The sequence below is a fragment of the Phyllostomus discolor genome, chromosome Y (assembly GCF_004126475.2).
Source record: "Phyllostomus discolor isolate MPI-MPIP mPhyDis1 chromosome Y, mPhyDis1.pri.v3, whole genome shotgun sequence".
NCBI lineage: Eukaryota > Metazoa > Chordata > Mammalia > Chiroptera > Phyllostomidae > Phyllostomus > Phyllostomus discolor.
The window spans coordinates 3,213,189-3,282,957 of record NC_050199.1 but is presented as its reverse complement, the minus strand read 5'-3'; the positions used below and the strand labels follow the sequence as shown (position 1 = coordinate 3,282,957).

General features: G+C 58.0%; 2 protein-coding genes and 1 non-coding gene across 4 annotated transcripts in view; 1 reads left to right on the top strand and 2 right to left on the bottom strand.

Moving 5' to 3' along the window:
- GPR143 (G protein-coupled receptor 143) overlaps window positions 1-7,696 on the top strand; it is an 11,507-nt gene extending 3,811 nt beyond the window's left edge. The window contains exons 2-5 of the mRNA XM_036017254.1: window positions 1,247-1,362; window positions 1,926-2,020; window positions 4,203-4,636; window positions 7,331-7,696. Of these exons, the coding sequence (XP_035873147.1) occupies window positions 1,247-1,362; window positions 1,926-2,020; window positions 4,203-4,636; window positions 7,331-7,425 (740 nt within the window). The 3' untranslated portion in view covers window positions 7,426-7,696. The remainder of the gene's footprint in view (window positions 1-1,246; window positions 1,363-1,925; window positions 2,021-4,202; window positions 4,637-7,330) is intronic.
- Window positions 7,697-15,256: 7,560 nt separating this feature from the next.
- On the bottom strand, window positions 15,257-65,595 carry TBL1X (transducin beta like 1 X-linked). Of its 2 annotated transcripts, none has more exons than XM_036017213.1 (16): window positions 65,584-65,595; window positions 47,472-47,552; window positions 44,542-44,649; window positions 27,920-28,065; window positions 27,312-27,570; window positions 25,922-26,054; window positions 25,342-25,483; window positions 24,678-24,741; window positions 24,458-24,555; window positions 22,772-22,832; window positions 22,211-22,332; window positions 19,381-19,455; window positions 18,943-19,070; window positions 17,456-17,621; window positions 15,935-16,036; window positions 15,257-15,481 (listed from the first exon to the last, which is right to left on the bottom strand). In XM_036017213.1, exons 3-16 carry the CDS (start codon window positions 44,597-44,599, stop codon window positions 15,455-15,457), a joined length of 1,581 nt encoding a protein of 526 aa, XP_035873106.1. In that variant the 5' UTR covers window positions 44,600-44,649; window positions 47,472-47,552; window positions 65,584-65,595; the 3' UTR covers window positions 15,257-15,454. The 2 variants fall into 2 exon arrangements, with proteins under 2 accessions (XP_035873106.1, XP_035873107.1); XM_036017214.1 differs by having other exon boundaries at window positions 47,472-47,549.
- Window positions 25,565-25,698, bottom strand: LOC114489902. The gene has a single exon (XR_003683923.1). It is a non-coding gene; the product is annotated as a small nucleolar RNA SNORA42/SNORA80 family (small nucleolar RNA).
- Window positions 65,596-69,769: the final 4,174 nt, after the last annotated feature.

Genomic DNA, 69,769 nt, shown 5'->3' with positions numbered 1-69,769 from the left:
CTAGCACCTGCTTTAACAGAAAGTATTGTAGCTAATGTATACGTTACCATGATTATTATACCTAGTTGATACTTTAACAGAAAATATTGTAGCTAGTGTATGCTTTTTTAAAAGATTTTATTTATTTGTTTTTAGGGAGGGAAGGAAGGGAGATAGAGATAGAGATAGAGAAACATCAATGTACGGTTGCTGGGGGTTATGGCCTGCAACCCAGGAATGTACCCTGGCTGGGAATTGAACCTGGGACACTTTGGTTCCCAGCCCACGCTCAGTCCACTGAGCTACACCAGCCAGGGCTGCTAGTGTATGCTTTAACACAAAGTATTATAGCCAGTGTATACTTCACCATGATTATTACACCTAGTGTATACTTTAACACAAGTATTACACCTAGTTTATACTTTAACACAAAGTACTGTAGGGAGTGTATGCTTAAACACAAGTGTTGTGTTACTGAACCAAGAACCTTGTTCTGTACTTTAAGGGTGTACAGTGTTTTGAGGAGAATTAGAGATCTGGGTTTAACAGGGAAAAAAACTCACAAAAACAAGCGTCAGAAGGAAATTTTCAACCGATAATTTGTGAAAATCTTAAACGTGTTTTTTCAAAGGACAAATCAAGTGTCTTTTTCAACTTCAAAAGTGTGCTTTCTCCATCATTCTTTTGTGCGTGAATACGAATTAACGTGGCCCTGGCCAGATGGCTCATCAGTGGGAGGGAGCACCATGCCACACACCAAAAGGTTGTGGGTTCGATTCCCTGTCAGAGCCTTTAACTTGGGTTGCGGGTTCGATCACCCATCAGAGCACAAGCGGAAGGGGACCGACCAAACTTTCTCTCACACACTGGTGTTTCTCTCTTTCTCCCCACCCCCCTCCTGTCTCTCTCTCTCCCTCAAATCAATGAGCAAATCCTCGCTGAGGAGTGAAAGCACTGAGCTAACATGGACATTGAAAATGTCGCTGAGAAGTACTGTTATTTATATAATCGCTGCTGAAGGCCCAGCTTTGTCAGTACAGGGGTCATTTTCTGAGTAACTGCCTCTTATTTTTCTCTTTCTGCACACAGAACAACAAGTGTGTTGCTTCTCCTCCCTCCCTTTTTTCTGTCTCTCTACTAACCAATCAGTTAATTAATCAATGTATCCATGCATCCATGTACCTTTTTTAAAAATGAGTAAGAAGTCAGCTTTGGACGTGACTTAGGACCAGATACCAAGGAATTCCCGCACCGAATTCTCGCCCAGGTATCGTGGTGCGGGCTGCCGTGTGGTTAGGCTTCCCCGACTTCGTGGGAAACATCTCCAGAGAAAACGGAAACAGGACGGACATTTGGCCAGCCGTCTTCTGCGTGGGGAGCGCAGTGAGTGAGCCCCCCCCCCCCCACACCATGGTTTGCCGGGTCCCCCCTCCCTGTGCGCCTGCTGGGCTCCTCCGAGAGGGGTCCCTCTCATCCCCCATCGCAGCCACCAACCACAACCGAAGCACCGGAGTTTGTTAAAAACGCAAATCCGGGACCCAGCTGCCTCTCCAGAACTGAGCATCCGGAGCCCTGGGGGGGGGGGGGGGCCGGCTGGGGGCAATAGTGTGGTTTGTCCCTCCCCAGCCCTACAGTCCTTCCCTTAGATCCAGCCACCCTCAGAAGCAGCTGGCACAAAAAAAAAAAGTGTTGATTTATTGGGTATATTACGCTGTGTGGAACCCCCGCCCCCCCAGCGTGTGCGTCGGCCCGGACGGATGCACGTACCTGTCCGTCCCAGCCACGTGCAGCCCCAGGTTCCGCACTGCCCACCTGGGTGCGAGGCTGCCACCCGCGGCCCCCTGACGCCGGAGGGAGGGCCACCCCCCGCGCATTTCACTCGGTGGCGTCGGGACCACCTGCGGCGCGGTCCCCGGAGCTCTGACGCCGCCGCCCCACGCCCACAGGTGTGGATCCAGGTGCTCTACAGTGCCTGCTTCTGGTGGCTGTTCTGCTACGCGGTGGACGCCTACCTGGTGATCCGGAGGTCGTCGGGGCTGAGGTAGGCACGCGCCGGCGGGGCCTGCTGCTGCCCGGGCTGGCGCCCTGCTCTGTGGGGGCCCCCGGACACCCCTGTTTGCGGGCCCCTGACCCCAGCGCGACCGCTGCTGTTTTTAGAAAAGGCCGAAGGCAGAACCCAAATAGCGAGGCTCTTAAACATCCTGAACACACAGGATCCAGTACATGACATGTTTGGAACTGGACAAATAGTGGGAAAGAACGGGCGTGAGGGTAGCAAAATGTTGACGGACTCTGAAGGCTCAAGGAAAACAGTGCCTATGCCCAGGACGGACCCCGAGAATGCCGGGGTGCGGGGGCGGCCTGGGGCGGGGCCTCACACAGTGGGTAGCGCCTCCCTGCGGTGGTTAGAGGCCGTGCGCGCTCCCCGTGCGCCGCGGATTCCTATACTCCCTGGGCTGCGGGGCTCTCCGTGGTGAAGCTGCGCCCACCTCAGGAGGGTACCGTGGAGGGAACGTAGTGATGGGGGTGGGGGCCAGTGGTCAATAACGGGGCGCCTGGCAGGCAGCAGGCTCTGGGCAGCCAGGAGCCGTGACCGTGGCTGGGGTGCACAAGGGATGCTGAGGAGACACAATCGTGCACAACAGCGGGGGGCAGGGGGTGTGCAGGCAAGCGTCCGGGGCCTGGCTACCCATCCGGGATGCTTTTGACCCTCACCAAGTTCACAGTCCATTTCGATCCCCTTGGTTGGGCCCTGCTTGCCAATATAGCTTTGTAAGGTCCAGCCATTTAAATCTGTAAGATTCATCCCCTTTTCCTGCATGAGCAGAATCGTGTGACCACCACTGCCCATGCTCCCCTGCCCCTCCCCCTGCGCCGACTATCTCCAGGTTTGCCCATAAATAGAATCCAGCTTCTTAAAGCTTAGCCTCAGGTTTCCGAGGCTTACCCGTGGCGTCGCCCGTGTCAGGACCCCGTTCCTGTTCATTGCTGAGTAATATTCCACGGAAGGGAATATGGCACGTTCTCCATGGGTCAGCTGATGGGCATGTGGGATGTTCCCGCTGTTGGCTCTGAGGGACAAGGCTGCAACAGACATTTGTAACCAAGAGTTTTCATCACAGACTCAGGGGTGTGTAGGGAGGAGGGAAGTTCCCCCGTCGCACAGTAACTATGTATCACCTTGTAACGTGTGGCCGAATGGCTTTCCAAAGAGGCCCACGACTTCCCATTCTCATCAGCGATGCGTGCAGGTTCCACTTTCTCCACACCTGTGCCAACAACGCTTGTCATTTCCTGGGTATTTGTTGGGTGGTGACCATGTTTAGCCATCCTGGCGGACGCGAAGTGGCATCTCAACGTGGTTTTGATTTCCCCGCTGGCTAATGACACCGAGCACCTGCTCATGCCCCGATGGCCACCAGGGGGCCTCCTCTGGAGAAATGTCCACTCACTTCCTCTGCTCGTTTTCAATCAGGCCATTGGTCTTTTCATTATTGAGCTGGAGAACGACTTTATATATATTCTAGATTCAAGTACCTTATTATACATATGATGCACAAATATTTTCTCCTCTTCAGTGAGGTGTCTTTCTACTTAGTTGATGGCGTCCTTGGAAGCACAAAAGGTTTTCATTTGGATAAAATCCCCCCTCCCTTTTTTTTTTTTTTTGGCTTCTTGTGATTTTGCTGTCATGGAAGAAACCCAAGGTCACAAAGATTGATACCTGGTTTCCTTCTAAGGGTTTTATGGTCAGAGCACTTGGAATGAGGTCCGTGATCCATTTTGAATTGGTTTTTGTGTGTCAATGAGGAAAAGTTCACCTTGACTCTTTTTGTGTGTAGCTATCCAGTTGTCTGAGCACAGTTTGTTGAATTCAGTTTTTAAAATATTTTTAAAAGATTTTATTTATTTATTTTTAGAGAGGGAAGTGAGGGAGAGAGAGAGAGAGAGAAACATCCATGTGCGGTTGCTGGGGGCCGTGGCCTGCAACCCAGGCATGTGCCCTGACTGGGAATCGAACCTGCGATGCTTTGGTTCGCAGCCCGAGCTCAATCCACTGAGCTATGCCAGCCAGGGCTAAATAAAATCTTTAAGAGCTTAGACTAAACACAACCACATAATAACACAGGCATGAAAAAAATAGTGAATAGTGGCCAGAAACACAGGAGATGATAAGGCGGAAACAACGTGGGTCAATGCCCCCTCCCCCTGTGTCACACCAGTGAGGTGTGCTTCCTGCAGCCGCTTGTTGCCTCAGGAGCCTCTGCTCGGTGCAAACCAGCTGGTCCGGGTGGGGCCGGCCAGCGGGCGGCCCGGGGGGCACCTGTCACTCACTCCGCACGCGCCCAGGGCTTAGGGAAGCCCGCCCCAGCCCGCTCTCACTGCCGGCCCTTCCTGCGCCCCTCCCAGAGCATGCTGAACCCTGCCCAGGGCTTCCTCCTGTCTCTGGCCTTCTACGGCTGGACCGGCTGCAGCCTGCCCCTGCGCTCTGCCAGGAGCGAGGTCCAGTGGGAGCCCATGATGCCCTCGCCCGCGGAGCAGGCCTTCCCCACCCATGAGCACCCCTGCGCGCCCCGCGGCGACAGTGCCGCTCCCAGGAAGCTGGTGCGTGTCAACGGGCACACTTCCGACGAGGCCCTGAGCATGCTGTCTGCAGGTAAGGCCCCGCTGCCGGGGCGGGCGGTGCACGGGGAGCGGTCTGGGGCGCCCCCAGAGTCCTTTTGCAAGCACGGCGACGTGGGTCGTCACGCACTTCAGGGTGTGCACGGAATGTTAGGGCGGCCGATGGTTGAACGTGATCTTGCATTTCTTTACCCAACGCACCTGTCACCCTTTTAATGGAGCCGTCTGTGCAGTTATTAAGCACGGTAGCCTTGTATTCATTGTAAATGCTCCCCCCTCCGCCCCGGAATGGAAGGCGTTTTGAATAGGAGGTACGTTGCCCCTTGGGGCCTGTCACTCACACTTGCTGGGATTCGTAGCAGCAGCAGCATCAGCATGACCTCTGGAGATTGGAGGGGATTTCACTGAGCGAGGTCACGTGGCGGGGGGCAGGCATTGAAGAAGAGAATCCAGTGAGGCAGTGGGGGCTCTTGGAGTCTGTTCTTTGCACTTAAAGACCAGCGCTGTGATCTTGAAATTGTGCCTTTCGGAACCCTAATGTGGTCCTTCAGGTGTGCAGACAACAATTCCAATCCCATCCCAAACTTCCCACGTAGCTCTGCATTCTCCAACGCCTCGGCAGCCAAACACCAGCTCCCCGGGCCCACCCACCTGCTGACGCGTCTGAGCGGGCTGGCTAGCGACTGTTCGGAGCTCAGACTAACGCCCTCCCGCCCTCCCCGGGGAAGTGGGCCGCCCCGGGGTGGCGCGGTCAGCTGCCTCAGATCCCTCCATGTCGGCTCCTTGGGCACTGGTGCAAACCACATCTCCTTGATGTGCTGCCATCCAATGAAAACCACAGAAAGTGAGGGGGTTCAGATGCGGCAGGCTGTTGGGGACCCCCAGGGTTGGGTTGTAGAGTGGCGTGTTGGGTGAAGTCACCGTCATCGCTACACTTACTATTGTAGTCTCACACTTCCATCCTCATTGTGATGTAAATACATTGTCGCCAGTGGACCCTTCCCTCCTCTCTGTGTAAGGGTTCCTTGTAGGGTTTCCTCGTGGCCAACGTACGTCTTGTGATGAAAAAGGGTTTGAAAGGCGCCCCTCGGACGCCCACGAGGCTTTAACGGACGTGGCGATGTGACAACAGTGTGCAACGTAGAGGCCAATGGACCCTCGAGCGAGCAGGTCTTTGGAAGCTCCGGTTCCGTGGTTGCCCACCGGTTGTCTAAACAGGAGTGTGGGAGGCCGAGTGTTAGAAGGTTGGAGGACGTCGAGTGGGTCCTGGGTCTGGAGCCTGCTCTTCTTTCCTCCGCTGGCACGCCGGGGGTTGGGCAGAGATGGCCCTGAGTTCTCTGCTGAACCCCTCGCCTTCAGAGCCGGCAGCCCCTCAGCACCGCGGCCACGGAGAGTTGCGGGACGCTCTGCGGTGGGGCTTCCTGGGAGCTGCAGGCTGTGGAGCAGCGCCCCGCCCCGGTAGCCCCACCCACCAGATGCCAGGAGCTCCGTTCCCAGTCTCCCCACGAGCTCCCCACGCGCTCTCCACCCGCCCTTGTGCATGTCGTATGCCCCGTTCGTGTGCTTGGCAAGAGCGTCTCCTTCTCCTGGTACTCCGGTGCCCGCACACATTTCCAAGCACGTGCATCTATCGCCACAATGTATCTTTCCACGCCTCTCTCCAATGTATCTTTTCCCCCTGAAGCGTCCTCCCAAAGCCTGCTGGTGTCTTTTTAAATTCTGCTTGTCCTGCCTTCCTGTATTCCTCATCAGTCTCCGTGCCGCAAGGTTGCAGATTAAGGCTGCGTCTTGTGGACGTGAAGCCACCTACCTGACTGTACCGATCCACTCAATATGTGTTTCTTGGGCACCTACTGTGTGCCGAGTGTCACTTGAGGCACCCCTGGTAGGACTGTGACAGGCACTGGGATGCTCCATTCTACCGGAATGGACAGAGAAGAAAAGACACAACTGTATTCTACTCCAGGCGCTGAGGAGGCCATGAAGAGAAATGGTCAGGAGGGTGGGTGGCTTTAGGCAAGGTGGCCTGGACGCGTCCCTGAAAATGAGGTAACACGGGACTTGAAACCAGGGTAAAGTGTAGGACAGAGCCATGAGAACACCTGGGGAAGAGTTTTGCAGGCAGAAAACCAGATGTGCAATGGCCCGAGGCAGGGGTCAGCTTGGGCAGGAAGACAAAAGGAGGACAGGGTCCCCGAGGGACACAAAGGGAGGCTGCTGTGGGCAGCCAGGCCCCTGGGTGGAGGGCGTGGGGATGCTGGTGATTTCCACAAAGGGCAGTCACTTGTCCCAGGAGCAGCTGGAAAAGGCACCGTGCGTTGTGGCCTCCATCTGTGTGTTCTCAGGCACAGCCCAGAACCTGGCTCCCAGCTGGGTACTTGTGGAATGGAGGAGGAGTCCCCCAGCTTCTGAAGGAGGGCGTCCTCCCAGAACGATCACACAGCCCTCCAGGATGACTCTTAGCAGGAAGGGCATTTCCTTTTAACCCCCTGATATCCCACGCCCCACCTCCAACTCCTGACACTATGTGCCATTGTCCTTAAAAAGACGTCTTACTTTGCCAAGGGGCAGTCTCTCTCTCTGGGTGCCTCTGGGAGTTGCACGCAGGTGGCCAAACAACCACGAACGTGCACCGTGGTTGCCCTCATGAGTGTGACACTTGGGAGGCATGTGAAACACCTTCCACACCATGGACACCAGCACAACCCTCTTCTCATTCCCCTTCCAGGTTCCGATGCCAGCACAATCGAAATCCATATCGCCAGCGGGTCCCGAAACTCGAATGAGGCCGAATCCATTCCCAAAATCCAGGGAGACCTGTGAGAGGGGAATGGCCTGCGAGAGGGGGTCAACCCCGTGTCCTCCACTCTACATTTTGTATGCTTCAGAATTGTGTCCTCACCTTCCCATCTTTGCTCTCTCGGCACGAAGTTAGAGCATCTCCCCAAGGATCCTCTGTGTGATGAGAAATGACCCAGGGGCGTGCACTTGGGAATGCAAGAATTCCTTCTAGACCAGTGATTTCCAACTGGTGGTGCACCACAAGAATTTTTAGCACATGCAATACTTGTTTCTTCAGTTAGGGGCACTGACCCCTTTTCCCTTAGACTGTTCAACAAGAAAGAAAAAACAAAACAGCCAACACAATAGCTATCTAGTAAGAATGAATCAAAATTACGCCTACTTTTGGTCAAAGCAGCAAAAATTATATTTTTTGGTGTGCTGCAGAGTTTTAGTAATTAGTTTATGAGTGTCATGAGATGAAAAATGTTCAAAATTACTGTTCTGTGGCAAATGCTCAGCAGCTTCTGTAGATGCTGTACTGTAATGCCAGGTCCAGGTCCTTGGGAAAGTTAATAAAGTCTTTGTATCCAAGTTCTGAGTCTCAATTCTGTCTGATAGCACTGGCAGCAAATGCTCTCCAGTAAAGTTATTGATGATGCCAAAAGGCAGCAAAGTGTGCTGCATGTTCTGTGTGCACCACTGGAGGGCGCCAAAAAGGCAGCTCCCATCAGGAATTCAGCCTTTGGTCCCCACAGATGCTGCATGTTCTTAGTGAACCACAGGAGGGCGCCAAAGAGGCAGCTTGGACCTGGAATTTAGTGTTTGGTCCCCACGGGCGCTGCATGTTCTTAGTGAACCACAGGAGGGCAGCAAAGAGGCAGCTTTGACCTGGAATTCAGCCTTTGATCCCCACAGGCGCTGCATGTTCTTAGCGAACCACAGGAGGGCACCAAAGAGGCAGCTTGGACCTGGAATTTAGAGTTTGGTCCCCATGGGTGCTGCATGTTCTTAGTAAACCACAGGAGGGCGCCAAAGAGGCAGCTTTGACTTGGAATTCAGAATTTGGTTCCCACAGGTGCTGCATGTTTCATAGTCAACCACTGAAGGGCACCAAAGAGGCACCTCCCATCAGGAATTTAGCCTTTGGTCCCCACAGGCGCTGCATTTTTTTGGTGAACCACTGGAGGGCGACAAAGAGGCAGCTTTGACCTGGAATTTAGTATTTGGTCCCCATGGGCGCTGCATATTCTTAGTGAACCACAGGAGGGCGCCAAAGAGGCAGCTTGGACCTGGAATTCAGCCTTTGATCCCCATGGGCGCTGCATATTCATAGTCAACCACAGGAGGGCGCCAAAGAGGCAGCTTTGACCTGGAATTCAGCATTTGATTCCTACAGGCGCTGCATGTTCTTAGTGAACCACAGGAGGGCGCCAAAGAGGCAGCTTCTATCAGGAATTCAGCCTTTGGTCCCCACAGATGCTGCATGTTCTTAGTGAACCACAGGAGGGCTCCAAAGAGGCAGCTTTGACCTGGAATTCAGTGTTTGGTCCCCATGGGCGCTGCATGTTCTTAGTGAACCACAGGAGGGCAGCAAAGAGGCAGCTTTGACCTGGAATTCAGCCTTTGATCCCCATGGGCGCTGCATGTTCTTAGTGAACCACAGGAGGGCAGCAAAGAGGCAGCTTTGACCTGGAATTCAGCCTTTGATCCCCATGGGCGCTGCATGTTCTTAGTGAACCACAGGAGGGCGCCAAAGAGGCAGCTTTGACCTGGAATTCAGTGTTTGGTCCCTATGGGCGCTGCATATTCTTAGTGAACCACTGGAGGGCACCAAAGAAGCAGCTTTGACCTGGAATTCAGCATTTGGTCCCCGTGGGTGCTGCAGGTTCTTAGTGAACCGCAGGAGGGTGCCAAAGAAGCAGCTTTGACCTGGAATTCAGCATTTGGTTCCCATGGGCGCTGCATGTTCATAGTCAACGACTGGAAGGTGCCAAAGAGGCAGCTCCCATCAGGAATTCAGCCTTTGGTCCCCACAGATGCTGCATATTCTTAGTGAACCACAGGAGGGCGCCAAAGAGGGAGCTTTGACCTGGAATTCAGTGTTTGGCCCCCATGGGTGCTGCATGTTCTTAGTGAACCACAGGAGGGCGCCAAAGAAGCAGCTTTGACCTGGAATTCAGTGTTCCATCCCCACTCTGTGTAGAGCAAAGACAATCTCAGGAATCTTTGGAATCTGGTTTATGCTCACACCGTTGTCTAGGTTTCCATATTTCCATCGGTTGGAAAAGTATATATGTCTTGGCAGAGATACTGTAGTATGCATTGGAGTTGTAAGCCAGCCGGCATCCATAGCAAAGCGGGATACTATTTTCTGAAGATGCTGAAGCTCCCCCATGGGACACGTTTTAAGTCAAGGTTAGGACTTCCTTTCCCTCTAGAACCGCTCTTCAGGAATCGTCGGGGTTTGTACTTTTGGGGTCCCGCAGCCACAGACGGATCCAGGGCCCTGGGCCCGGGCCTTGTACCTTTGTAAGCTCGGAGCTGATCCCAAAGGGACACGGGTGTGTGAGCGACCGTCCTTTTTGCTGCGTGACTTCTGCGTTCTTCATCTCTGGGCTGCCACGCTGTGTGCCCCCAGCATGCAAAGCCCCTGCTCTTTCAGGACTCCCGCTGACCTCACCCCCACTCACGAGGCAAGGACTCCAGCCACTCGCTTTCCCAGCGTCCCTTGCAGCTGAAGGTAGGCCCAGAAACTGGCAAAGCCAATCAGATGCGTCCCAAGTCTTTTTAACTTAGAAGCCTTTGCGCAGAGGCGTGCGCCTCGGAGACGCGCCTGTGCAGAGGGCGTGGCCATGGGCGCGTCCCTTTGGATGCAGGGCCGCTGCGCTCCAGGGCCACTCAGGGGCCCAGAACCAAGGTGTGGGCGGTGCCCAGTGCTGCCTGTGCCCCGTGTGGTCTGCAGGGGGCCCCTCCCGTGGCCTGACTTTGGCTGCTCCTGTCTGCGTGGCCTGCAATCATGAGTCTTCAGTTTCCTAACTTCCTCACCGGTCCTCTTTGGCCGCTGCCCGCCAGCCTCAGGGTCGGAAACTTGCAAACAGGAACGTTGACCCACGTGGCTATCAGCTGACACGCCCCCTCCTAGAGCGTGCCAACCACTGGCCAGCTGGGGGTGGGGCTTGGATAGGGGCGAGCCCAGCGAGAGGGTGAGACGACGTGGTCACGGTTGCTCCGTGGGTGGAGCCACCCCCGAGCTCCACCCACGCCCTGGGGCCTCACCTGAGCATCAGGACTGTGGGGCGTGCAGGTCACCTGGGGAACAAGAGAGACATAATTGAGCGAACAAACGATTACACGAGGACGACCGACTTTAGGAGATTTCCGGTGTGCTGCGGGCAGGTTCCCAGTAAGGCTGGCTCCGCACGGGCACGTGGAGGGCCAGGGAAACAGCGATGACGGTGGTGATGGCTCGGGAGCAGGGAACGACGTGGGGAGCCCTTGCACAGGCGAGGGGACTGTCGCCAGCACAGGAGTTGGGTCGGAGGGGTGGAGAGCAGCGTGGCGCGCTGTCGTTCGGGGAGAAAGGGGCTCCTACCACTCAGCGCCCACCTCATTGGAACCCACCGGTCGGTTCCACAGCGTCAGAGGCCTCTGAGGGGGTCGGGCCTCGCAGCCTCTTGCAAACACAGCCGCCACGTCGAGTTGGGTTGTGTAGCGAGGGCAGGGCCCACCCCCCCGCACTTGCCTTCCGTGTGGCGCTGATTGCTGCTCCGAATCCGTCGTTCAGGGCGGGCGCTTCAGGCTTCCGTGCCCGCAGCTCTGGGAGGCACCTTGATGGTGCAACCCTGCCCTCCTGCTGGGCTTACCCTGGTCACGGATGAGACGCTTCAGAGCCCAAGGGGCCAGACGGTGGGGTGGGGCAGGGTGGAGGGGAGCCACTCGGCCACTTTCCGAGTCCTCCGTGGAAGCACGCCTCTGCCCCTCCTCCCACCCCCGCCCCGCATGCAGCTGGGAGTGATGCCGGGGTTCACCAACAGCCAGCCCCGCGGGTGGGAAGTCCCCGTGAACGGGAGGAGCGTGCCCAGCCTCCGTCAGGCCCAGCATGGACGTGTGTGTGAGTGGCGAGCATCCGGTCACTGCAGAGAACGGTGCCAGGCGACGTGAACGTGGAAGCCACGCGGCCCTGGGACACTCTGTGTGCCCCCATCTGCTCTCCCCCGCGGCACAGAGCAGCCCGCGAACGTCCGTCCACGGGCTCCCAGCGTGGCTGCTGAAGCCACGAGAGCCACGGCCACACACGCCTCCACCCCCCGGAGCCGTGGGCGTGCGGTCTCCCGGCTGCCCGCGGAGAGCTTGCCCCCAGCTCCTCCCGGGACCTCCCCGCGGCCTTGGCGGCAGGGCCGGCTGCTCTGAACGTCACCCCACACCCACCCTGTGGGGAGCGGGCTGGGCCACGTGGGAAGCCACTGGAGGAAGACGGAAGCCCGCAGGCTGCGCCCCACACAACGCGGGGGCCCCAGGCAGGCAGGGAGGGGCGGCCCTCTCTCTGCTCCTGTCGGACTTGAGCGGGAGGCCCCAGTAGCCCACGGAACAACGGGACACCCCCCACCCCCCTCAGTGACGACCGCGGCGTGGGTGACAGCACCCCGCACAGTGCAGGCCCGGGCAGACGCGGTGCGTGTGCGCAGAAGCGGAGCCTGCGTCACGGAGCAGAAGTCGCTGCCCACGGCCCCCCGGGTGCTGGGACTGCACGTCCTGCAGACCACGCAGGGGGTCCCGGAGCCCCAAGCCCCAGCCGTTCCCCCACGCACGCTGCCTTTGCACGGCAGCCTTTCGTAACACCCGGCTGCCGCGCCCGCCCCACGGCCATGGGTCCCGGGGTGGCAGCAGCTGCCTGGGAAGGCGCACGTGCACCGGCTCCCGTGCTCGCGAGAGAACGCATGGTTCCCACTCGGGGGGTGGGGGAGGGACCCCACAGGCCCGCGCAGGACGAAGGAAGCACGCCCACCACGTAGTCTAATATCAAAATAGAGCAATTTATTCAAGACACGGAATATGATCTGTGGATTCTCTCTGGAAACGAATGAGCTACGACACACAAGGTGATTCTTTGCGTCCGCGCGCACGCGCGCGCGCACGTATGCGGGGCGTGAGGGGAACGGAACGGGGCCCGCGTGGCCGGGGCGGCGTCGGAGGCGGGGACGGGCGAGGACACCTGGCCGGCGCGTCTGACACAGACAATAAAAACCACCGGAGCCAGGACCCAGCGCCTCGGTGAGCGGCGGAGGGGCATCTCTGCCCTGGACACGGAACACGACTCCAAAAAAAAAAAAAAAGTGGGGGGTGGGGTGAAACGAGTTTCAAACGAGGAACGTAACCCGGACAAAGCAGACCCTTGCGTGGGGCAAAGTGCACTTCTCGCCGCTCCGGGACCTGGAACAGGAGGTCGAGTCCCTGGGGGCGCGCGGGTCGCCTCCCCGTGGCCGCACGCCGCCGGGTGCAGGGTGCGCTCCAGCCGAACCCACGGCGCTCGGAGGCTCGGCCCGCGGCGTCTGCTCCCCATGTCCAGCGTCTGTTTGGTCGCGTGAGCGTCGGGCACGCAGCTGAGGCGCTGGGCACGAGGGCCGTCCCAGTACCCGCGGGAGACCGCGGGACACAGGCGAGCTGACTTTCTGGAGACGAGCGTCCCTGGCGTGGCAGGCGGTCCGTGTGCCTGGAACAGGGTCGGCCTGAGTGGTGCGGGCCGCTTCTCCCCCTCGGTCCCCCTGGGGCCAGGCCGGGCTGTCCTCGGGTGGCCAGGCAGTGCGAAAGCTGGGGACGTGGGCCAACAGCTTGGCTCCCCGCTGTGCACGGCTGGAGCCCGTGCGCTCCGGGGCCTCCTGCCCTCGGCCCCGCCAGGCTGCAGGTCTGCGAGGCCCTGGCCCCGGGCCTTCACGTGAGGATTGTCCAGTGTCGGCCGCCCCCGCTGCGTGCTGACCACGGCGGACCCTCGACAGTGGGCGCCCCCGCGCAGGACAGCAGGTCTCTATCTGGGGAGGGGCTGGGGTGCCGTTCATCTGCTCCTCCGCAGACTGCGTCCCGAACCCACGGTTTCTCGGGGCACAAAACGATCGCCGCAGCCGGTGGGGGGGCCTCCGGCTGCCCTTCACAGTGGGCGTGGCGAGCGCACGGAACTGGGACCTTCGCCGCGAGCCGGGACATGGCCTGCGCACAGGCCCGCCTTGTCCGCAGGGCGGGTTCTGGTCTTGTCTGGCTAGGGCTCCAGGAACGCGCGTGTGCAAGGGGAGCCCACGGATGGCTGGTCCCGGCACACTCCACACCGTCAGGCATGCTGACCCACCCCGCCATGGGATCTTGCGTGGACAGACACCGCCCTCTGAGTGACATCCCGTCCGCAGGCTGGGGGGGAGGCGTCTGTGCCCTGCGCCCGGACAGGCCACCTTCCCGCCCCTGGCTGCGGCCGCAGGACACCGAGGGTCCTTCCCGCAGAACCCACGGCTCGGTGCGGGGCTCTTGACCGGACCGAGGCCCCCTGACCCAAGGAAAGGAACCTCCCGTGGGAACAAAGCCACGTTTAATTGTTTAAAAACAGTAAAAAGATCGTTAGAAGAAAACCCCGTCGGCTCTCTGCAGAGAAAGGGCAGATGGAGACAGTGGAAGTGAGCGGCGATGTTGTCTCTTCTTCGCCCTCGGGGTGGAAGCCTCTTCCTTCCCCGTGTGTTTGTCTCTGTCCAGCCAGGCGGGACCCTGCAGCCGCCCGTCACCCGTGGAACGAGGTGCCGCCAGCACAGGCCACGGAGCCCAGCTGCGCGCCTGGATGGTTCGCTCAGTATCATTTGGTCCGGGGCGTGCCCCTCGGGGTCAGAGGGCAGCTGTCTTCATGTCCCTCCCGCAGCAGGAAGGTGGACAGGCCGGGAGACGCCACCCTGCCCCCAGCCGAGGGAGGGAACCGGTCCCTCGGGCCTGCCTCCTGCCCAGCGCCCTCCCCACGCTGCCGCCAGCCACGCCGCCCAAGGCAAAATGGGACTCACCCCCTCGCACCCTGCCTGCGTCTCCCTAGAATATTTTTAAAATATGAAACCACACAAAGCTATGTCTGATGGCCATTTCAGGATTTTAAAATCGTTTTAACATAAAAATATTTTTTTTCCAAAAATACTCCAGGCTCTTTCTTTTATAAGTCATTTTTTTTTCTCCTGTAAAAAGTCCCCCTGCCCTGCCTTCTTCCTCGAGTAAAGCACTTGTTCCGCGCGCTGGGAGTGCCCGTGAGACCTCAGATCTGCAGTGACCACGCTACGGGGCGGAGAGACCGCGGGGGGTGGGGTGGGGGGGAAGGGGCAACCGAGCTGTCCGGCAAAGACTGTCATCATGTCTGCACATCGAGACCCCACTGGAAGGCGGAGGGAAGGGGAACCGAGTGAAACCCGCCCCGGGGTGGAGGCCGGGCCCGGAGGATGGGACTCCCGCCGGCAGAAAGGCCCCCTGGACAGAGGCGGCGCTGGGAGCCAGGCCGGGGCAGGACCACAAAGTCGCGCATGTCACAGCCGCAGACTGGTCTTCGAACGCCCTTTGCCACGACAGCAGCACGGCGTCCCCTTGCTCCGGGGAAACGGCGGTAGCCCCACAGGAGACCTTCTCCACCCATTCCAGAATGTTTTTTTTTCTTTTTTTCCCTCCCGTTTCGGTTTTTATCACAGCATTTTTTTTTTTTTTTTTTTTTTTTGGCACAGCTTTCCGCCCCGCTCCTGCCTCGGCCATCAGCCCGTCTGGGTGGGAACCAGACCGCGCCTCACGCGGCTGGTGACTGCACGCCCCAGGGGGGCCTGCGCTGCCCCAGGGACAGGACTGTGGGGGGTGTGTGTGTGTGTGTGTGTCCAACGTCTGGATGAGGACTACGGGAAAACAGAGGCTCCGTGGCCAGGGATGAGCTGACTTCAAGGTCCACGCCAGCGCGCCTCGGCCGTGTGGGGCTGAGGCCGACAGGGTCGAGTCCGAAGGCTGCGGCCACCCCCCCACGCCGTCCACCGGTCCGCTGGCGTTCTCGCCGGCTCTCCGCAGCAGCACGTCCCGGTTACTTCCGCAGATCCAACACGCACACCTGGGGGGAAGGAGAAAGCCCGTGGGATCCCGGGAGACTATGCAAAGGTGGCTTCAGGGCTCAGGCCGGCAGGTCACACGGCCCACGGACCAAGTCAGACCCACCGACTGTGCTTTACAGATAAAGTTTTATCGGCACACAGTCACACACGTGCACAGCAGCTCTGACTACAGGCTAAAGGTGGAGCATCTGATCAACCCACCCTGCGTAAATAGTACAATCGGGTCAGGGGCACTGCAGGGAAGTGATGTGACGGCAGCGGACACTGGGGTCACAGCGACCCCCTAGTGGCAGGGCCGATGAGCACCCAAGAGCGAGCACACGGCCTTTGGGAACCTGAGGGGACTTCCCCGACACTCGGCCGGCCCTCCCACAGCCCCCGTGCCAGCTGCACCGCGTCCCCCCTTTCCGCCCTGCGCCCCCCACCCCCAGCAAACCACAGGTACTGCTTACAGAGCCGTCGGATGCACTGGCGCCCACTTTGTCCCCGCGGGCGTTCCAGCACACCTCGAAGATGCCGCCGGTGCCTCGGTAGCTGTGCACCAGGCTTCCACTCTGCAAAGCAAAGCAAACGTGTCGCTCACAGTGAGGTGGGTGTGCAGAGCACAGGGAGCCCGGCCGGGAGGAAGGGCCCTCATCTGCCCCCAACACGCCGTCACGGCAGTTCCCAAAGACGCAGGAAGGAAAAGGACTTCCACCCCACACTGCCGGCTGCGGACACGGGGCCCTCGGACGTCCTGTCCCGCGTGGGGAGCTGCCCGCGGCCTGCGCACGGGCCCGCTGAGCGCACGCCCTCCATGCCCAGCCAAAGGCGGATGGCGGTGAGGGCCGCGAGGTGGCAGAAACAGGGGGAACAAAGCCAACAACAGCAAGTCTCCTATTCTCACGGGCCATCGCCTCGCTGAGGGTTAGCCTGAACTTCGTCTCCAAGAGGCTGCGGAGTTAGCAATGAGGCGTGGGATAACTGAATGCGCGGTTGATGGCAGGTGGGGCCTCGTGTCGCTTCAGCGTGACGTCGCTTCAGCGTGACGTCGCTTCAGCGTGACGTCGCTTCAGCGTGACGTCGCTTCAGCGTGACGTCGCTTCAGCGTGACGTCGCTTCAGCGTGACGTCGCTTCAGCGTGACGTCGCTTCAGCGTGACGTCGCTTCAGCGTGACGTCGCTTCAGCGTGACGTCGCTTCAGCGTGACGTCGCTTCAGCGTGACGTCGCTTCAGCGTGACGTCGCTTCAGCGTGACGTCGCTTCAGCGTGACGTCGCTTCAGCGTGACGTCGCTTCAGCGTGACGTCGCTTCAGCGTGACGTCGCTTCAGCGTGACGTCGCTTCAGCGTGACGTCGCTTCAGCGTGACGTCGCTTCAGCGTGACGTCGCTTCAGCGTGACGTCGCTTCAGCGTGACGTCGCTTCAGCGTGACGTCGCTGCACGACTCCCACCACCACGAGTCCCAGAGAGCCGTGCGCCTGCTTCCCGGGGTGCGTGTTCCCCAGGGGGTCTGCTGGCTTGGCGACGGGCTGGTACCGGGCCGGGCCCGCCACTGCCTTTCTGTGTCCTCAAGGACGGAGTTTAGTTCGTGGGGGGCGGACCCGGGGAAGGCCCGACTGTCCACACCTCCTCCTGCTCCGGGGCAGTTACTGCGGCTCCTGCACCACCCACCCTGGCCACCGGGGGCGTGCCCTGAACGCAGCCCACCTGACGGGGCATCAGGAGGGGGCGCTGGAGGAAGAGGGATGAGGGCGGCCCTTCCACCCACCCCAAGATCACCTAGAACGGGTCACTGGCTGTTTGTAGCAGCCCTGACCCTCTCTCCCTCCATCGGGGGCTGCATCTGCTCAAACGCCGTCCCGACAGGAGAACGGCCCGATACCAACTCCCCCTTTGCTACCCAGACGTAAAAGAGGGACTCCTGCCTCAGCCCCCACGCCCCCGCCCCCGCCGCTGCTCCGAGCCCGGTCAGCGAGGCGCCCAGGGACTCACCTGTGTGTTCCAGATGTGCACGCACTTGTCGAAGGAGCCGCTGGCCAGGTACTTGCCGTCGGGGCTGAAGGCGACGCTGTAGACGGGCTCCTGGTGCTTGGTGAGCGTGTGCACGCACACGCCGCGCTCCACGTCCCACAGCCGCACCGTGGAGTCGAAGGACGCGCTGGGGAGGCGGGAGGAGGAGGCGTCACCGCAGAAACGCGGCGGTTGCTCCTGCCTCCCTGAAAGACGTCTGCGCACCGGGCACGCCCGGGTCTCCGTTCACTGCTCTCGTGTCCCCGGGGACAACGGGCAGGCGCGCTCTGCCCCGTCTGCTTCGTGACTCGGCGCACTGACAGCAAGCCGCAGTCACAAAGCAGACCCCTCCTCCCTCCCTCTTTCTCGGCCGCTACTGGGGAAATGCCAATTTCACGTTCACGGGTTTCTGCGTTTCCCACAGACACGGACCCCACGCGTGTCTGCGGAATGTTTGCTGCGTTTTCTAAAATGCTCCCGTGATATAAAACAGCACTGTTGTCGCCGACCAAAGTGTTCGGAGACACGGCAAGTTCACTGAATAAACGTATCCGTGCCCTGGGAATTAAAAGACAATCACGGGCAAGTAGGCAGCCGTATTCCTGAGCGCGGCAAGTTCTAGTCCCTTCCCAACGCCAGGGCGAGGACCTGCCATGAAGCTGGGGCCTTGCCTTCTTTCCCCCAACGCGGACCTGCTGGGTGCTGCTCTGTCCTGTCTGTCCTGTCCACACTCGCTGCCCGAAAGGACAAGGAAGGGATTGGGTGTCACCCGACACAAAAGCACCTTCCCAGGCATTTATGTGGATTTTCAGACAACAACTTGATCTAAGGGGACGGTGGCCTTTGTGTTTTTTGGATTCAGCCCCTCAGCCGCTGCAGGGATTTCCACCTTCCAGCGTTTTCTAGAAACAGCCCTGGGTCTCGCACTCTCAGGACCAAGAGCCCTACGGGACAGGACCGTGCCCCCGGCCCCACCGTCCTGACCTCTGCTGCCTCCCAGAACGCACGGCTGCTTCCTGGGAGCGCAACACGCCTCCCAAACCCCATCCTTTCCTGCTAAACACACACTCCCGCGTCTCCGGGCTGCGGACTCCAGACCCCTAGCACCCCGGCACGCAGCCTCAGCGTCTCTGCAGCTTATTTTCCTAAAATGTTATTAAAACACAGGACGGAGCGTGGAATGTGACACCCTGAGAGGGGGCATGGGGATGAGACAACTCTGACTCTTTGTACGGTGTGGAAAGGTGAGAACAGGTTCACGACACACCTCAGCGACCATGTTACTTCCCCTGGATACAAGCAACGGCCAGTGGCCAGGGCTCTGCTCCTTCTGGTCAAAGCGGCACTTCCTGGCCATAACTCTCACAGGACAACTTGTCTGTCCCCTCTGCTCCAGCCACTTTCTCGGCCACAGCGGGTGAGGCTGCCCTCAGCAGCCGCGTGCTCCGGGCCCGGGCCGCCCCGCTCACCTGGCCAGCATGATGTTGGCGCCGGGGTTGCTGGTGGCCGGCCCGGTGGGGCTCCACTTGATGGTGTAGATCTCCTTGCTGTGGGCCTGCAGGTCGTGCACGCACGCATCCTGCTTCATGCTCCAGATCTGCGGGGGCACGCGGGGAGCCGCTCAAGCAAATGCTGCTTCCCGCTGAGGGGGGCCGCCCGGGCAGAGGGGCGGCCAGCATCCTGAGGGCCGCCTGCCGGTGGGGGCTCGGGGTTGGGGGGAGGCTCTCCGCACGCCCCTCAGCTCATAGGCAGCGGCTCGCCACATGATGGCGCACCCTCGGGTAGCCGTGGCTGGCAGCGCTCGTGACCAAGGTCTCAGCCGGAGTGGAGGCGAGCGTCCCACTGCCACGGACTGACTGCGCGGGCTTGTCCGGGATGCAGCAGCCCGCCCTCCCCCATCCCCTTACCTTCAGCGTCATGTCGTCCGAACAGGACGCCAGCAACATTCCGGAAGGGTCCCACTTGATCGCGTTGACCTCATTCTGAAAGACAGCGGAGGGTTTTAAAAAGAAGCAAAGACCCGCACACAGGGATCTACCGACCAGTACAGATAGCCAGGGTGTATTTTACTGTTGAATAAAAATACTTTAAAAAAAGGAAACAAAAAACAAAGAGGGAAAGAAAAAACCAGCCTGTGAGTAGGTACCAAAACCGTCCAGCAGGGGGCAGGAGCGCACCATCATCTCTGCAGAGTCTACCTGCAGTTACCCTGGGTCTATAAGGACCACCACTGCCGGAGCCACTCATGTTCCTCCTTTTCCTGCTCTGCCTTTCTCACTCACATAAAAACACGGCCATACACCACGCAAACCAGCCACCCTCCTGCACCCTGGTCCAAGAGGACCAGGCCACGATGAGGGAGCCAATGAATGTCCACACAGTGCGTGCAGGACACAAAACCAATACCACTGCAGCTCCAAAACCGACCTTGGCCATCACTTCCAATGACTCGGTGCCTGTAAATGTACGGAGGACGGCCGTCTCTAGTGGGGACTGGAGGGGGCAGGGGGACGTACAGAGACAAGGCCTCTGATGTACAACACGGGCTACTCAGGCCACAGACACACACAGGACAACTATTCCTGGCGGGGGGACGGGGGGTTTGGAGCCGGAAACCTGGAGCAAACAGCCCGGTCAACCAATCGCTGGTGCACAGCGCGGTGGACAGTGGGCAGTTCCGGCGGGCGGGCAGGTGGGGTGCGCCGTGGGGTCGGGGCAGGGGGGCAGGCAGAAAGGAGAAGGCTGCAGGCCGCCGTCCGGGTGCAGCACCCCGGTCACCCTGAGACCAGGTCCTGCAGGAGGAGGAAAACACACCCCTCGGGCCTGGGAGAAGGGACCCATGTTCACAAAGGGGCCACGAGGGTGGGAGGTGGCAGTGCCTTCTCGTAGGGTCCTGTGTGCTCAGGAGAGGGTGCACAGATCCCCTGCTCCCTGGGTCTACGACCTCGCAGCTGGCTGCGGACACGGGGCTTGGAAGGCTAAGCAGCAGGGAAGGGGTGGGGCCCGGGCTGTGTTCTGTGTGGTACCGAGGGCATGGGGCCCGAACACAGGGGGGGAAGGGCTAGGACTGACGATGGTGTGAGAGTGTGTGTGAGTGTGTGTGTGCAGGCCCACAGGCACCAGAACCTGGATCCAGCAGGACACCCAGGATCCGGCCCAACAACACGTGGATGGGAGACAGGCTCAGCCAGGACACAGCCGCTGGGGTGGCTCCAGCTGCAACTGGACAGAAAGGGCCCAGGCAGGCGGGCAGCAAGTCCTTCCCGAGAGTGGCCTTCTCTCTCTCTCTCTCTTTCTCTCCCTCTCTCTCTCTCTGCAACGCCACCCAAGCCTCCACTCCCAGACAGCACCCAGGAACAGCCCGCAGGTCCTGGGGGAAACCCTCAAAGGCACTGGGCTCCCGCCTTGCGCAGAAGGCTGAGCTGCCAACACGCCTGTCCCAGAGCCGAGTGGCCGGATGGCAGCAGCCAAACCGTGCGCGGGACAGCCGGAGGTCCCCAAGGCTGCATCGTCGTCTTTTCCTAGTGTGACCCCTGCCCCTTCCCCACCCAGCCCCGCAGCCCCCCGCAGAGACCTCCAGGGAAAGCACGGGACGTTAACAGGACAGTGCACGGCTTCCTCTCAGCCCTGGCCGCCACACCCGGGAAGGGCTGAGAAGTCAGCTGGCGCGTGAACCCCTGTGCTGGATGCTGACGTTGTCCCCCACCAAACGGAGGAAAATAGGCTATTCCCGGGACCCGCCGTGAGGTCCCTCAGCCTTGTTTCCGCGCTCCCCACCTGCTGTTAACCCGTCCGTGGAGGTTTTCAGTTTTTCAGACACCCACCTCTCAGCTCTCGCACTTCCTCTGCGCTCATGGTTAACAACACAGCGACATTCCTTCCTGTGCTGACGTTCCCCATCTGTTCACTCGTCACAGACACCCTTTCCTTTACGTCCTCACGCATGGGCCCAAGGGCTCCTCTAAGCGTTTCCTGCAAACCCCACCAGCCGGCTCCCCTTGGGGTTTGAGTTTTCTCCACGGCCTCGCCGGCACTGGACTGATCTGACTACCTGAGCCAGTAGTAGCGGGTGGGTGGGCCAAAAAGTCTGTTACTATCTTTTTTTGTAACATAAAAGTCCCATTTTCATTTTTCCCAATTAATGTGATTGATTTCGGTATTTTGAGGATGCTGGCTGTCTCCCGCTATTGACTTCTAGTGGGTACAGGCCAGGGGGGCTGCTGAACACTTTCCAATGCATGAGACAGCCCCACAGCAAAGGATTATTTGGCCCATACGTCAGCAGTACTAAGAAACTTCACAAAGCACTTCTGACGTGTTCCATTAGTCACAGCACCTTCTCCGTACACTGCACACCTTTTTTTTTTTCATTTCAGTTGCGCTTTGACCTTTCTTGAAATAATAAAGCATGACATGCCAGAAATGGTGCGTATTTTCTTCTACCATCAGTATTAAAATGGCTACACAAAAAAATCACCGATTTTGGTAAGTTAAAAAAAAACGCATGCTGATACGACAGCTGTCGCCATACGATCTCACACAATGGTCTCGAACGAAGTTGAAGACAATGAAGCACAACCGGACCCACTGTGTGGGGAAACACCAGAGGGACGTTCTGGCCAGCCCAACACCACAGGCCACGCCGCAGAGGCTGCCGGAGGAGCGGCCGGTACTCCCAGCCCCCAGCGCACGCTCTCGAACCCGAGCCCCGCCCCGGGCCCGGCACTCTGCACTCACGGTGTGTCCTTGGAAGGTCTTCACCGGGCGATCGCAGCTGAGCCGGCACACGTGGATGCACATGTCGGTGCTACAGGAGGCGAAGGTGGTGTTGTTCTGCCAGTCCACGTCGAGGGCGGGGGCTGCGGGCGGGACACACGAGGGGCGTCAGCGCTGACCGGGGTGCACCGAGCTCTCGGGAAGTTTACGGCCACTAAAGGCACAGGCAGGAAGCCTTATCTCGGTCCTGGCCGGTGTGGCTCTGTGGACTGAGCACCAGACTGTGAACCATAGGGTCGCCGGTTCGATTCCCAGTCAGGGCACATGCCTGGGTTGCAGACCAGGTCCCCAGTAGGGGGCGCACAAGAGGAAACCACACACTGATGTTTCTCTCCCGCTCTTTCTCCCTCTCTCCCCTCCTTCCTACGAGGAAAATAAATAAAAAAGATCCGTTGTCCCCAGTGTGAACACAGCCCCCTCCCGTGAGAGACGCCCTGGGCCCATTCGGAGGGGCGAGCAGTCTGGAGTGACGCCCCGTGCTGCTGGCGTCTTCCCGTCACGAGACACAAATGGAAGACTCACCGGAGTGAAACGGGAACTGCTGCTTGGCTTCCCCCGTGTGGGCGTCCCAGATGATGGTGGTCTGCGTGAGGCACACACAAACACAAGCGGTCAGACCCTGCCCTTCCCTCCAGGTTTCCCCTCCCTGGGACCCAGCGAGCACGAGAACCACACGGGGCATTTCGTTCTCCAGCGCGCCCTCTAGGGGAGGGAACTCGTTACAGCTGCTCCCAGGGCCACGTTTCAGCTGCCCCCAGTCCCGGCGAAGGGGGGGGACTGTTTCTACGTGCAACCGACACCCGTCCGTTACTGAGACCCACGGCATTCTGCTCCAAGTCTGTGGAATCCGGCATGTTTCACATGTCGCCGTCTCGACAGACACGCATGTGGGTGGCGACACCACAGACACGGCAGCTGCCACGGGTTGCTAGAAAACTCCCACAACGGCGGGCACCCCCCCTCCCTGCTGCAGGAGGGACAACCCGGAATGCAGTGTCCCTGTCTGTGCTCCGGGCGCTGCCTGGACCAGGCGGGTGTGTCTGCATACTCCCCTGCCCCTTGCCCCCCACCCGGAACTGGGCAGACCAGGCAGCGTGGGGCTGCCGTGCTGCCCTGGGGGGGGCGGGGCGCCCACGCCACGGTCTATAAACACGGGGTGAATGGTTGTTTCCCCAGAAAATAAGGGAGCCCCTGAGTTCCTATGAGCCAGGCACAGCTCGGTGGGTGATGTCTGGGTCCACGGGGACTGCCAGCCACGTAGGGACCGGCACACCCTCCTCCGGCCAATGACAACAGAGCTGCCGTTTGAGGGACTGGTTATTTGTCGGGCCGACCACAGACGACTCCGGACACAACAGGGCGCATCTCTGTGATCGAGTCCTCTGCCTTTCGGGCAGCTCTAGGCCGAGCAACCTCTTCTGTTAATTTCTTGGGTGGGTCCCACACGTGTCTTAATGTGCTAAGGAACGGATCTGACACTGCAGGGAGTTTATAAATTCAAGTCTGGTGCGAGTTCCTACACTACCATCAGCCATCACACCCTTTTCTTGGTGTTTACCCACTCAATAGGCCCTGGACCAAAGAAAACACGAATCACACAGGAGCTTTTTAGAATCTGAGATACATCATCAACGCGTAGCCCCACCGGGTCAGGTGCGCACCGAAGGTGAACGCCAGCACCCCTGCAAGTCACGTTCCCTTTCCGGGCGTTAGTTTCTAGAAGATTCATATCACTCTGCTGCAGCTAACCGATAAAGGCAGACGGCGTGAGGGGCAAAGACGAACAAAATTCCAGGCGTGCACTTTCACTGACCAAGTGGCTCGTCGCCGGATGCTCGGAATCCACAACCACACAGAAAAGCAGAAACAAACAGAACGGACAGCCCCGGGCGACGAGGACGTGAGGGCTGCAGGAGCTCTCCGGAACGCTGCAACGGAGCGGTGAGTGCTGGCTGGCACGCCCTGATCCCACCGCGCCTCAAGCGCTGGGGGCGCCGTGCACCAAGAAGGTCGGCAGGGCGGTCTAACGTAATGAGACACGGCGTGCTGCCAACGAACAGCAGAACCAGCACCCTCCAGGCAAGTCGCCCTGGTTTCCTAAGCAGCAGCAGAAAGCCTCAGGGCTCAAGAAACCTCGATGTTCTCCGGAGAGTCAAAACCAGTGAGCACCCAGCGACCAGGGAGGTGTTTCCAGGCAATACCACTCACCTTGTCCACGCCAGCGCTCAAAATGTAGTTCCCCTTCTTGTTCCACTTCAAGGCGAAGATGGGCCCCTTGTGCTGCCCCAGGGTGCTGGCCAGGTTCCCTGCAGTGCACGCAGACCACAGGCACGGTGAGCCCCGAGTTGCAGGGCATCCACTCCCCGGCCCCGCGCCCCAGCCCTTCTGCCTCGACCCCCCTGCCAGCCCCAGGGCGCGGGCGGCTCACCGTCCTCCGTCCATATCCTCGCGAAGCCGTCGTAGGAGCCCGTGGCCAACAGCGTCCCCTCGCTCTGCGGGCCAGAAAGGAGCCAGCGACACAGCTCAGCAGGGGCAGTGCTGACGAGGCAGCGAGACACGCCCCCCCCCTCCCCCCGGGATATTCTTCCCCCCATCCTCGGTCCCCAGTTCCGAGACTGATCAAGCCCATCCTGCACACCTCGGCAATTAAAACGCAAGGCGTCACAGCCTCGGGGAGTGGGGAGCAGGCAAAACACGCGCCTGCCCCCGTTCGCTCCGCGCCGTAATTAAGACCACCGCTCGGGAAGTCCTAACGGGACCCTGGAGGCTTTGCCGAGCCCCCAACACACACAGCGTGTGTGTCCAGAAGACAAGCGAGCGTGCGATGAGATGAAGGAGCACGCACAGACGCTGCGAAGAGCGGGGCGGTCGCCAGGAGGAACAGAGAGCGGTGGGTCCCCACGGGCACGTGTCCCCAGCACGCACGGCTGAACTGCTGCCGTGCAAAGCCGGCTCTCCTCACCTGCGCTGGACGCGAGGGGCCCCCCGGAACACCCACCCGCTGTCTGCCCAGCGCCACCCGGTGGGCGCCCAGGGAAGCAGCCCACGGGACACGGGACAGGGGCCGCGACGGGGAGGCGGCCCGCACTCACGTTCCAGTCCAGCGAGGTCACGTCCTTGTTGCTGGGGACGTCGTGGCCGCCCTCCCGGATGCAGTGCCGCAGCACCAGCTGTGTGGACGCCCCGTTGCTGTTCTCGTTCAGGTTCCAGATACGCGCCGTCGAGTCCCCGGACCTGCGGGGTGCGGCCCGCCCCGCTCAGCCTCCGGCTCCCCCCTCACCCCCCAAGTACACGCTCTATCCTGTTCTATGGTCCCGCTGTGCGGCCTGTCTCAGGGCCTGCGGCCTACGGTCAGAGGCCAGCTCATGTTTCCAGGCCACGGCGTGCTCTGGCATGGGGCACAGTGACAGACCCCGGGGGACGGGCCTGCCATCAGTGTGATCCCATGCGTGGCAGCGTCACGCCCCCCCCCCCCGCCCCCGTGTCTTTGCTGCACAGAGTCTTGCCCGAGGCTGGCAGTGGCCCCCAGCATGGGGGCGTCTCCACGGTTTGGTGGCAGCTGGAAACACCCACAGGGGGGCAGCACGGGGCGCCCCAGGCCCCCCCACCCACAGGCGAGAGGGAGCGCGTGCTCCGGGAGGCAGACCCCCCACCCCCACCCGATGTGCTTACCCGGAGGCCAGCAGGTCGCTGACGGGGTTCCAGGCACAGATGAAGACCTCGGACTCGTGGCCCCGGAGCACCGTGGCTTTGCTGGGCGGGATCTCCACGTCCCCGTCTATTTCCATCGGTTTGGAGTGATTATCTGGGGGCGGGAACAGGGGCAGACCCGTGGTGGCTCGCGGACCCCGGGCACGGCCTCAGCCGGGCAGCTGGGTGTCATGGACAGCGACTCTGCGTCTGGGGTGTCACTGCCTTCTGGGGAGCACGGCTCACCCGCGGCTGCTGCAGGCCCGCAAACACGCCCCCTTACGCAGTGAGTGCGGGCAGGGGTGTGGCCGGTCTGCAGGGGTGACTCCTCAAAACAGCCTGTTCTCGTGCTAGTTTTTATATTGCTGTATCACTTCCCACACTTAACAATTGTCCACCTGCTCTGGCTGCCCCCGCCCCGTGGGTGATGTTTATTTCCCCGTCGGCAGAGCAACGGAGGTAGTTACGTACTCTTTCCAAGGAGGGGCGGGCCACTGCCTAACCACCCCCGGGACCAGAGGGGGCCCAGGCTGCGACAGCCAGCCCAAGGCTCCCGTGCCCTCGGCGGGATGAGGACTTTCACCTGGGAGCCCCTTTGTCAGGTGTCGTGTGCACACACGTGCACGCTCACGTGCACACACACACACCAGGTGCACCACATACATACACCCACGGGCCCAATACGCACACACAGCAGACGTGCACATGTGCATGATATATGTGTGAGCATGCCACACACACGGGCATGTGCGCCTTCACATGCGACACACTTGCATTTGCACATGTACGCACATTCGTGCACACTTGTTCACACATGCACAGCACTCAGACCCGAAGCCATCTCTCTGGATTTACGAGCAGCACGGGACGGTGCAGACGGGTTCTCTGGGCAAACACCCGGGCTCTGCGACCCATCTGCCAGGTGCTTCCGGGCCACCGCCTCCCAGGGACGAAGCTCTCGGGGGTTTGCCAAGAGCGAGTATGACAGCGCCGGCTCTCTGGGCCTGGCGTCCCCTCCGCCACCAGGAGCTCGGCTGTTACGCCAGGACTTGGTGGAGAACCCCCACACGGAAGGCTGCGTGATGGGACGGGGTCTCCACGGCAGGACCCAAAAGGTCCAGGGCGATCCCGGGGTGCGTCTCCTTGCCACACGCAGCGAGTTCTCGAGTGGCGCCCCTTCCTAAGATGGGGGGTGGGGTGTGAGGCCAGGAGGTGGTGCCTAAAGCTCCAATGAAAGATGAGGAGGGCGTGAAGCCCTTGTGGCCGATGGGGGTGGCAACATGAGGAGGAGACCCGGAGGCAACGTGCAGGAGGCGGGTGCTGCAATCCCACGGCAGCGAGAAGGCACGCCAGGCCCCGGGCCCGCACTCACTTAGGGCGTGGGCTCCGTTCTCGTCCCCGTTGACCGTGGCCTCTCCGTTCTTTGGTGGGTTGGGCTGGGAAACACCTGCAGGCGTCGCTGTGGCTGCCGTGGCCGCTGTGGCTGCTGCCGCCGCCGCCGCCGCCGCGCTGGCCTGCTGCTGAGCGAGCTTCTCCCGGAAAGCCTGCTGCCGCGTCTGCACCACGTCGGGCATCACCGCGTCGATCAGGGACAGGGACTCTATGGGACGGCCGTCAAAGACGGTGCCATCCTGCGGGGAGAGCCGGGGTACGGCCGTCAGCCTGCAGCTCCCGGCACGGCACTTCCGCACTGCCGGCGGACGGGCACGGAGCGGCGGGCGCGCGGGAGCCCCAGGCAGGGCCGGGGCGTGTGCGGCGGGCGGCGTGGGAGATGCGTCAGCGCAAGACGGGTGATGCATGACGGTCCTCCGCGGGGGACCCAGCGATGTGGGGCATTGGGGTACACAGGTGCTCACTCGCTGCTGTAAAATTGGCCCCACTTCCCACTGGGCCCCGGGTAAGAAGAGGGAGGGGCTACGAGCGAACGGACGCACGGGGCCTGGAGTCTCCGCCCACCTGGGCGCGCACGCATGCACGCACCTCGTTGATGCTGATCTCGGCCTCCACATACTGCAGCCCCTTCTGCAGGATGGAGATGAGGGCGGCGGGCGGCACGAGCGTCCCGTTGATGTTGGACTGGCTGATGTGGCTCTCGATCCCGAACGTGAACGCTGAGTGGGAAAAACCTGCGGCGGGACAGAGAAGGCGGGTGGTGAGGCCCGGGCGGCAGGCGGACAGCGCGGCCGCAGGACGCCCGGCTTCGGGGTGGAGCCTTCTCAAGGCCATTAACAGCACACAGAGGGCAGAGTCCACCCCGGCTTCACGCTCCCCACACAGGCCTCCCGCGCCGGACTTTCTCCGGCGCCCCCACCCATCCTCCGGAAGCTCCGTGCGTGAGCGTCCTGGTGCCCAGGGCCCTGGGCCGCGTGCAGCTGAAAACACAGGGGCTGCACAGTGCCGGGTACCGGCATCGCACGGCCCAGCGTCCGAAGAAAACGAGGCTGCTCTGGGCCCGTTGGTGTGGCCTGCGCGCGTCTTACTGAAAAGCTAGGGGGTGCTGCTCCACCACCACCGGAGCCCGCCCGCACCTGCACTGATCCCCTGCAGCACGGCAAGCTGCTGATGCAGGCCACGCTTAGGTGTTCCCAGGGCCGTGCACGGCGGGGATGAACACGCACGCTGGGGGGACGGTGAGGAGGGTTCCCGCCCGGTCCCTGTGTGCACACACGACGCCTGTTTCTGAAAGGGCGACAGCTGGGGTGGGGCAGGGGAGGAGGAGCTCAGAGAGCGGGGAGGCGACACAGGGGGTCCACTGGCAGCGATCGATCGGGAACCTGCAATGCTGTCCCTCAAAGAGCGTAAGGGGGACCCCACGGCTGGAGGTCTGGCCCGAGCACAAGTCTTCTGCCAACAGGCAGCCCACTTGGCTGGGGGCAAGACCCCCCACCCTGGGGGTGACCAGGGGTGCACTGGACGGGGCCCCAGGCATCCCCACGGGGGCTCTGACCCCTTTTACTTTCCGATCTGCGTCCTTCGGGCAAAGGAGAGGGGATGAGCAGCTCTAGGGGCAGCACAGACCAGGGCGATCCCACGGGGCAGGACCCTTCCAGCCTTTCTCGGCACTGTTGGCACGGCGCGGCACCCCGGGAACCCCACCGCCAAGGGGCCTCTCCTACAAGCATGATCCCACGGGCCGCGGTTCACCCTCCCTGCCGCTGGGCTGCCTGGGGCCCTGCCTCCCACCCCCGGCCACGTGACCAGACCACCACCTCGGTCAGCCAAACAGGGGCAGCGAACATCCTGCCTCCGGGAGATGCAGCACCATCAGGGGCCTTGGCGATCAAACACACCCAGGCTCTGCAGTAAAGGCAAAGCTCACCAGGTGGGCGTGTTCCTCCGAGCAAGGTCTCATGGTGTCACGCAGAACCCTCCCCCCCCCCCCGTGCACTGCACTAGTCTTCCGCTGCCTGGTGCTACAGATCGTGTGGAGGAGGTGGCTCACTTATGTCACGGAGAATAAGGTCACGGCTCTTTACCCGACGCTCGCCGGCAGAGGCGTCACCCACTGCTTCACACGAGGGTCACTACCCCAAGGAAGGTGGCAGGGGACCCCGGCGAGGCCCTCCCTGCGCAGGGCCCCTGCACCCGGCTCTCCGGGGATGAGAGCAAAGGCCCCTTCTCATGGGCCGTACCCCTTCTTCCCGTTTTCCCTCTCCACCCCCCTGCCCGGAACCCCTCAGCCGTGGTCAGCAATGGCCCCGTCCCCAGGCCTCTGCCCCACAATGCTGTGCATCTCCCGCAACCTTTCGTCACTCAGTGTGGTCACCCTCCCCTGGAGAACCCTTTACCCTTCGAGGCCGATGACCCCATCGCTCGTATGAGTCATCTTTGTCTGAAACCAGTGTTCCTGCTCTTAGGCTGCTGTACCTGCGTCCCAGACTCGGTCCTTGTCCTCCTGGGCTCCCACCTTCCCTCCCACTCACGTCCTGACAGTCTGAAGGGACAGCCCCCTGGAGCCCCGGGCGGGTACCTGACCTTTGCAGTTGTGATGAAACCCGCCCCGGCGGTGCCAGCCAGCGGCCAGGCATTGCTGCAAAAGGTCAGCAACGCAGGCCAGCCCCCTGTTCCCCTCCGCAGGGACTGCCTCACGGCCTGCTCTCCTTGCACGCACCAGGCCCCAGAGCCCTGAGAGCCCCCAGGGGCACGGATAAACCCCAGCAACAGCCCAACCCTGAGGGGGCCCTCCGAGCCTCCCATCCCCACTCTACCCTGGGGTGTCACCTCTCACCCTCCCACACCCCCAGGCTGCTGGCGCTACAAGCCCCCACCCGCACAGCCCGTAGCTGTCCACCCCCCAGCCTCTTAAGTCTGGAAGGGTGGTTCCTGGCCTCACACAAGGATGGTGTCGCCCCCTGGGGGAAGGCGTTTGACACCTGCAAACGTTTCTGGTTATCACTGTGGTGCGGGTGCCTATGTGCGAGTCTCTGTTTGCTAGTGCTACTGGCCTCCAGTCGGGCAGGGACCTGCCTCCCACCCCATGCTAAGCCTGCAGCAACACCCCAGACAGCCCCCCGGGAGGGAGAAGGACCCCGGGTCACAACACAATAGTGTGAGGCACAGAAGCCCTGTTCTGGGACGGCCCTGGTTCCTCCACTGCTGTCCCCCGGTCAGTGGCTGAGGACACGGCCCAGCCCCCGCCCTCCACGGAGCCTTCCCCGCTCCGGACAAGCCTCGACGGCTGTGCCCGGCCTGCACTCTCTCCGCTGCCAGGCAGGCGGCATTCCCCTTGTTCCTGCGCGTCTCCGAACCTGACACACGCGCATCAGGCGCCGGGATGCCTCGGGTCCCCTGAAGGGGAAGGCAGCAGGCCCGCTCTGCACCGCTGGACACCACCCGCAGCACCCCTCCCCTGGAGCACCCCTCCCCGGGGTGCAGGAGCAGGCTGAGAGCCAATGCGTGTGTGGGGGCTGACCCAGGGCCCATCAGAAGACTGGGGAGGCCAATCTAAGCAAAGGGCGGTGGTGACCCATGCAATCACACCGAGTCCTCAGCACTGTCCCGGGCACACGCTAGGGACAAGGACAGAGTCTAGGACGTGGGCGCAACAGCCTGACTGCACGAAAGCAGGCCTCAGACGAAGGTGGCTGTCACACAAGGGACACTCTCAAAACACCCGACACACTCTCGGCCACACGCGGACGCCTGAATAGAGAACTATGACGTTATTTGGTAATAATAATAATACCAGATAATGACACTACTCCGTGCTATGGGTACCAGGCCCCCTCTCACCTTCTACCCTCACTCAGGGATGCGATGATGGACTTAGAGAGAGAGAGAAACATTTGCAATGTGAGAGACAGACATCGCTGTGGCAAATGCTGCCTCCCATCCACGCCTGACTGGGGATCGAACCCGCAGCCCAGGCACACGCCCTGAGCAGGGATCGAACCTGCAACTTTTTGGTGTAAGGGACGACAGACACTCCAACAAACGAAACCACCCGGCCACAGCGTTGTAGGGATTTTCCCAGAGCACTGGCAACCACCTCGGAGTCCGTCTTCATAAATCCACCTTACGGATAGGGAAACCGAGCCCCAGAGTGGTCTAGCGATTTTCCCCGGGGTGTGCATGTGTGGGGGGCACAGAGCTGGTACGGCTCCACCTGACGCCACGTTCATGCTCTTAGCCCACACACCACGCAACGGCGAAGCGGGTTTAGAAACCTCTCAAGGGTTCCGCTGGCACCCTTCTCCAGAAGAGGACGGAAACCGTGACTCAGTTAACACACACCCTTTCCAGTTTTGGGCATCACGTACGTTTCAAACGCGGTCAACGGGAGCAAACCGAGCCGGATCCTTCCCCTAATAAAAACGCAAACCCAGATGGGTCGTGCTGAGCGGTGACGTTTGCACAGACAGAACTGTGTTAAGAATTAAAAGAGACACAAACAGATAAACAGATAGGGAGAGTGGTGCAGTGACGGAGGCGTTGGGTGGGGTTCTTCGTGCCTCGCGAGAGCATTCCTGCAGGGCGCCCCCAAGCCTGGGGCTGCTCTCCTCTGCCCACCCCCCGCAGTGGGCGGATGGTCCCCAAAGTCCCGTTCAATTCGATCACGTGCATGTCACAAGAGCGCACAGAAAGCCCCCCTTGTGCCAGTCAAACCCACAGGATACTAATTTACGGGGGCGATCGCCGGAGAGGACAGGTAGAGGTCCACGCGCCTGCGCACAGAATCGATCCCTTACCGTTCCCGAGCCCAGAGGCCGCCGCGCGTCTGCCGCGCAGGTACGGCACCGGGAGCTCCGTCCCCTGCAGGGGACCAGGACGCCGAATGAGAAGAGAAACTCGGGCTACGCCTTTATAAACACAACTGTGGGTGAGTCACTGGCGGGGGGCTGTCCCCCCACCAGACCGGAAGCGGAAGCAGGTGTCGGACTGCGCTGCGGGGGTGATGGGTTCACCACGTGACTTTCACGCAGCCCGCCCCAAGCAGGAGCGGGGAGGATCGTGGTCGCGGCCCTGTGGTGACCGGACTCATGCCACCTCAGTGGCTGCGAGGACTGTGCGCCCGCTGGGTCCGTCTGGGAGCCCGACGGTGGGCGGCTCCTCGGTACGCGCCACTTCCTTGTGTCCGCAAAGCCGGATGTGCTGGCAACTTCCGGCCCACAGGGGCTCCTGGGCCACCGCACTTCCGGGGCCAGGGCGCAGGGTGTGGCGGGAGGGGAGAAGCGCCGCTGGAGGTGGGGACCGCGGGGACATGCAGATAACAATACAGAGGGGAGGGAGGCCGGGGTGCCAGGGTGGAGTTGGACGAAGTAAATCAAACCCCGCAGGTGAAATAAGTCCAACTGGACCCGCGTTGTCAGCAGAAAAGGCAGGCAAAGCAAACCACGGCTTCATCTCTGGGGGCTGATGCCCTACCCGCTCACTGTTTTGTTTTGCGAGCAATGGATGCGCTCACCAGACCCCTCCGCGTTCTGCCCGAGAGGCAACGATTAGATGTCACTTGCAGGTGCACCCAGACATGCTGAGCATCCCCTTGCATTGTGCAGCCGAAACCGATGCACGCGTTCACATCGGCTGTACACTTCCAGGTGCTTATCTAAAAAAAAAAGACTTAAAACCCGGTGCTTGCCTTCCCGGCTGTCTGCGGCAGGCAGCGCGCAGGCGCACTGCAGACCCGCTCTAGGCAACGCACCAGAACTTGGCAATGGGTGCCGGTGGAGGGCAGGGGGGCGTGTCCGGTGTGCCGCGGGCCTGTTCTGGACGACCCGCCACAACACGGCACTCGGTGCCCTTGGAACTACCTGATCTCCCTCCCAAAACAAACAGAAGGCCCTTGTTAAAACGCGGTTTCACTTTTAACATCTGGCCCGGAACCCCAAGGGTGGCAGTTGAGCACGGCTCGGCCTCTGATAACGGCAGAGCGATGGTCCTGGCAAGACTTTCAATGTCTTCTGAACCCGAGACACGTCCAAGAGGGGAAAGCATTCATCAGGTTATATAAACCAAGGTCGCCACTTCCTCCTGGGCCACCTGGCTGGGGGTGAGTCAGCTCCCCGGGGGCTGGCGGAGGCGCTGATTTCCTGGAAATGCTCGGAGAGCCAGAGAAGAAACGTCGGCTCCAGCAGCTGGGGGGCCACTCAGAAAAAGCAAGGCTCCTCCTGCCCCCACAGTTTGGAACCCTCGCGAAGATTGGATTTGACCTCTGGAAATGGGGATATAGAAGCACGAACTCCCAGCTGGAGATGCACAGTGCACAGCACCATGAAAAAGCAGTCAAAATCGACACAGGGCTTTGGGAGAACAGAAAGCAATTGGGATGACAGAGGAAATGCTTCATAATATTACAGGCTTGACACAACTCTCCTACCAGGGGGTGATTTCCTCCACTCCCCTTTCTCTACCCAGACGAATTCTGACAAATAACTCTGGGGTCCTAGGAATTTGGGTCCCTGATCTTTTTGAGCTAACATAATACAAGCATTTATTTGTTCATTGGTCTCCATAACCACCACACTAGGTGGCTGTCAACGGTCACTGCTTGGGTACCTCCTCCTGGACTCACGTTACCTCCACATTCACTTGCGAAACCTAATCCTGGCTTCTACGTGGACGGAACTCTCTGGGTCCTGGTGTGAATCTGCTGCCAACCCAACTTCCCGGTCCTGTCTCCTCCGCCACGCCCTTCCTCTGTCTCCACAAGACGGCCCTTTCTCCAAGAACACACAAGGTTTCTGCCATGCCTCAGGGCCCAGCACAGGCTCTGGATTTTGAAACGCTAAGACTTCCTCCTCGAATCCCTGCTTCTGACCCCAGCGCCTAGGGCAGTACCGCCGGTTCAATGCTAGCCACCGGCAGACAACATGTCTCAGACGAAAGATCGGGACAACTGCTTCATTCTCAGACCTCAAGGATCCCCAGACCTCCGATGGTATCCAAAATAATCTCTGGTAGCACAGGGGCAGAGATTTCGACATCGAACCGGGTTTTCATTTCCACGTGTACCGTGCACACGCAGCTCATAGATATCCTGGCGCATGAAAGGGCACGTAACTGCTTCAGTATAAGGAAAAAAAGTATCCATCAGCATGAATAAAATAGTCCCAGGTGTAGGCACACAGAGAAGTGAGGGTGTGAAGTCCAAGTTCAGACAGTGCGGGGACTGGAAATGTCCGCGGAGGGAGAGAGGAGCAATGACCCCTCACCCCCCCCCCCCAACACAGGCCCCAGGTTCCCTGCGGGGCGGGGGGCGGGGCCAGGCTCCCACATTCTAGGAACAGTGTTGGACAGGGGTGTGCAGACCGTATGTACGTCCCGTGTGCCGAAGCCGCCCACTGCCTGCACATGACGTCCCACTGGAACTGTGTTCCAGGGTCATTGTTCTATGTGTTTAAAAAAAAAAAAGTTCTCACCTGAGGGTATGTTCACTGATTCAGAGAGAGGGGGAGGGAGACACAGACAGAAACATCCTTAGGAGAGAGAACCATCCATCGGTTGCTTCCCACACTCATCCTCTGGGTGACTGGGAGTCAAACCCGCAACCTTGTGGTGTACGGGACGATGCTCCAACCACCTGAGCCATGTGGCCAGGGCTCTGCACATTTTCAGTGGCTGCTTCAGTGCCCCAAAGATGCGAGGTTGTGCCGGGGGCTAAACTATGGACCATCTGACCTCGTACAGAACATTTCTTCCCTGAGAGCGAGGGGAGAGACTGGGGCTGGCACGGATGGGCCCCCCCAGTGTGTTGTCTGACCCCCAAACCCGACATCCCAGAAGGAACGCCCCGGCCCAGTTCATGCCGGAGCGAACGTGAACTTGGCCTTGCACATAGCCCTGACACACCAAACTCAGCAACCCAGAGAAGGACACGCTGTCCGACCCGAGCACCATTTATCTCAGGAACGCAGGGCTTCCTATCTGCAAACAAACCAGCCGTCTCACCGCAGTAATGGGGACGAGAGAAAAGGCATCTACCACAGGAAGGTTCTGGAAGCAGATGGCCCGCTCTGAATCCTGGCTTGGTAACGCCCTGGCAGGGTGACCAGGGCAGGCTGGCACCTCCTCCTGGCCTTGGGTTGCTGTCCCTCCTTCCAAGGGGTGACAGTTTTACCTGCCAAGCGCTGGGAATCATGCCTGGCACACGTCAAGCCCTCCCTTAACCGTGGTGGGTGCATTCTGTGACTTCCAGCACGGCGCCACACCACAAAACTGATTTCACCATAATAGGCTCATCGATGCGAGAAGTTAGGAAGGTCTGGCGGCACATCACCCGTGTTATTAGGGGGAAACCACCCCGTTCGAGGACCTGCCTTCCCCACCGTGTCCTCAACAAAGTCCTGGGGAAGGGGCCCGAAGGGACAGGACCTGGGGGGACACCTGGCCGGCGGAGGCGCAAGAAGGAGAAGCCTCAAAACAGAGGCCCACGGGAAACGCTACAGAAGAGAAGCATTGGAACGTGGCCCTGACGATTTCACATGGAAGATGAAAGAGCCCAGCAAGCTTTTCTCTGGACGGAGGGGCCGTGTTTCACACATGGCGATGGTGGTTAAGTGTGGGCTCCTATTAAGGATGGTTGGGAAATAAGCCCCCAAAATAGGGGGGGTGGGGCAGAGGGCGAAGGAGATGTAGGGACGCCCCATGCTGATCTCGCAGACAAGTGGTGGGAGGGCAAGAAGAGGACATCTCCTTGGGGATGGTGGCCTATAAGAAGGGGACACCAGGGATGTGATACACAGGCACTTGGGAGGGGGAACGGTGCTGAGCCTGCCCACCCAGATGACAGGGAGAGGAGCAAACTGGCAGAAACTGGGCCTGGCTGGCGTAGCTCAGTGGATTGAGCGCGGGCTGCAAACCAAAGCATCGCAGGTTCGATTCCCAGTCAGGGCACATACCTGGGTTGCAGGCCACAGCCCCCAGCAACCGCACATGGATGTTTCTCTCTCTCTCTCTCTCTTTCTCCCTCCCTTCCCTCTCTAAAAATAAATAAATGAAATCTAAAAAACCCCCAAACTGGCAGGAACTGAAACACGCAAGGCCACGTCTGCCACAGACGTGGAAGGCCCCATTCCACTTTCCAAGCTGGCTGGCCTTAAGTGGACATGGTGTATGACCTTCAGAAACTGTGGTGAGCGACTGTCTCATCTTAGCTAAGCAACAAAGCCCCGGCCATCTCGGAGGATGTCTCATCACCAGCTTTTAAAGTCGCAGGCGGCTGCAGAACCCTTCCAAGGACCTTCGGCAGAATCAGACTTTTTTTTTTTTTTTTTTTGACGCTCACACCAATGGAGATGCCTCGGCTCTGCTGCCCAAGGCCCGTACTGCAACAACGGCAACTTACACACGCTCCGGTGAGCTTCCTCCCCCTCCCCCGCTCACAGCTGAGCAGGCACAGGAGCGGTACACTTTGTCTCTCAGGTTCCACACACACAGAAAAGAGAACAGAGAAGATTGCGGGAGCCGGGGAGTCCAGGTGGCGGGGGGGGGGGGGGGCGGGGGGCTGGCTGGGACTTGTCGCATGTAGGACACAGAGCAGCGTTTCCTCCGAGGTTCCCTTTTGTCACTCGCAATGGTTCTGACGAAACCAAGGGACACTTTAGGAGGATGGTCGTTTTCTTTTTAAATCCTCACCCAAGGATAGGTTTACTGATTTCAGGGAAGGAGGAAGGGTGGCCGGGGGGAGAAGGGAGAGAGAGAGGGAGAGGGAGAGGGAGAGGGGGAGAGAGAGACAGCAATATGAGACAGGAACATGAATTGGCTGCTTCCCTGAGTGGGGAATCAAACCCGGAACGTTTTGTATCCAGGATGACGCTCCAGCTAACCAAGCCACCTGAGCAGGTCGAGAACACCCTTCTTCCACAGAGAGCTGGTTTGCAACGGCACCGGAACAAGGGCGCTGGTACTGCCACAAGTCACGCCGAGCACAGGTGTGCACCTAACACCACACAAGGGAGCCAGAGCCGAGGACCCAGCCACCCGCAGGCGGCACTCTGCGGTGGGAACGTGATACGCTCGCTTGGTGCAGGTGCGTGAATTATGGATGCTCCGGGCTAGCGAGGGGGTGTTTTCGCCTGTCTGCAGGAAGGCCCAGGCACCTTGCTCTCCAGCTACCTACAGACCCCTACACTTTTTTAAGTTTCCTTAAAATGAATTCTTATCCTCAGCCAAGGACATTTTTCCATGGTTTTTAGAGACAGGGGAAGAGAGAGAAACATCAATGAGAGACAGAAGCACTGATGGGTTGCCTCCCACAGGTGCCCAGACCAATGATCGAACCTGCCATCTAGGTACATGGCCCTGACTGGGAATCGAACCTGCGACCTTTAGGTATTGGGAGGACAAGCCAAGCCACTGAGCCACACTGGCCAGGGCTCAAGTTATTTTTCAGACACCGAACTATACAAGATGCACACAAATGCACGACCACAACCCAGAGGGACACCGGGGCGGCCCCTGCGCAGTGAGGGCAGCCACGTCCTTCCCTGGCTGTCCTTCTGGCCCCTCAGCAGGTGCTGCAGGCCCTGTGACTGACCCCCAGTAAAATCCCGGGACGCCAAAGGTCGGGTGCTTAGAGACACTGCACACGGTACATCCATGCTGGAAGGAGCAACCACTTGCAGGTAACTCCACTGGAGTGGACACCTGTGAGTGCATGGGTGCTTTCTCCAGCACGGTCCCCTAAGCACCTTTCCCCTTTGCTGATTCTAACCTGTATCCCCCACCACACCCCACCACCCCCTGCTTTACTGAGAAACAGTCGATATACAACCCTGTGTACGCTGAGCTGGACCAGCTGGTTTGATGCATGTGCCTGCTGCAGAACACCCGCCACAATAAGGTGAGTTAACGCCCCATCACCTCACACTTTCTAGTGGTGGGAACATTTAAGATCTACTCTCTTTGCAACTTTCAGGTATACCGCGCTATAGTCCAGGGCTGTCTGTTACAACATAGTATCTTCTTGCTTCTGACCCACTGTGAGTGTCACAGTTGCTGAGCCCCGGGAGTCTTTCTCTAGCAAATGGCAGACCCTCAGGGTAGGGAGCCCCCCCCCCCAACAATTGCAACACCACCAAAAACACATCGGCTTACAGCTACTGGAAACTATTAGAACACGAGATGTTACTGTTTGCAAGATTTGAAAGGCGCTTCTGCCCTCTGGTCATATGGACAGACCAGGCAGGTCTGCCTGACTGGTTATTTACTGAAACTAACATCTTCGTGTTTTTTCTCCCCAGCAGAGGCCACCGGTGACGTCAGAGAAATGCATGCCTCGCCGTTTCATAACCACCGTCCTCTGAAACAGGGACAGCCATTAGCAATGGAAAAGAGGCTTGTGCCGCCCGAGAGTTATTTTTAGAGCCTCGGCTAAACAATAAGCCCCGAACTTTTGTATAAATTAAAGAGAGCTGAACCATGAAAACGACTTCCCGGAGCCGAGGAAACGTGTCTCGCATGAGAAGGCATTCCGCGGTCCCAGGGAACACAGCGGAGCCCGCTGGGTCGTTTTTCAGCCGAAGCTAGCAAAGCCGCCTGATTATTTTTGGAAGATGCAACGACTCTCAACTATTAAGCGTCACACCCGTTTCCTGGTTCTCTAACCTTCTTGCTGGAAGGAAAAAAAAATCAGATTAAAAAAGCTGCGACTCCCAGCTATTTTGCGATCTGCCCGAGAATGCTTCGGCACACGGCCGCCTTCCTGGAGGGGGGCAAGAGCACCCGGCAACATTCTGTAAAAACAGGGGCTGCAGTGTGCTCGCTATTTAAGTTCATTTGAGTTGTGCGGCAGCAGGAATCAGAAGACGAAAGGGTGAAGGAATAAGAAGGCTGTTACAATGTCCCTTAGCAGGAAAAAGTGCAGGAGCTGGCTTTCTGCTGGCTGACCTCTGTGCCGTCGGGAACCCACAGAAATGTCAGGGGCTGCGTGTCTATTTTTAGGGGAATTGAAACGATGCAAGGTTCTAAAGCAATAATGAAGAGATGCCCAGGAACTCTTCTTGGCTGCTTTGAGGAAGTGCTGGGAAAAACAAACAAACCAACCCCCCCAAATAGCTTGGCAGTGACCGCAGCTTTTGGAAAACACGGACCAACCCCACGGCCCCTTTCCCCGGTCTCCCGGGATGTCGCTCCTTCACCCACGGCAGCCTGGCTGTTTGCGACCCAAACAGGCCTCCCTCCCGCCGGGCCCCAGTGGCGGCTGAGCTGGCGTGTCGGGCTTGTGCACTGCTGGGATATCTTTCCGGAGAAGTCAAAGCTCCGTGCGTTGAAGGTACAGAACAGGCCTGTAGCTCTGTGCGTGGGCGCAAAAGGCCTTCCAAGTCTCATTCTGACGCCCCCGCTACACTGGACACTCAGAGGCGTGGCGGACGGTGCAGGCGGTGCCAAATGGCGAGCAAGTCTGCGGCTTTTGGTTTTTTTTTTGGGTCACTGAGGCTCCTCACAATGAGTGAGAGATGCCTGCTAAGCCCTGCTTTAGATCCTGAAGGGCTGGGCACGTGCTGTTTCCTACGCCTCCTTCTCGGAAGGATGATACACAGCCCAGAGCTGGAACTGGGTCCCCATCCTGTGCATTAAAGGAAACCTGATTCCACGGGGCTACTCGGGTTCAGAAAAACAGCCCCCGTCAGAGGGGACGCAGGGAAGATGGTCAGTGCTGAAAACTGCCGACGCTCCCATGTCCACGACGCACACACAGGGATGTTCACGGAAGCAGTTAAATGCATGCAATATGCCTGGCTGGCATAGCTCAGTGGATGGAGTGCAGGCTGAGAACCAAAGCGTCGCAGGTTCGATTCCCAGTCAGGGCACATGCCTGGGTTGCAGGCCACGGCCCCCAGCAACCGCACATGGATGTTTCTCTCTCTCTCTTTCTCTCTCCCTTCCCTCTCTAAGAATAAATAAATAAAATCTTTTAAAAAAGAAAGGAAACCAGGATCTAAAAATTAAAAAAATAATAATAACTGCATGCAATATGCTGGCCGCTCCACCACGCATTGTACGCGTCAGGAAACAAATCCCAGCCAGGAGGAGTTTTCCGTCACGCTGGAAGGGCTTTCAGTGCTCACGAGGAAGAAAGACATCGGTGCCCTGACTGTCGGTGATCCATGGTGCATGCATTTTCACCATCCAAGGTTGGGGTGGGCACCTCCTGCTATCGGCCACATTGTGAATGGCAGGCTTGCAGGCATGCGGAAGTCTCTCTCTCCCCTGCATTTTTTTTTTTTTTTTTTTGCCGTGAAACCAGCACCGCGGCTGTCACGTGGGATCCGTTTGGCGCCTGCCTGTGGCTCGAGGAGGGCGGAAGGCGGCCACAGAACCTGGGGCGGGGAAAGGCCCGACTTCAGCGCCCTACAGCCCAGTGCACTGTGACCTGGGCAGGCCCAGTGAGGCTCACGGTAAAGACACGGAGGCAGAAAGCTCCGTCAGCACGCTGCAGCCACGCCTGCCGGGGCCCATGTCTTTTCACCTCCTTCCCTCATGCCGTGTGCTGCGAGCAGAAACCAGCCCAGCCTCCCGAGCCGTACCCAGAGGAGCACCAAGGGAGTGGGGGGACGCAGCATGGCGGAAAGGGGTGGGGGGTAAGTGGCAATGAAAGACTCGAGTTGGCCCTGGCTGGCGTAGCTCAGTGGATTGAGCACGGGCTGGGAACCAAAGTGTCCTGGGTTCGATTCCCAGCCAGGGTACATGCCTGGGTTGTAGGCCATAACCCTCAGCAACCGCACATTGATGTTTCTCTCTATCTCCCTCCCTTCCCTCTCTAAAAAAAATAGATAAAATCTTAAAAAAAAAAAGCTCTAAATAGCAATATGTTCAAGTAGATAAATGAACTTCAGAGAGTAATAAATATTTAAAAAAAAAAAAAAAAAGAAAGACTCGAGTTGGGCCGGTGAATGCACAGCACAATATACAGAGGACCAGCTGCAGAACCGCACACCTGAAACCTATATGCCTTCATTAGCCAGCGTGACCCAGTACAGTCCGTTCCACGAACCCTAGAAAAGCAACAATGTGTGGGAGGCGCCCTGAGGCCCTGTGACAAGGGCAAGCATGTGGTTGGTGGCTTCTGATAAAGGGGGACCTCCAACGACACTTGTCCCAACAACCCCGCTCCCGGATGTGGACCCAACACGCGAACCTGCATTCACACAAAACCCCTGTACCCAAACGTTCCCGATGCCTTTAGTTGGAATCGTCAACACCTGGAAATCACTCTAATGCTCTTCGACAGGAAAATAGCCAGCCAACTGCTCCGTATCCTCCCCGCCCCCCACATATCCTTCAAGTAGAGTTCGGCTGAGCAATAAAGACCGAACTACAGCCCCCAGCTGGCGTGGCTCAGTGGATTAAGCACCGGCCTGTGAACCAAAGGGTCGCGGGTTTGATTCCCAGTCAGGGCACATGCTTGGGTTGTGGGCCAGGTCCCTAGCTGGGGGGTGTGCAAGAGGCAACCATACATGGGTGTTTTTCCCTCTCCCTTTCTCTGTAAAAATATACAAATAAAATCTTAAAAAGGATGAACGATAGCCATCTCTCCTTCTCCCTCCCCAGACCCCTCTCCCCCACCATTTGCTATGCAGAATGCAAAGACAGGGCCGAGAGTCCGCCACACAGAACCTGCCAGCCCTTCCGGGGCACAGGGCCAGCCTGGTGGCAGTCAGGAATGCGTCGCCGGCTGCAGCGTGGGGCTCTGATTTTGTGTGACTGACACGTTGGTGAAGAGGAGGAGGCAACACAGGGGCCTGAGGGGGACCATGACCGATAGACCAGTTTGCATTTCCTGAGCTGGAAAAGAGAGTTAACAGTGACAGGCTCAGAAGACGTTTTCTCGTGCACTTTGACCTCCCAATGCCCGCTCACCTCCTGGGATTGCACCTCCCCCAGCGAGCGCTCGGGCCCACCAACCACCAGCCTCGGAAGGGGGGCCTGCTACAGACACGGGCCTGGAGGAAATTCTATGTGTTGCTGCCTCTCCCCCAGCTGCCAGGTCACAGGAACGATCAACAAAAGGAGATGAAAGGCACCCAATAGGGAAGTCTGGGCTTTCCTAGGGAGAGCGGAGGTCCCCCTGACGATTCAAAGAGGCTACTAGTAGCATCCCTGCCGTCCTGGGACCCTGGGACCCAGCACCCGCTGCACCCCCAGAGACGTTCACCCTTGCCCTTCACGTGTCCCCATGTCCACGAACTCAGGAACGACAGTCTCACGAGCAACCTGTTTGCACAGGGGAGCAGGTCTGGTGCGTGGGGGTCTTCCTCCGCAGACATCGGGGGCAGGGACGAGCTCCGAGACAGGAGGGGGCTCCCCTGTGGTCTAGGTGAGCCACTCGCGCCAGCTCCCAGGTTCCGGGCTCCGAGCAGTGGGAGTCATTTCCCCAGTTTGCCGTTTGGTTTGTGTATCGGTTTCTTCCACTACAGAGCTCACTGCAACGATCGCATCTCTCTGCAGAGAGGGTGGGCACCCTCCACGGATGACACCCGCCGGGAGCCCCAGAACAGAGATCCAGGCTGGGGCAGGCACAGGGGTTTACTCACAACACGCCACGTGCCAGGAGGGCCTCACCCCTCGGCCCAGGAAAACCACTTTCGGCAGACGAGGCGAGGCTCCGAGGGACTTGTCCAAGGCTCAGAGCTGGGGCCATTGGTCTGGCCGCCACGCTGCCCCCCACCTCCCCTGCCGGGGACACAGAGAGAGCTGGAGCTCAGGGCTAATGCTGCTCCCCACCCCCAAGTCCCAGGGAACTATGCCTTTGGGAAGCGGGACCTGGGAAATGGTTTCCTTGTTGCAACATCAAGTTGCATTAGTAGACGCTGCGATACCAAGTGTCTAAAGGTAAGCTCGGGGAGAAGCCGCTGCTCTGGGTTGCACGGTGTACCCCACCCTCACACGCGTGGGGATGGAGTGCTCTCCCGGGCCCCCTCAGGATGTGACTTTTTATTTATTTAAAAAGTGTCACTGCAGATACAATGAGTTACCTCGGTCCCACTGGAGTACAGGGAGAACCCACTATGAGTACCTTTTCTTCCGAAGGCGAAACCTGATACGTGTGGGCAGAAGCCCGCACACACAGGGAGAATGCCACAGGAAGGCAAAGGCGGGGGTGGGGAGGGGGTGGGGGGCCCACCTCTACGCCAAGGGAACCGGTGAGGCTGTGGGGAGGGGCCTGGGACGGACCCCTGAGAGCCCTCAGCAAGGACCAGGCCTGCCCCACCTTGATGTCGGACTTTTGTCCTTGAGAACTAGGGGACAGGGAAGCTCTGTGACCAGCCCAGCCCGGGCCTCTTGGCGCCAGGACTCCGGGCGGCTCAGGGCAACACCCTTGTGGGGTACGTCCATGGCGATGAGACCCACCAAGCCCAGGAGGCGGGCGCCCCTGCGGGGAGACAGCAGGGGCAGCTGGACACAGGTGACTTAAGTCAGGTGATGCCGTTTTGACATCGCCAATGAAATATCCTAACGTTTTACAAGGGACAAAAGGTGTATTCCCTTTAGAAAGTCATCAAGAGATGAACAAAAAGCACCAACACGCCGTTCTGTAAAATGGGGTGAGGCTCCACCCCAATGTTGGATAAAGGGGAAACCACGGCTCCTTACTCGACGTACGGGGGGGCTCGCATGAGGAATCCTGCTCGCCTGTGGCCCCCTTCGCTGCCCCCCCCCCCCGGCCAGCACCTGCTGAACGCCAGGTGCGCTCTGAGGGCAGGGCATGTGCCCTCGGCCTGGATCTTGCTCAGCAGGGAGGACACTCTCGGTCATCACAGCCGTGTGCTCGGAGAAATGCGTGGGGCGCCCCTTTTAGGGGGCGTGTGGAGGCTGAGTCCGTCACAGGCCCCCCGTCGAAGGGGTTCGTGCCTGCGCACCGGCCCATCAACACTGACGACGCCCGAGCCCCGGGGCACCACCTCCCCGAGGCCGAGCCCACCTCCAGCAGAGCCGCCCTGGCCTCCCTTCCCAAGGAGACCTCTTGGGTCCGAACCGTGGGGGGAAGAAAGACTACACCCCTTCACGCTGCCCCGGGAACGGGGCGGTCCCCGAACCTGCTGGGGTCCCCTTGAACACTCCATGCTTCCGCCACCAGCCTGGCCTGCCCACCCACACGCAGTGGCTGTGCCCCGTGCACACGGCCAGCTGGCGACTCCCCCCCCCCCCCCCCCCCCCCTTACCTGACTCCTGGAGGTACCGATACACCAGGAAGTTCACCTCGTCGCTCGTTATGCTCATCTTAGCCTCACCTCGTGGCGACGAGGTCTTCAGGAAGCAGGAGGCACCCTCTGCGGGAAGGGCGGGGTGGGGGGAGAAACGGAGAGAGCTTCAAACACGGCCCCATACGTAGCACGTCCTTCTGCGTTTTTTGTGAGACGACGAGAAACACACACACACACACAAACACACAAAAACCCCCACCCAGGAGTTATTCCCATGAAGCGAACACACGTCTGATTCATGTCCTACTGTGGGATCGCGTGTCACCTAAAAATTTCCTAATGATTTACCTAAAAAAGAAACAAATATCCCAGTGAAATGATGCCAAAGATAAGAAAGGCTACTGCATTTTATGAGGCTGGCGTGGGGTCGGGTCACACACCAGGCCCACGCAGCCAGACTCGGAGGCAAGAGAAGAGGAAAGCAAGCCAACTTGTTGTTCGGTTAAAGCCACGTGTGTGTTATGCCGGCCGTGAACTTGAGCACGGCCACGAGTGGAATCCCGCTGCCCGAGACAGACGCACTCGGCTTTGACTCTCAGCACCCTTCCCGACAGCAGGGGGGTTCCCGAGTAGACCGGCAGGCTTGTGGCCTTGACACCCTTCCCTCACAAGGGTGTAACTGACAAGCTCATGGTCATGCGTACCCAGCACTGAGGAGAAATGAAATTTGTGAGCGGCTAGGCAACTATGTATCGGGTTGGCCAACAAGTTTGTTTGGTTTTCCCGTAAGATGGGCTAGGAACACTGAGTTGTCTTTAACTTCCTTGGAAACAATTTTGTTCGACTGCATTGTCACAGCTGTTCCATCAGCGTGCATTAAACAAAAATACTTATCAGGATAGGTGAGTTTTTGTGTAGCCATTCTAAGACGGAAGAGGGAAGAAAATATGCAACATTCTCAGCATTATGTTGCTTTATCATTTCCATAAAGTTAAAAAAATGCAGCTGAGATGCCAAGAAAAAAGATTTGTGCTGCGTACGGAGAAGACGCTGTGACTCATGGAACCTGTCACGAGTGGTTTGTGAAGTTCCGTGCTGGATTTCTCGCTGGACGGTGATGCCCCACGGTCGGGTCGACCAGCTGCCCTGGACAGCGATCCAATCGAGACGTTCATTGAGAACAACCAAAGTTCCAACCTCACGGGAGACAGCCAACATACCCAAAATAGCCCAATCGATGAAGTTATCAGTGCCAATGGAAAATGTCCCTTTTCCTCGACTGCAGACGGCCGGCCCCCTCGCCCATATGCACCCGAGCTGGCGCCCTCAGACAGCTGGCCAGGCAGGTGGCACGTGCAGAGGCCTTGAAGGAAAGCACGAGCCCCAGAGTCTGCACATGTCCTCCTCGGGACACCCCGGGACACAGTGCTCACTGGGTTCTGGAAATAAAACGGGGGTGCTCCTCTACATCGGGGTGCACAGGCTGGTTCCCACCCGCAGCTTCCTTGTGTGGGCCTGAGAGCTGCGAGGGGCGCTGACTGTTTTAAGTGACTGGGAAGAAAGCCAAACCACGCATGTGTTGCGACCCACGATGCGGCCATCCCAATCCAGGGTGCTCAAATAAAGCTTTATCGGCAGAGACGGGCCGGCCCACGATGCCTCAGGGTGCCATTCCCCGGCGTGACCCAAAGGACCATGCGCACGGATGAAGTGCACGGTGACCTTCCCAGGGCGCTCACCCAACCCAACAGCACCCATAAACTGAGACCTCAGTGCCCTCCTACACACAGTGGCACCTCACTCAACGTGTCCTTACGGCCCACAGTCCCCGTCCCCCTGCCCCGCCAGGGGTACACGCAGGAGAAATGAAGACAGAGGAGCTCACCAACATGCCCCTCACACACACACACACACACACACACACTCACAGCAGCAGCCCTGGAACCACCGGAAAGGTGACCACAGGTCCACGTGCGCCAGCGGATGGACGCGTCACGGAATATTATTTGCACGCCCCAAAAAGGCTGATGAGACAACACGGATGCACCGTGAGAAGATGAGGCCACGAGAAAGCCAGGCAAAGCAGGCTTCACGTGCCACGCACTTTTGTTTTTATTAACACGCTCGACCGTTCCAATATCCACACGTCAAGTCGTCAAACTTTTTAAGGCACAGCCTTCAGACGGTGTTTTGTCTTCGTTAAGAACACTGTTACAGACTGGTTTTTACACAACAACAGAAAAGAAGACCTGAGATTCTTTCTTTTATTAATCTGTAGGTCCACCGTTTTAGTTCTGATTGGGTCTCTGACAACAATAAAGTAAAAAAGTCCCCCGAATGGTCACCTCTATCTTGTAAAAATTACAAACATTCTGTGGGAAATGGTTTTAATTAAAAAAAAAATTAAACTACCATAAAATACAAAAAGAAAGAATAAAATCAAACCCTAAAATCCTATCCACCACAAGATAACAACGTTTATGGACTATATCTATATATATATATATATATATATATAGATAGATTTTTTTTTGGTGGGGGTCGAGTATCCATTCTAATTTGGGGTGTGGGCCGCCCCCTCAACAGTCGGGTACCTAGGGTTGCTTGGTTCACACTTCTGGAAACCTCACCTGCTCACTAGATCTACAGAGGCTATTATTCTATGTTTTCCTAACAGTTTCAAGGTTAACTAGCAAATCAAAACAGACACGCACGGTATGAAGAAACCAAGAAAGCGTAACATTAAGAAAGAGAAGCCGAATACCATCTGTATGCATAGGCTCCACGGCAATGGATTTTTTGGTTTAATTTTAACCCTGAAGAAGAAGAAGAAAAAAAAATAAAACGTTTTCAAACAGAAGGTACGGAAGGGTGGCAACACGCATGTCTGCTCCCGAAGCAGGTTTCCGGTGGACAAGGATGGAGCGGCGAGCCAGGCGGGCGCTTACCTTTACGGGGACTTCATCTGCGGACCCGCGGACCCGTGGGCTCCCCGGCATGCGCGCGTACCACCTCGAAGGGCCTGCCTGCTGAGAGATGGAGAGGCCGGGTCACACAGAGTCCGTGCTTTTCTCTGCAAAGGGGGAACCTCCAAGTGTCTTGGGGTATCTGGAAGGGACTGTATCCAAGGCACACACACAGCTCCCCGCCTGCCCCCGGACAAGAAATCACGCTACAGAGTAACGTTACAGGTTTACAGATCGCTCGCTCCGGGAGGTGTTCGTAACAGTAACGACAGCTTGTGTGTGTGTTTCGGCCCGCCCGGTACCCACCGCGCTCGCTCAGAGAAACTACACTGCGGCCCTTCCTCCTCACACGCCTTTGGTTGGGGGTGACACTCCAGCCCCCTGAAGTGCCCGTCATCCATGACTATCAACAAGCCAAACAGCTTCATCACGCCCTGGCCGAGTAGCTCCGTTGGCCAAAGCATCGCCCCCGATACGCCAAGGCTGTGGGTTCGATCCCCGGTCCGGGCACATACAAGAAGCAACCTACGGTGCATCGGTAAGAGCCGCAATACACGGGGATTTCTGTCTCCCCTCTTCCCCTCGCTCTAAAATCAACAACATTTTTAAAAACACTTTTGAAAAAAGAAGTGAAACGCCCACCATGTTCTCCAAATTCTTGTTTCATAGTTTTAAGTGATTAAAAAAAAAGAAAGAAAAAGTTACGAGGGTTTACTATGATTCCAATCCACGGGCAACGCTGCGAGTGCGAGTACACGGCACGCCGTAACACACTTGATGGTGGCGTAGCTCATTGCCCCTGAGCCATGCAGCTTAAAGGAAAGGGAGGGGAAAGGGTTCCACCCCAGGCAGGCTCAGGGCAGGAACTGGAAATAAACACAGCATAAGGGTATATACGGTAAAAGGAACAACTTGCAGTGTTATTTAAAGGAAAAAAAACCTACCCCCCGGGGCGGGGGGGAATGATATTTAAACAACATCTGTCTACCACTCTTTGAGTCAAAACGCAAAGGAACCACAGTAAAAGCAGGCACGAGGGACCACTGATTTTGCTTATAAAACACAAATACGTTTCACTGGGAGAAAAGTTCTGCCGTGGAGCTGGAACGGGACCAGACTCCTTCGAGTCACCTGAAGCAGGCAAATTGAGTGAGTGCCTGGTGGCAGGGCCAGGCTGGGAACTGCCAGAGGGGTGGGGGGAGGGGGGAGGACAGGTGGGGGGGGGCGGGGCGGAGACCTAGCCTCCCGCCAGAATTGCTAAATCCCGTCAACTGTCAAAATATCAGCAGCTGTCACCACAATGAGCTCCAAATTGCCCGAAAATTAAAACATGAAAATCCATAATAATCCAATAAGTAATTAATATAGAAACAGCTCTTAACTACAAGCTGTTCACCAAAAAAAAAAAAAAAAAAAGCAGTTTTAGAATCAAATTCTTATTCTTTGGTCCAGAAACAGATGGCAACCCACAACTAAAGAGTCTTGGAATGGAAGATGATCTTTTCTATATGTTGTCAAACTCAGTAAGTGTAATGAACATCATCTATGCGTTATCAATGCCAAAAAAAGACGGGGAAATGTGACTTTGGTTAATAACATTCCTCTGGTTATGCAACATGTCAACATTCATTAGTTTATTACTAGAAACAAGGAATTAAAATGAGAGTTCCCCCGGTTGGGTGGTTCAGTGGGTTGGAGCGTCGTCTGGGACACCGAAAGGTTTGTGGGTTTGATTCCCACTCAGGGCACATACCTAGGTTGCGGGATTGATCCCTAATCAGCGTGTTTATGGGAGGCGAACTGATCAATCTCTCTCTCTCTTTCTCTCCCCCCACCCTTCTTCTTTCTCCTTCTAAAACCAATTTTTAAAAAATCCTCAGGTGAGGATTAAAACACAAGAATAGCCCTGGCTAGCGTGGCTCAGTAGACTGAGTGCCGGCCTGCAAACCAAAGGGTCACCAGTTTGATTCCCAGTCAGGGCACAGGCCTGGGTTGCGGGCCAGGTCCCCGATGAAGGGGTGTGTGTGAGAGGCAACCACATGTTGATGCTTCCCTCCCTCTATGTCTCTGCCTTCCCCTCTGTCTAAAAACAAAATCTTGAAGAAGAAGAATGAACTTCAGACACAAGATGCGTTCAAACCAGACACAGGAGGTGGTGTGAATGCCCCTGCCCGGCACAGCTGAAGACGGTGAAGCGTGGTACATTTCACGTTCTGGTGTATTTCTCACAAAGAGCCTGCCGCTGGTTACGGAGACACTCAGAAAGACCCGACTCAGAAAGGTAGCTCGGGCCAGGAATTCACTCTGCAGTGAGCAAGCAAAGAGTGAATACCCACTTTCTTCCTGCAAACCAGCTCCAGCCTTTCTCTGTGACATGCAGGATGCTCTCGAAAAATCTCCGCCTCACAGGAGATCAAGTCAGATTCTTTCTCAGGGGCGGGGACGCCTTCCCTAGAACCCATCTCAGAATCCCGGCCGTGGCCGGACTGTCCGAGTGTGATGAGTCAAACCTCGAAACCCGTACATCAGCTGCGGACCTCGGAGACGTCGGCCACACGGTAGCAGCAAGGCACACGTTGGTGAATTCAATTTGTACTAATCTTTGTGGCTGGGAAACGGGACGGATGGTCTTGTGAAATGAAGGTTAATCGTAAAAAACATTTAAAAAAAAAAGCACATTCTGCCCTGACATGGTGTTCAGGACCGTGCTTGGAGCTGTGTGGGGACCAGGCGTCAAGGACTCTGTGCATTTATGCTGTGAAGTTCCACCTCGTTAATAGTCTAATAGTCGTTACACCGTCTAGAGGCGTCCTCCCAAAGCCCCAAGGTGACATGGCTACAATGTATCACACGAAACCAACGCAGTAAAGCCGCCACCGTGTTGCAGGCGAGCCCAGCCTCTGCAGCCCCTTTCACAAAACACGGTGTCTAAATGCTGAGCGCAGAGCGGAGCTGAAGGGACAGCGTTTTCACCGCAGCCAGCTTCTCCGTGTTCGAAAAGGCCCGACAACAGGATTGCAAAGGAGGGCGTCCTTCCCTTGGGTGAATCTGTTTGATCAGCTCAAAAAAATGCATCGCTGAAACCTTTTTTAAACATTTCCTCCTCACCCGAGAATGTGTTTATTTTTTATTTAAGAGAGGGAGAAAGTGAGGGGGGGAGGGAGAGAGGGAAAGAGAGAAACATCGATTGCTTGACCCCTGTCTGCACCCCGCCTGGGGATCGAACCCACGACCCATGAGTGTACCTTGACCGGAGATCGAACCTCCAAGTTTTTTTGTGCCTGGGACAGCGCTTCAAACAGCTGGGCCACCCGGCCAGGGCAAAACCTTTGTTTCAACACAGGGTTCTGGGGCGTGACCAATTTTTAAAAATTGTGTCCTGCCGATCTTTTGGCTGTAGTCCATCTCCCCTTTCCTTCGGCGCCTTCCAGGAGGTGTGCACACTCACGCCCTCCAGGCAGTTGGGAAGTCAAGCCTTCCTGACTCCCCGAGGGGTGGTCTCTTCATTGTCTCTTGGGCTGCCGGGCGAGGAAAGAATTGTCACGGAAGAACCTGTGTCCTCAGGCTGAGGTGCCGTCTTCACATTTCTGGAGGCCCCACCAAATGCAAGACCAAAGAATCCTTCCATTTACCTTTCTCTTCCAGGGGTTGCCAACTGGGGGGCAATGCTGCCCCTCCTCCCAGGGGCAGGGGTGTAGCTGGCAATACCTGATGGTTCTAACTGCTGGGCTGGGGGCAGGGGTGCCGCTCACCATCCCACAATGGACCCAGCCCCCAGTTTCAGCACGCACTCGGGGCCGGTGGCCCGCCCGGCTCTGTCGGTACCCAGTCCTCACGCTCCACACAAGTGTGACCCCGTTTCCCCCCTGCAACGCACCTTCCTTCTGCCGGCAGGAGCCTGAGCTTGCTTGTGCCTTTCCCTGATGCAAAGACTCTTCACATTGTTACTGTATCCCTGCAGGGAGCATGACTCACAGCAGGGGGGCAGTCCAGAAAGGCTTCACGGCTCTATCTTCTAAAATTACTGCCCTAAAAATAACTCTCACGCTCCATGACCGTTGGTTGGGCATCGGCCCTCAAAGCTAAAGGTCGTGGGTTCGATTCCCGGTTCGGGCACGTGCCTGGTTTGAGGGTTCGGTCCCCTGGTTGGGGTGCATCTGAGAGGCCACTGATCTGTGTGTTTCTCTCCCTCTCTTTCTCCACCTTGTCCCCTCGCTCTAAAAATAAAATAAATAACAAAGCTTAAAAAACAAAAACAAAAACACAACACCTCTCACGCCCCTCCCCCTCCTTGGTCCCTCCATAGATAACTCCCATGGGAACCAATATATTCTCCCAGAACCCAGCAGACCACAATACTACCGATGTGCCACTGAAGTTTTATTAACCACACACGCCCGCGCATACTCCTGATGCACCGTAATTACCACAAAAACAGCCCAAGGCTGGTCTGAGTCTCATGGGTACCAATGCACCTGACCTTGAACTCTACCTGGAGGGCACTGCACGTGGGCCTCAGCATGCTACTGCAGGTGCGTTCTCCCAGCGGGCTCTGTGGAGGGACGGAGGGGTGGGGAGGGGAGAAAAAGGGCCACCTGCTCAGACGGCCTCAGACGGGATGTGGAACTACAAGACAGCCGTCTCCAAGGCAGTGGGCCGGTCACCACTGGCACGATTTCCTCACCACGCCTGCTGCAAGGAGCAGTGCCTGCCTCACACGGTAGCACACGTCACATCAGCCAAACGTTTGTTCTTCCAGTTAGAAACACGGTATCTTATACCTGCTCTCCGGCACCCCCATGCACCCTTACCTCTGAGGTTTTTTTTTAAAATTTTTTAATTTCATTTATTTATTTTTAGAGAGGGGAGGGAGGGAGAAAGAGAGAGAGAGAGAGGGAGAGAGAGAGAGAGAAACATCAGTGTGCGGTTGCTGGGGGCTGTGGCCTGCAACCCAGGCATGTGCCCTGACTGGGAATCGAACCTGTGATACTTTGGTTCGCAGCCCGCGCTCCATCCACTGAGCTACGCCAGCCAGGGCTCCTGAGTTTTTTTGTTTGTTTGTTTATTTGTTTTAATCCTCACTCGAAGATGTGTTTATTGATTTTAGAGACAGAGGAGAGGCAGGGAGAGAAACACTGATTGGCTGCCTCCCATAGGCACCCGGACCCGGGATCGAACCCACAACCTAGGTATGTGCCCTGACCAGGAAACAAATCCTCCACCTTTCGGTGCAGGGGACGACGCTCCACCCAACTGAGACACACCAGCCAGGGCTCTGCGAGATTTTAATAGCTCGACTGCCCACAATAGTGTCATACAGATAAAGTCCATGCTGCAGTGCTCGTCCTAAGCAATTCTGCTCACAAGCACCTCCCCAGGGGTGCAAAGTTCATTCTAAATGGGAGGCACTGGCTCGCCTCACCGTACAGGGGGCCCTGACACAGCGGGATCTGTCTGCATGCACGTCCTCCTGATCTCCATTGGGCAGGAACCTCCATGCAACAGTATCCTTCTCCCCGGATGGAAATGTAACACGACCCGCGGGTCAGGATGGATACACTGGGTGAAAATAACTACGATCATTTACAAAAGCTCCCTGGAAAGCAGGGGGAGGCTGGGCTTAGTAATATAACCAAAGTGTTCCATGAGCATAAATTGTAACAGCAGGACTGCAACAGGAAGAAAACCGTCCAAGTTCTCCGCACGGGGTCAGAACACATTCAACAAAAACAAAAAACCAAAATTGGGGCCTTCTCATGGAATCAGCTGAGCGTCTCCCGAGTGACTATTAGAAACATTCGGTACTTGCAATGCAAGCACGCCCAGGGAAAAGTATTGCCTTTGCTAATTCCTACCCGACGCCCAGGAGGAATCAATTTCTCCTTATCATCTCTCTCATTACCAATGGAACACGACGCTGTTTTTTTGTGTGTTTTTTTTCTTGTAACCAAGTGTGATTGCTTAAAGAGAAATGGTGCTTTCCATCTCTCTCGAAAACAAACAAGTATTTAAATGGATTTTAGCTTTCTAATGACGTGGCTCAAGATTATACAATAATTCAAAGACACCACAATAACACATGAAAATATTCAATCGATATTTCAATGCTTTTACGAGACGCCTCTTTGGTGGGCAGAGGAGGGGGGTGTACAAGACCGTTAGTGTCTGCTCTCTGGTAAATAATGCCCAACTTTAGAGCCCTGGCTGGCATAGCTCAGTGGATGGAGCGCAGGCTGCGAACCAAAGCGTCGCAGGTTCGATTCCCAGCCAGGGCACATGCCTGGGTTGCAGGCCATGACCCCCAGCAACTGCACATTGATGTTTCTCTCTCTCTCTCTCCCTCCCTTCCCTCTCTAAAAATAAATTAATAAAATCTTTAAAAAAAAGAAGCACTTAAAAAAAAAGAGGAATGCCTCGTTTTGCAGGACAGAAATCCGTGCATTCCCAGAGCCCTTTTTTTGTTGTTCTGTGCGTCCGGCCCTCGGCAGCGCCAAGAGAACGCCGAGTCTACGGTGGGGGGAAGGCATCTGAGTCCTGAGAAGATAGGTGCCCGCCAGGAAAGGAATATGGTTATTTCTCCCTGGGGCGGGGGTTCGGGGGGGATCCTGGATGCACACCCGGCCGGAAATCCTTCCTTCCAGCCCTGGCTAGACATCCACTGACTCCACGTAACTTTCGAGCAAAAACACACGCCCGTCACTAAGAAGCCACTACATCTGTTCTGTTGGGGAACAGCAAGACACTCCGCCCTGACATTATCCCAGCACTGGTTTCCACCCACCATCAGTGGTGTCTGAATCACCTTCTCCCTCCCCTTTCACGTCCAAGGTGGAGACACTTTCTTAGGAGAACAGAAAAAAAAAATGACACCGAAACACTCTGAAACAAGAACCGGAAAGGGTGTTCGCAAAGCTTCCCGCGTGATGTCACGAAACAGCGAAGGAGGGAGCGGGAACAGCTCACTCGAAGTGTGAGCAGCAGAGAAAACAGACAATTCTCTCCTCGCGAGGCAGCAGCCCAGGGCTCCAGAGACAGCCCACAGCTTACTACATAACAGGTCGCCAGTGAATTCATCTGCGTAGTAAAACACGTTAACGCAGACCCTGGGCGGGCGGCTCAGTTGGCTGGAGCGTCACCCCATGCATCGAGAGGTCACAGGTTCGATCCCCGGTCAGGAGGCAACCGGACTGATACTTCTCTCTCACATACACGCCTGTCGCTCTCTATCTGTCCCCACCCCCTCTGTCGGAGAGCAATGGGAAAAAAAAATGCCCTTGGGTGAGGAGGAAAAAAACCAAAACACGTATGTTGGGCACGCATACCCATGGACACAGACACAAACACCCACGGGAAACATGGAACTCTGGCTCACAACAAGCAGTGACAAAGAAGCCTGCCCATGCGTAGTTCTGTTTTTAAAACATCCTTTATTGGCCAACAAGAGCATCTGTGTCTTCTCCAATGGCCATCCTACAGCAGCACTATCCTCTGATACGCACCCTGGGAAATAGACGGAGACATCCACGCAGCCTCGAGACATCCAAACACACCCACTCTTTTTTTTAAGATTTTATTTATTTATTTTTAGAGAGGGAAGGGAGGGAAAAAGAGAGAGAGAGAGAGAAACATCCATGTGCGGTTGCTGGGGGCCGTGGCCTGCAACCCAGGCATGTGCCCTGACTGGGAATCGAACCTGCGATGCTTTGGTTCGCAGCCCGCGCTCCATCCACTGAGCTACGCCAGCCAGGGCTGAAACACACCCTCTTGTTAACAGGTGGTGGTCATGACTCTCACACCCGAGGCACCTTTACTTTAGGGAGAGGGGGTCGACGGGTTCATGGCACATGCCCGTGTGCATGTCACCTTAGCAATGACTTGGCTACTGCACCTCCCTGTTTCTGGGTCTGGTCCTCCGTGGCTACGGAGCTCAAACACACAGATGCCGAGTCTGGCTAACGTCAGCAGACCCACACACCAGGGGACATCAGACATGGCCCGTGTAGAGAAAACGCCAACAAATCGCCATCTTTAGAACAACACGAATTTCGCCCTGGCCGGTGTGGCTCAGGGGACTCAGTGCCAGCCTGGGAACCAAAAGGTCGCCGGTTTGATTCCCAGTCAGAGCATCTGCCTGGGGTTGCGTGCCACGTCTCCAGTAGGGGGCGTGCAAGAGGCAACGGATTGATGCATCTCTTGCACGTCGATGTTTCTCTCCATCTCTTTCTCCCTCCCTTCCCCTCTCTCTAAAAATTAGTAAAACATAAAACAAACCAACAAAAAACCAGGCATTCCAGTGAAACCTACAAAGTGGAACGTTCAAACAAAGATATGAGATATGCCTTTTAGTGGGGAGGACGTCCGATTCACAGAAAGATGCGTGCAAATGACTGACAAGTGAGAGCAAGTGTGCTGCCTCATTTAATAACCCAAGAATTGGCAGAAAGAAAGAAGAAAAAGAACACAGGAGCCTTGGTATATCTCAGTGCAGTGGACAGTGACCACCAGAGCTGTTTGTGGGGGCTGGAGGTACCCCACCCCACGCGGCAACACCAGACAACCGGCACCACCGTTCGGCGAAGCCGTTGGGTCTCTGCCTGGGTTTGCTCCGGGGCAGCCTCGGGCACACACCGAAAGCCACCGGAGGGAGTCCCCACCGGGGTGCAACGCAAGTTCCGGGACAGACCCACGCCATCAACGCTGGTGCATGATGACATGAGATCGGGAACATGCCTGGTACAAAGCTGAACATGCTACACACGCCTGCATGTATGCACAGGCTCGTACACCAAAACACACCGACACTCTGGTGAGGAGCAGCTTCTACGGCTGGCTTCAGGGGGGTCCCCGTGTTGGCATGCTCAATTTTGCTTTTTCAAACTGCTCACGGCGCACTCTTTTTAAAATCAGCGGAGTTATCAAAACCCCGGCAAGCCGAGAATCATCGCTCATCCCTCATCTGCTGAGTGTGGATAAGATAAACAGGAAAGCTGCTCAGCGACTTCCTCGTTTTCCAAGCACACTCCCGGTGGCGTGCCTTCCCCGGCGCGCCGTGCGTGCCGAGAAAGCCTCCCCTCCCCTAGGTTGGCAGCCACTCTCCCCCAGCCTCCCCGCCCCCCTCTGTGCAGTTTTCCGAGGCCAGCGTCTAGAGACAGCTTATAAAATATGCACGGTTGATATCTGCCACTTCTAAGACTGCGGCGAGGGGGAGAGCTCTTCACCAGGCCTGCACTTGACCTTCCCGCTGAATTACCCGAGACAGACTGTTTTGGAAACTGGCTGGCTCTGCCTGCCTCCCCTGCAGGGCGTTTGTGCTTCATCCGCTCCATCCGGTTCCCCGCCTTCTGCGGACACCCCAGGTGTGCCCTGGCCCCCAAACCTGCTTCTGTTCTTGTGCCCTGGCCCCTAAGGTGGGCTTTGCCTTCCCTGTGCCAGCGCGCACGCCGCTTCTCCGACACCAACCCTGGGGACTGCAGAGGGTGCACCATGGGTGCGGTACCTGAGCAGGACTGGCCCTGGGCTACCATGACCGTGTCCACACTCCAAGAAAAAGCTCTCGGTCAGTCCCCTTGCACGGAAACCCTGGACCTTAGAATAAAAGCAGCCAGCGACACCTGCTGCCTCACCGGACGGAAGCCACGCTGGCAGTCCGTGCCCTGACGGGTGATGGGCCCTGAGCACCCTGCATCTCCGGGGTGTTTGCCCCGAGACGCTTCTGCCCCTGTCCAATCACGCCAAAGCCTCAGCCCCAAGTGAGGGGCAGGCTGCAAAACTCACAACGGGGATTCCAGCACACGCTCAGGGCCAGGAGGCACACGGGCAGCTGAGACACCAGCCAGTCCCCAGGACACGAGGAGACGCAGTGACAAAACCCCACTGGCACAGCAGAAGGGTTCCCTGGATACAACAGGCGACATCGAACCTGGCTGGTGTAGCTCAGTGGATGGAGCTCGGGCTGCGAACAAAAGCATCGCAGGTTCGATTCCCAGGCAGGGCACATGTCTGGGTTGCAGGCCACGGCCCCCAGCAACCGCACATGGATGTTTCTCTCTGTCTCTCTTTCTCCCTCCCTTCCCTCTCTAAAAAGAAATAAACAAATCTTTTAAAAAAATAGATGACATCACAGAAAGTGTAAACTATAGTCAATCCAATTTCAAGCAACATCATGAGCTCCTCATCCACCCAGTGCTTCCGACGGACTCAGCACCGGTGGGCGGGTCTCCACCATCCTGCAAGGCGACTGCCAGAAACCTGGCACGGGGCTGGGCAGTGGTGGGACCCGAGAGCCCGGGGGTCGCTCCCTCCCCAGCCCCTGCGCCGTCGGAAACCTGCACACGGAGAAAAACAAACTGACCCCATCTGGCTCCGCAGCTGTTGCTGTAACCACACCGCCCGTAATGAGTTTGTCTGGCTGCAAATCTGCAGCCAGCCAGAAATCATTAGGCTTGGAGGCCTGGAAATATTCTCTCTCTCTCTCTCTCTCTCTCTCTCTCTCTCTCTCTCACACACACACACACACACACACACACACGCAGTCACACACTCCCCATTCTATCAAGTCACAGCCTTTCTGAAGCAAGCTTGCAAAGACCAGCCAGCAAACTCAATGCATCTATCTCCCCACCGCGACAGAGGTCTCTTTCAGCACAGCCCGGGGGGAGCGGGGGGGGGGGGGGGCCTGGCCGGCACATCCTCCACCCCCCAGGCTCACGCCGCTTCAGAAACCAGACTGACCCGTCTTTCCCCTCCAACGAGCCCTCAGCAAATAACCCGTTCTCCCCCGCCTCCGGCTAAACATTTCCACGTCCAACTGGTACAGGCGGTGTTTTTGTAAAATTAGATTAGCAGAGGGTTCCTGCTGAAAGTTGTTGACTCGCCAGGAGGTAAATCCTACAGTGATTTATTTCGGTAAATATTTGAGGTGAGGATGCGAGGCGGTGTGCCCTGTTTTCCACCCCCGGGGAAGAGGTGTACGGTGGGGGGAGGGGGAGAAGAACCCCTTTGTGGCTACGGACTACTCATACGACCTCCCGGAACAGGGTTTGGAGTTTGCTTCCCCCAAAGCGCAGGTGTCGGTCTGGTTCCCTGAGCAGGGCGTGGTGCCCAGGTGCCAGCCCTGACGCACTCAGGCACGCTCGGACTTGGGGCTAACACAGAAGCCGGTCCTGGTGGGGGCCGTCATGCGAATGGACAGTCACCCGTCCTCCTTCGCTCTGGAAGGTGCTCCTCCAGGACACCACGCCTGTCCCTAAGGGGTGGACTCAGTGGCAGGACACCCTTCTTGCCCCGTTTACCTTTGAAAGCCACCTCTGCCCCCAGAGAAGGCGGGGGGGGGGGGGGGGGGAAGGAGGGAACCCCAAGGTCACTGACCTTTTATGGAAGGCTGCTCTGGGAGCCTTGGTGCATTTACACGCAAATTTTATTTTATTAAAAACAAGGCGTGTGCCTGCCTGGCTGGCGTAGCTCAGTGGATTGAGGTGGGCTGCGAACCAAAGCATTGCAGGTTCGATTCCCAGTCAGGGCACATACCTGGGTTGCAGGCCAGGTCCCTAGTGGGGGCCGTGTGAGAGGCAACCACACATTGATTTTCTCTCTCTCTTTCTCTCCCCCTCCCCTCTCTAAAAATAAATAAATAAAATCTAAAAAAATAAAAACTAAAAACAAGGCGTGTGGACTGTTGGCATTTTCTCAGCCACCTAGTAGAAATGTGTGATGGCCAGGAAAATGTGTCATGTGTGGTGGGTAGCCCCCTGGGGGTGCCCTGGGTGGGGGGGGTGTTACAGGAGATGACCACTGTGAGGGATTGAACCGAGTCCCCTAAAAGAGCCACGTCCATGCCCCTAGCCCCCAGCCCCCCTCGCATGGGACCTGGTTAAGAAACGGGGTCCCTGCAGGTGGAAGTTGCCCACACGAAGTCACGGCGGAGTTGGGTGGGCCTGGAAGCCAAGAGGAGCAGAGCCCCGAGGCAGGGCTCAGGGTGACGGGCCACAGGCCCAGCAACGGCAGCGAGCAGCCCTGACCGGCAGCGGAGGCTCCGAGACAGGCCACAGGAGCCCTCCCTAGGTGGAGGGGGGGCGGGTGTCCAGCCTTCCAGCGTCTCCGGGCCACAGTGGAGGAGGAAGCGTTGTCTTGGACCACCCATTACACACACGGTGACACGTCACAACAAAACCATCTCACGCTGTTTCCAGCCAACTTAGGACGTTGTGTTGGGCCGCATGCAACTGGGTCAGGGCACGTACGGGAAGTCACAGACCAAGTGTTTCTCTCCCTGTGTCCCCCTCGCTCCGCCTCCCTCTGGAAATAAACAAAACCTCGAAAGGAGAAAGGTAGGCTTCTTGAGAAGGGGCTGGAATCCGCGCTGGCGCCGAAACACCAGCCCCTTGAGCACGCCGGGAACTCCAAGGATCCTTCCTGGGCCCTGACGTTTGTCGGGCGCATGGCTCCCTGAGGAACGCTGTGTGCTGTCCCTTGTGTCACGGCCCCCAGGGCGCCAAGGCCGCACGGACCAATGGCGATTGCTTCCAGGTTTCATGGGGACCTAGGCTGGCTTTGTCACAACTCCCGGATTCCATGACTCATGCCCGCGTCAGCCAGGACTCGCGATCAGAAAACACACGCAGCTGGGAAAAGCCCTGTGGACTCTCCCGACATTTATAGAGAACTCGGGAAACCGAGTCTGTGATCCTTTAGGCAGGATAACGAGGCGCTCACACGTGCTGAGTTGGCACGTGAGGGAAAAAGAAAAACCCCATCAGGAAGTCCAGTCCACGCTGCCCAAGGCTTGGCAGCCCCTCGGTGTGAGAGAAATCACGTCCTCACTGTATCTCATGAATCAACCACCAGCTAAAAATACCCTGGCGGTCAGCCGCCAAGGGTCCCTCCCAGCGGCCAGCAGCCCCGAGGCTGCTTGGGCTTCCTGGCCCGGCCCGCGAGCCAGGACTTCTGGGAACGGAGAGGATGCTGCCGGGCGCTGGCCCCGAGGGCGGCTGCAAGGCCAGAGCGTGCTGTGCACACACACAGACGAGGAACCTGCTGACGGCCAGCCTCCCAGGCCCCGCCCTGAGCCGCCCTGCACGTGGCCCCGTGCATGGAGCATGTGCATCAGATCCCATGGAGGAGGACAAAAGGGACCTCACGGGGTCATCCTATGTCTGACGCCCTCTGCACTGTTTCCACCGAATGCCAGCAAGCCGTTGACGGCTGGGACCTCAGACCCAACGTGGCAGCGCTCGCTGGGGGGGGTGCACCCTGCCCACCTGAGACCTGGCACCTCCCCACCTGCCGTGGGCAGGCAGTGCAAGGAGGGCCCTCCTAGAGCACAGCAGGGGGGCGGGGGGCTCCCAGGGGATACCAGCCCTCAGGCACACGCTGTTCCTGGACGCCAGCAGACGCCAGCCAGGGGCTGACGGAGAGGAAAGGGGTTTATGTTCAAGATGCCGGCTGCCCCGACGACGGCGGGCCCCCGTCTCTGAGCCCAGGCCCCATCTCCATCGCAGCAGAGCCTTCCACCAGGAAGCGGAGGGGACACAGAACAAGGAGACCGAGGGAGAGGTGAGCACGGCTCTCTACGTGCCGATGGGCCCAGTCCCCTCCTGGAGGCCAGGGACTCCGTGGGTGCCGTGCGTCATCCGGGCCCCTCATCCGGGCCCCGAGGCAGAAGGTCAGCCCGGCTCCGGGAGCAGGAACGCCTGAAGGTCAATGTCTCTATGTCTTGAAGGGAGTTGCTAGGATGCTCCTGGAAACACGCTGTTTTATCTGCCGGGTGCACGTGAGTCAGAGCGGCGCTCACGGAAACACCGCCGGAAGGGTGGGAGGGGCAGGTTCCTGTTCCCCACGGCCGCGGGCACGTCCAGAGGCCGCGCACACACACGCAGCCACCAGGGTCTCAGGGCCATCGGACCCGGGTGCCCCCACTGGGGAGGACACACATAGGCTGGGGGAGGCAGGTGGTGGCCACCGTCTAGACTCTGACACCCCCACCCACCCTGCCAGACTGCTGCCCCCGTGTCACTGGTATGCTCACCCCCGACTGTACCCCAGCAAAGATAGCGCCGGATGACGTTCTTCTGCCCTCACCACCCTCCAGGAGTCCCCTGGGCCCCTGTCCCTGGGTCCTCCTGCCCTCTGCCAAGGACACCCTCCGCCTTCCCCTCTGGATCAAGTCCCACTTCTCCTTCAAGGCCCCCGGCCCTCGGCCTCCCTCACCCTAGGGCAGGGCCACACCCTCCTTTCGGCTCCCACGACGCCCAGGGTCTGGCCCTGCTTGGGGAACCTAACAACAAAGCGTCCTTTACAGGGACACCGCTCTGTGTGCCCGGCACGGTGCCCGGCCCACGGGACAGACTCAGCACCCACGTGCAGGCCGCGCCGAGTCAACTCCAGACACGACGCCGTACGGCCACCCCCTGAATTTGCAGGGGTCCAGGCAAGACGCAGGCCCTCGCCAATGCGTTTGCGGACAGGTATTTCTGATGGGCCAGGTGGGGTCACGAAGGCGCCAGATTTTCCGGTCTATGTCCCCTCCGAGGCGGAGGGCTGGCTCACGTCACAACTCACTACAGACATGTGTTACCTTCCCTACGCGCTGCGAGCGTGTGAAGGAAGGAGCTGCGTTATAGCCTTCTTTTTTAAAACATTTTATTTATTTATTTTTTTAGAGAGAGAAAGGAGAGAGAGAGAGAGAGAGAGAGAGAGAGAGAGAGAGAGAGAGAAACATGAATGTGTGGTTGCTGGGGGCCATGGCCTGCAACCCAGGCATGTGCCCTGACTGGGAATCGAACCTGCGACACTTTGGTTCGCAGCCCACGCTCAATCCACTGAGCTATGCCAGCCAGGGCTCCATTATAGCCTTCTTGAGAACATTTTAGACACTGAAAATAAAACCATGTCTATTATTCAAACACCGCTCAGGAACTTTACCGCCTCTCCCAGGAGGTGTGTTAGAAAAAGACCAAAAAGAGGGAAAAAAAAAAAGAAAATAAAAGGAAAAAAACCACATCTATTATTCACGGACGAAGCCCAACATTGGCCCGTGACATCTGCCCACGGTGGCTAATGCAAGTCTGACCCCCTACGTGGGCTGGACAGCCTGCCTCCGCTCGACTGCATTCACAACATCACTTTGTTCACCCGGCGCTGTGTGGTGAGCTGTCACCAAGGTCAGAGAGGACACAGCCCAGAGGGGCCAGCTTCCCGAGCATCTGGTTTTTTATTTATTTTTTAATTTATTTTTAGAGAGGGAAGGGAGGGAGAAAGAGAGAGAGAGAGAGAAACATCCATGTGCGGTTGCTGGGGGCCGTGGCCTGCAACCCAGGCATGTGCCCCGACTGGGAATCGAACCTGCGACACTTCGGTTCGCAGCCTGAGCTCACTCCACCCTGAGCATCTGATTTCGCGGCTCTCCTTACGTTCAGTTGAAGGATGTGCTGGAAACAACCGAAAAACGAAAACGACCCAGCACTTCAGGGACGACACCTCCGACGCTTCCTGCACGACTTCCCGGTACTATCATCACCTCACATGCCATGCAGGCTGTCGCCCAGTGGGCCGCTGGCCGTGGGCAGCTGAGTGGCGTCATATGACCCAGCGCCCCTGTCCAAACCGGCTCTGTTTCCAACTCCTGCCGGCGACCTAGCTGTTCGGGCTGCTGCCGGGATGAGCACGCCGCCCGAACTTCAGCGTGTAAAGAAAGAACCTGGACTTCCAGCCTGCGAGCACCCAGCAGCCCCTTTCCAGCCTCGAACGGTGGTGCCAGGGATGCCCGTGCCGGTTACACATTTGCTCCCAGCGGCGCCCGCCAGGTTCTCCTGCAAGCCCACATGGCACGGAAGGCAGCCCGCCCCCCACGCCCCTCTGAGGGCCACGCCACGGGCGCCTCCACTCGGGGAACCATGTTATTAGCCGAACCGTCTGAAGCAAGGTGTGCACATTCGCAGCGGGAAACGAAGCGGGGGGGCCTTCTCGCCAGTGGGGTGGCCAGCCACCGCACTGTCACCGAAGGGGATGGATCGGGGCTCCCTAGGGGGAGGTAACCCGATCACCAGCCAGGTGGCTGGGCCGCAGCCCAGCGGCCGCGGCCTTGGGCCAGCCCTGGACTTGACGGTGTCCCAGCAGGAGAAGCAGTGAGCGGGTGTGTCTCGGACAGGGCAGGGAAGGGGGGAGGAGGTGCACCTCACAGCCTGGGGGCGGCTTTCCCGCCTGCCTGCACACGCCCCCACCATGACTCGCCGCCACCTTGCTGTGCTCCAGGCTGCTGAAGCGATTCTCACGCTAAACCTCCTTCCTGTAAACTCTCACGACAAGCTAAGCCCGGTGGTGCCCCCACCACCGGGTGGGGGGGAACTCATCTCCGAGGGGAGAGACTCAGCTAAGCGGGCAGTCCGCCCAACCCGGGCTAGGCACTCTAGAATCGGGAGCCTCCTTGCACTTGACCGTGACTTTGCTGGGAAGCCTCTGACACCGTGACACAGTGGCGAGATGAAATGCAAGCGTGGAAACTGCAGATTCCTGGGTTCCCACCGAGGACGAAATGCACGTTAGGGCACTTGGAGGGATACGGGGAGGAGGACAGGGCTGGGAGGACCCTGGACTAGGCAACTGTTTCGTGAAGGGAGAACAAAATAAGCCGGGAGGGATGATGACAAAGCGATTCTGGGGAAAGATGCACTTTCTCCTGAGTCCCATGGGCGAGGAAGAGGAGTAAAACTAACCATCGCCTCCACCAGCACCCCGTCGACACGTACTGGGGTCTCGAGAGTCGTGCTGCCAGACGCTCTTACCTCAGAGACACCGCGGAGATTCCTGGAGACTCACACCCATTTCGTGTGGACTCTTAGCGGCCAGGGCAGGCAGATGCGCAGGCGCAAAGTTAGGAGAGAGGTTACCAGGGGCCAGGCGAGGGGCCGTGGACCAGCGACTTATAGGTGATCAGGTCCAATGTTTCAGGGACGACGGCAAACAAGTGTTCAGTATGGACAGTTGTTTGTACGACAGTGGACCGTGAGTTTATGCACGGCTACTGTAATACTATGCACAATGCTATTTAAAGCAGAGATCAACGTGTGAGGGCACTCGAGCACTGTCACGACTCCTGGGTCGTCTCTGTGACCTGCAATAGAAATAAGGACCCGGCCCTGGCTGGCGTAGCTCAGTGGATGGAGCGCAGGCTGCGAACCAAAGCGTCGCAGGTTCGATTCCCAGTAAGGGCATGTGCCTGGGTTGCAGGCCACGGCCCCTAGCAACCGCACATGGATGTTTCTCTCTCTCTATTTCTTTCTCCCTCCCTTCCCTCTCTAAAAATAAATAAATAAAATCTTAAAAAAAAAAAGAAATAAGGTCCCCGGGGGGAAGATTTCTCTAACTGCCACCACAGGCATGTGGGCCGAAAGCCCCTCCAGTGAAAAGTGGCGGTGACAGGAAGGATGCGTGAGGTGTCGCTGCTGCCTTCCAACACTAGCAGGGGGCGCTGTGCACGTGTTCCGCGATGCGGGCAGGTGAGGAGGGGATGCATGGAAACCAAGGAAGGAAGGAAGGAATCGGAGCCCAGAGCCGCGGAGAGGAACGAACATCTACCAATGCGTGCAGGACAGCTCCTTAGAGGGCAGAAACAGGACCCTTCCACCACCAAGGACACGACCTCAAAACCAACGAGAAAATCCAACAGATGTCTCAGGGCGTGGACAGTGGAGAAAACCAACTCTCCGTGAAGGAAGCTGCAAGGCTGCTTGCTATTACTCTCTGGGGCATTCGCGATCTCGCTGTGTGGCACGCGTCCTCCATCGGGCGCCCAGGAACTCTTGCAAAAATTCAGAAACAAACAAACAAACAAACCCAAGTCCAAATGCCTCTGCCTCAAGCAACGTTTCATGCCATGCCCCCAGTCCAAAGTGTATAGACGAAGGAATGTGAAATCACAGCGGCACGGCGCTCAGGTGGCCGAGTGACCGGATCTGACGCGTGAAACGGACCTGGCTGGTTCTCGGCCCCTGCTCCGGGGCGCCAGCCCTGACCCCTGGGCTTTCATTGGCTGTCCCTTGTCCCGGCGGCGCCAGAAGGCCCACGCCCCCCCCAGACATGTCCTTGGAGGAAGTCACACTCTGAGCCAAGCATGTCTTGTTCGGAACTCCAGACAACCCCCCTTGGTCATTGAGTGCTGGCTCAGCTGCCATGTTCCTGATGCACCTGCATGTGGCAGGTACGCCCCACCAATCCATCAGCACCCCCCCCCCCACAGGAGGAAGCCCCGCCCTCCCCCCGGGGGAAGGGGCGGGGCCTTGCATCCCCTCCCCAGATGGCTGGTTCTGTGCACCCCCTACCCCTGGCACGGCGATAACCCGCACAGAGCCGGCAGGGAGCAAATCACGCAGGAACCAACGCACTCGCGTCAGAACCACAAGGACTCATCTCCTCGTTTAGGTATTCAGACACAGGGTCCGGCACATGTAGCGCCTGCCCGAGTGTGGTCGGCAGGGCACCCGTGTGAATGCTGTCGTGTATAGTGTTCACTCGAACATTTCCCCTCAGCTTGTTCAAAGGGTGTGCTTCGACATGATAGCACACCCTTTGGGATGTCACCCTACTGGGTGCACACACCACTGGGTGGATAGCACACCCTACTGGGATGCTACAGATTCACGTGTGTGGTTCTGCAATAGAAAGGGGGCATTATTTGTAGCAGACCCTGTATTCTGACATTGCCGGGGGGGCGGGGTGAGGTTGCAGGGGGGGGGGGTGGAGTGGGTGGGAGATGCCTCTTCCACTCCTCGCTGGTGAGCCGAATCCCTGGAATGCCCTGGGGCAGAATGGGAATGTTGCCTGCTTCGAACTCAACCCCGCGGACAGGACCCGGTCGGCCGCATCAGTTGCACGTGGGTGGGACCCCCAGAAAGCAACGTGCAGCCCCTGCCCTGGGGGGGGCTCAGCGGGTTGGAGCGTTGTCCCACACACCCGCAGGCCGCAGGTTCAGGTCCAGGTCAGGGCACACGCCCAGCTTGTGGGTTCGATCCCCGGTCGGGGCGTGTACAAGAAGGCAGCCAATCGCTGTTTCTCTGTCACTTTCATGTTTGTGGGTGTGTCTCTCTGTTAAAAAAAAAAAGCTATAAAAAGACCATCCTTGGATGAGGGTAAAGAGAAAAGATGTGTAGACACACACGAGCCCGAAAGTTTAACCGGGTTCTCTCGGGCGGCCCCGAAGGGTGATGACAAAGACACTCTCTGAGGAACTGTGACAGGACAGAGCTGAGCAGTAGCCACTCTTAGGCAGGAGCTGACCAGCAGCCGTTCCCAGATAAGCCGTTCCCTCAAGGTCGTACGCTAACCCCCGTTCTAGCAGCTGCACTCCTTCCCCTCCTCCTTCTGCCTGGGTAACAAGCATATAAGGAAACTCCAGCTTAAGCTCAGTGCCCAGAACTTGGATTTTTTTTTTTATCTCTTCTGGGTCCGCATGCATGAATAAAGCCCACTTTGCAAACTCCCAGGCCGTCTGAGTCGTCTTTTCCGTGACATAACTACAGCACCAGGCTTCATGGGAGAGGGGACTTTGCACCGTGAACCTACCTGGGCTGCCACATGCAGGCCCTCAGGAGGGCCGGTGCCACCCCTGTCTGCCCTTGCCCCCACCCGGGGGAGAAGGCTGCCCCTGGGGGCCCTCTGCCTCTGGGGGCTCTCCGCTGGGGTGATGCCCAGGGAAGGCAGGGCCGAGGAGGGCAGCGACCAGGCAGGAATGACCACAGCCTTCGTGCACAGAGAGCACAGCTCTGAAACAGCACTGTCGCCCAGCCACTCTCTGGTTTTCCAACACTGCGTGCAGCTGCTCCGCCTCCCACTGGGACCGGAGGAAGCACTGTAATTCCCCAGGAGGGGAGCGTGGGCACCCGGCACCTGGCCCGCTGGACGCGGAGTGAAGAACAGGACGACGGGGCCTTCTCAGTCACCAGTCCTCCCTTATGCATGACATCCGTGCAGCCAGTGTCATTATCCTGGTTCCAGTTCCCAGTTCGATCAGTGAGCACTGATGCAAACGACGTGCAGGCCAGCCCCTGCCCCCCGCCCCCCAGGGGATGCTGAAATCCTCCAAGCTGTGCATTTGCACCCCCACCCACCGTCCAGGGGCCTGACACGCCCCCCACACCCAATTCCACAGCAGTGCTGGCCAGAGAGGGCTCTCAGCACCACAGTGCTGGATGTTGCGAATTCCACACGATGTTGCAAATTTCACATCTGTTACCGCTTTTTGCATCATATTGTTCTGGAGACGCAGTCTGCCAGGGCACGCTGCTGCTACAACGGCTCTGCTGGAAAGGGATTTATCCGACATCGCCCTCCCCTTCCCCGTGGTTTTATTTTCCAGGGCAATTCACACATTCACAACTATTTGGGGGGCGGGGCGGTGGGAACCAATAAACAAAATGTCTTTGCTTCAAGGAATGTTACATGAAGTAAGATCTGAAATCCCCCCCGAGCCTTGGGTCTGCCAGGAAGCTTATTTCGGGGAATGACTTCCATTTCCCTCCTTAGCGGACAGCTGTCTCGCTAAGTTGCGGCCACATCTGTCCTACTCAAATCCACGGTTTCTGCCAACAGGATAAAAAAAAAACAAACCGGCGTGGCGGCGTCATTTTCCCAGCCTCATCAGTATCGTCCGTTTCGCCAGCTGTCTGCACACCCTGAGGATACGTCCGGGGAAGACGCAATCCCATTATTCAGTTCGGCTCAGAGTGGTGTGCCTGGTGAGGCTGACTCCGGCCACCCACGGCGACCCTTCTGTGACAGACCACCTGACGACCACCGGCTTGTTCCCTGAGGCGTCCCTTTCCACCCTGCACCCTCCTCGGGGCTCCAGGGCAGGCCCCCACTCTGGGGGTCCTTTCTGCGCCCACCCAGTGTGTCTGAATCTCACCCCCCCCAGATGTGTGGGCGGGGCTAATTAGAGGACACGAAGGATTTGCACTTTTCAGCCTCAGAGCCACTGGTTGGGGGAGGGGCTTGGGGACTGGGAAGTGGGGGGGACCATCTCCAACTCAAGCACTTTGGTTTGGGGGGCTGGGAAGTGGGGGGACACCTTCAACTGCAGCACTTTGGTTTGTGGGGCTGGGAAGTGGGGGGACCATCTGCAACTCAAGCACTGTGGTTTGGGGGCATCTGGGGGGCTGGGAAACGAGCGGACACCCCTCACTCCACCACTTCGGTTTGGGGGGCCAGGAAGTGGGTGCAGGTTCAGCGCTCAGTGTGAAGAACGCCATCCCGTGATCCCACAGGCAGGCTCTTCCGCCGAGTCCTGGGACGGCTCCTTGCCCCCCCGCCCCCACCAACCCGACCTTTGGGGTCCATGCTGCAGGCTCACACACTCCGCTCTGCGCTCGGACCACCAGCTCAAGTCCGAGGCGTGGTTCCCAAAGGCGTCGATTTTGCCGCCGTGTCCACACGGCTTCAGGGCCGGGTGCCCTCCCCACAGTCGGCATCCAGGAGGCCCTGCTCTGTCTGCTGGGGCTCTGCTGCACCCCCACCTGCTGCCCCAGGGCCCCCCAGTGGGGGAAAGGGCAGACTCCCCTCAACCTCCACAGACTGAGTAGACCTGAGGCCTTGGGGACCTGGAGAGGTGTCCAGGCCCGGCCTACTGAGGCACCTCAGGTCTCATTCTTCTGTCAAAGGGGGCCCGTGCCGCAGGCTCTGAGCACAAAGCCCACACACTGGAGCAGGAAGACACAGGGCAAATGTGTGCCTGGCAGGGAGGTGCCTTGGGGAGCTAACGTGTCCACCCTTGCAAGGCACCGTGCGCAATTTCTCTATTGTTTTTTTTAAAGATTTTATTTATTTATTTTTAGAGAGGGAAGGGGGGGAGAGAGAGAGAGAGAGAGAGAGAGAAACATCCATGTGCGGTTGCTGGGGGCCGTGGCCTGCAACCCAGGCATGTGCCCTGACTGGGAATTGAACCTGCGACACTTTGGTTCGCAGCCTGCGCTCAATCCACTGAGCTATGCCAGCCAGGGCTCTTCATTGTTTTTTTTTTTTTTTTTAAGATTATGTATTTATTTTTAGAGAGAGGAAGGGAGGGAGAAAGGGAGGGAGTAAGGGAGAGAAACATCCATGTGTGCTTGCCTCTTGAACATTACCCCCCTGGAGACCCAGCCTGCAACCCAGGCACGTGCCCTGACTGGGAATCGAACTGGCGGCCCTTTGGTCCAGAGGAAGGCCTTTGATCGGCGGAGCCACATGAGCCGGAACCAGCCTGTCCTTCCTCAGAGCCCAACCCCTCAGCACAGCAGCTGCCGCCGATCCGAGGT

Coding starts and splice junctions, on each gene's coding strand:
- TBL1X (XM_036017213.1), bottom strand. CDS start 44,599: ATGAGCATAACGAGCGACGAGGTGAACTTCCTGGTGTATCGGTACCTC. Junction 27,571..27,919: donor CCGAGATCAGCATCAACGAG/GTGCGTGCATGC, acceptor CTCTCCCCGCAG/GATGGCACCGTCTTTGACGG. Junction 24,742..25,341: donor TGACCTCGCTGGACTGGAAC/GTGAGTGCGGGC, acceptor TCTGGCCCGCAG/AGCGAGGGGACGCTGTTGGC.